Source organism: Cryptomeria japonica, chromosome 11 (assembly GCF_030272615.1).
Source record: "Cryptomeria japonica chromosome 11, Sugi_1.0, whole genome shotgun sequence".
NCBI lineage: Eukaryota > Viridiplantae > Streptophyta > Pinopsida > Cupressales > Cupressaceae > Cryptomeria > Cryptomeria japonica.
In genome coordinates this window covers 202358358-202419305 of record NC_081415.1, presented here as the reverse complement: position 1 = coordinate 202419305, position 60948 = coordinate 202358358, and the positions used below count along the sequence as shown (strand labels likewise).

Sequence of the window (60948 nt, the reverse complement as noted above, 5' to 3'; positions counted from 1 at the left end):
AGGATAAAAATCTTATGAAGAAAAAAGAGCAAGAGTTGATTTCCTCTAATAACAAAATAACTAGGGGCAAAAGTTCTAAAATTTCAAGTCAAAATATACACTTGTTGATCTTAAGTCTCCATCATACCATGCTACTTTCACTTCTTTTGCAATCATAAGCCTTCATCCCTCATCCATTTGTTCCAGGTGAATTAATCCCCTTTTGGAAATACATCACATCAATGGACCTTTAATAGAACTACCTTGAAGGAATTTGTTATCAGGGATGCCCAAACTTCATTAGGTGACTTGTATATGGGCCTACGTAATTCATACATTAGTAGTTCTACCTTAGTTCTTTCATCAATGAAGACAATCAAGGGAGCAACACATCATTGAGTTAGAGAATGATGTAACTGTAATCACAAATTACAACCTCACACATTTGAGGTGGGTGACTTGATCCTTAGAGAAAATCCTAGGAATCAACAAGATAGAGAGAAAAATGGTAAGTTTGAACCAAATTGGCTTGGCCCTTATGCCATCACCACAATATATAGATTAGGTGCATATTATCTCTCAACACCAGATGGAGAACCTTTAGAGGATCCTATCAACAACATGCACCTTCACAGGTTTTAAACATAGTTTTTGAGAGTATCCTAATCAGAAACACAAAAAATTCAAAAAAATATAAAAAATACAAAAAAATCAAATAATAAACAAAAAAATGTTACTTGGTGAAAACTTGACAAACAAGCACCTTGTGACACAAAAAAATTGAAAAATTGAAAATAGTAAAGAAAAATAAAATTTTCCAATGGTGAAAACCACTTCGGTGGCAGCTTGGGCAAGTACCATGGTGAAAATTGGGTTACTGGCACCATATGTAGAGACTTTGCTCCTTCCTCCTTCAAGATGTAATCTCTCCTTTTCACTTTGCACACACTCACAACCTATCATTCCACAATAAATTGACCCATTCTCATCATGGCTTGTTATTGATCTACCTAAGATTGGTTCGCCATCCATAATAAACCTTTCATCCTTTCCCTTTACCCATAATAAATCAGGTCCAATATGTAACTAGGGGCAATATCCTTAATCTAGTGATGGAAGTGGAACCCTAAGTATCACATATTTTGAGGAGAATCACCTTTTCATCCCTCCTTTTCACACACAATTCGCAATAAAGATCACTTGTATCGCCAATCCGCAATAAAGTTTTGTTCTTTTTCATAATAAAGTACCAGTTTCATGGATTTACTCAGTTACAAATGAGATGCAAGCAACAGTGAGCTTTTAACAAAATCAATCTTTTGGTAGACTTTGACTACACCGTGATTTTTTAGCATTTATCTATTCTTTATCAAGATAACACCATTGTGATGAGATCAAAAAATATAACATATGTGGCAAGAAACACTAATAACTTGAGGAATTCAATGAATATTGGTGTCAAGTCCTTGGTTTTCTTTTGATTTCATCTTTTGCAGTGACATGTCTTTTAGGTTTCCAAGGATGTCTTTGACTAGATATTCTATCTCTAGGATGTCTTTGACTAGAAAGGCGAGGATGGGGCATGCTCACCTATTTTGTTGCTTGTGGATTGTGTCTTAGTAATACTATGACTTGTCCAAGGATATGAGGACACTACAAGTCTAGTGTGAACTGGGGTATTCCTTGTTTGTGACTATCTGATCTCCATGCAAATAGGTACAATGACTTTCTAGGTCGAACCTATACTTGGATGGTCATAACCCATTTGCCATAATAAATCTCAATAATGATAATAGCACAAGAAGCTCTTTCACTTCCATATCTTCTACCTTTCATCCCTTTTATCCATTTTGTCTTCCATAGTCTTGTCCCAAGTCCCATGTAGTCCGCTATCACATGATTGAGTATTATGATACACCAAAAATATTTGTATCTCATGTAATGTTAATCTGCATCACCACATGTTAGCACATCTTATTGCATGCATATAGAAATTATAATAGCATCACATCTTTCATATATCATTCATTTGCATATCATCATAATCATCATATAAGCATCATCCATTTGCATTAATGCATATACATTTGCATCATACAAACATAAAAAGTACAAAATATAATGCACTACATCATGTACATAAATTGCATTCCATTATCATCATGGTCATCATATAGGAATTACATAAAAAAATAAATGGCATCATCATAATAGAACATAAAGCATATCATGAAGCATATCAAAACATCATAAAGTAAATGCATCATGTAGGAACGCATGTATATAACTATCGCAAGGAATAGGTCATCTTATATATATATATATAAGTGTCATGATACAATGATGTCAAAACTCATATGGCTACAAAATCACGTGAAGGTGTCTACATCATCATATACTAGAACTGATAGAAAACTAGACCCAAGAGAGTTATGATGAAGACCCTCCCTTGGAGCCGAAATGCCTCGACGAAATTTGAGCACTTGACCGCCCAGCCCCTGGATCATCTCGCTTTCCCCCACCTGTGGACCCTACTATTGGTGGTGGTGGAGGACCTATAAACCCACCACTAGATTCTCTCCGTCTCTCTTGTCCTAAACTAGTGGATTTGGAGGCTCATATGTAGCCACCTTCTCTAAGATCAGGAGGAACCACTGCCATGTATAGGTTCCTCCAATACTCTATCTCCTTCCCTGCTTGAATGCAATAGGTGAAGCCAGAAGATGTATCACCTCCTAGACTAGACCGAGCTATCCTGAGAGCCTCCTCTATGACTGTATATTGCTAGATGACTTGGTCTCTCTCATATTGCACGTCCCTGATCTGTCGCCCCAATCAAGTCACCTCTCTCTCGAGATTATTGATCTCATTGGCGTGGCCCTATGTAAGCTCTCTAAGAATAAGGAGATCATCCTCCTCCTCATTGCCTCTTTCTCCTCCCTCCTCCTGTTCAACCTTCTCTTTGGCATCCTACATAGGCCTATCCTTCCCCTCCTATCCTTGCCCCTCCTATCCTAGTACACCCTATACTCGTACTTGAGGTGCAACATGTAGTGGTTGTTCCCCTCTCCCTCACTGTGGCCTCGGTGGTCTACCTCCCTCCCCCTCTCCACCCTGGGCTCTCTCTCCCCACTCTCCATCTCTCCATCCTTCTCGACCCCTAACAACCCTTCTGGACACTCCTTTCATCCATTGTCTCCGCCATCTGCCCCCGTCCTCATCATCCTCCTCCTCATGCAAACTTGGCGTTGGCTCCCTTGGGCATGTCAATCGTGGAAATAAATGTGATGCAAAATAGAATGCATACTTCTCTGTCATACCTACCTCAGCCACATCTAGTAATATATACCGTGGCATTGAAACCATCTCCTGAATTGTGTGAGAGCTACATCATATGACAAAATTGGCCCCCAATGGACTTTCTCTCTGACTGTACGTGCAAACTCTCCTAATCCCTGTGGCGTCTACTGTACTCTGTTGAACTGTCTAATCACTTTGTCAATCAAATGTCTATCCAAGATGTAGGGAGCCTGCCCGATGAGATACCTACTGTGGAAACAAAATGGTAACTCTGTAGCATCCTCCTCCCATGCCTCACAATCTAAATATAGCCTCCATGTAACACTATCCATATCATCAAATAGTTGCCGCTAATACTCTAGCTTCCCAATCCATGGTGGGAAGTGATCATGCTATACAAATATACATAGGCTTGATTGTGACTTATGAATCTAAAATGAATAGGCGTCACCTCTGCAATTTGCTCATAGGTCCAGACTTGTAGCAATGCAACCCCGCATCCTAAACCACAACCATTGAGGTACACAAATTGATGGAGCTCATGGTATAAGTGTGCTAAAATGCATGGCCCCCATGCAAACCTAGTCCTCTATGTAACCATGATCTCTAGTGCCCTACCCCACCCTATCACCAATCTGCGTGTAGCCTTGTTAGGACATAGGAACCTGCTGATCACCCCTCCCACTGCCATTGCCAATGTGTACCCACTTGTGTACATAACCTCCCAGCTCAAGTGTCTACTCGCCAGCTCTAGCTTTGGGTCTCTAAAGAATCATCGTAGTGCATCTGTATCCCCCTCCCTGCCATACATGACTAGCTCTCCATGTATGAGTATCCATAGAATCCTGTAGACATCCTCTAAAGTGTCTGACATCTTGTAACTTGAAAAATGAAATGTACATGTCTCAAAGTACCATCTCTATGCAAGAGCAGTCAACAGTCCCACGTTCACTTGAATCTTAGGCATATACATGATGTGTCACAATCACATAGCCTCGATCACAACATGATCCCCAACAGTAAGCTCTGGTCATAGTTGCCAAGTCATCGAGAATCTCTCTCATGACTCTATTTGAGGTAGTTACTCCTGCATTCAATCAAACCAATTATGTTAATTCTAGTAGTACTTATGTTCATCACAAAGTGCTTCTTATTTTATCCTATCCTAGCTTAGTGGTACCTATGTCTATCACATGGCGCTACTCATCACATTCTATCCTAGTGCTTATGTCTATCACATAATTCTGCATCCTAGTGTATATGTTTATCATATTGCACTTGATCCTATCTTGCTAGAGCACTCGCCGAATTTTATCAATTCGATGACTTATCCTATATTCAGCTTAGAAAACCTAGTTGCTTTAGGGCACCTGTTGAGTGAATCCTCTCAGCAACTTATCCAATTGGTGATACTTGTCTATCACATGGTTGTCGATTCTAGCCTAGCTCTAACTTTGTATTTCCTATGGCACTTGTTGAGTGAGTCCTTTCAACAACTTATCCAATTGACAACATATGTTCATCGCAAAATTGTCAATTTTGGCCTTCTAAGACATTAATATGATTTTATTCACATAAATATGTTTTAGAAACCTAAATGCAGTTTTATCCAACCTATACACACCTATACAACTTAAATGTTCTTTACCAACATATGCGACATTGTTCATCATAAAATTGCCCATGCTACACATGCACAATCCTATAACCTAGACGCATCTCTATGATACAAATGCTCATAAATGACACATAGATGAGATTAGATACATAGACACATGCATACACGTTTGCACATCACAGACATGCCCTAACATGACCTAGACACATTGAAGAAATTTTTTACCGATTCCGTGTTATTGTTTTCTAACCTATAAAGTGCAATAAATGCATCATAAATGAAAAAGTACTACACAAGGTTGACGTACTTACCGACTCACCCATGTCATCTATCCTCTCAAGCCATTGGACGCAATCGAATCAATGTACTCTCTCAACCATCTTTCCTAGACTATTGACTACTCTCTAAGCTCTCTATGTGCTCTACTATGCTCTGATCTCCTAAGTGTTGTGGATGCAAATGAGGATGTTTTTCCCTATGGCCTGTCTATATAGATTGTCTAACCCTATTCCATCGTGTCAGTCTCCCACTTCCCATTGATCCTGCTTGAGTCAGTTTTCACCCACGTGCCCTTGTCACTCTCTCCTTCACCTTTCTACCCTTTCTTTCTTATCAAGAAATTGTCTGCAATATTTTCAGCAATTTTCATCCTAACTCTCGAGGGGGCATATCGCTCCCGTTATCTTATCTTCTTTGAGCCAACATGACAAGTTGTATTGTCTCAAAGAGGTACAAAGTGTAGACACCTAAAATTGTCCTCTCATCATTATTTATTCAATTATTTTATCCTTAGAATTTTATTAATTAAATAGGTTTTTAATTATTTAATTAATTCATTCATCCTTTTCTAGCCTTTCGCTATTTAAATAAATATTTTTATGTATCTAAAGGCGTGTGCACAAAGATGGTGGTCAGAAAAGTGGGCACCACCCAAAAAAATCTTGGAAAAATAGGCAGCACGTACGCGGTTTTAAAATTTCAAATTCCCACCTATGTGCTTAGGTTTTTTCTTCCCGAGCCTAAAGAAGGTAGCGCGTACGTGCTGCTTTTAGGAAAATGAGCACGTACGCGCTATGCCTAGGAAAATTAGCGCATACATGCTGCTTATAGGAAAATGAGCACGTACGCGCTAATAATCCAAATAAAACAGCATACGTGGTGCCTGGTAAAAAAAGTAAAAAAAAAAAATTTGGGTCTCATTTATGCATAAAGCACATTTTTTACTTCGTTTTTTCTCCATTTTCTAACCTAAACCGCGAACGGGGTGCTAAATTTGTCCTCCAGGCTATGGATCAAGGTTAGTTTTTGTTTATTTTTGTCTTTCTTTCTGGTTTATGCAATTTGTTTTACATTTTGAATTTAATTTCATTAATTTTGATTAGATTTTTTCATTTTTTGTTTCAAAAACCAGATTCTTCTAATCCAGAATAGGAACAACCAAATGCACCTCCTGAAAACCCACAAAAACAACCAAATGCACCTCCTAAAAACACACAAGAACAACCCCCAATTCCTCCTTTTGACCGCACAACCGAAACACAAGAAGAATTAATTAATCAGTTAGGACAAAATACGTCTAAAATCAATAGATTGATTGTAAAATTGAAAAATTCTAAACTTGACCATCATCAATCCCTCGCCACTAGCCTAGAAATATTAGCTAGTGGTGCCATAGCTGTTTCCACAAAAATTACCAAATGGGGAAGCTTTAAGGATAAGTGTCATCAATTCTATGCCAATGGGCTATCATACGATGGAGTAAAAAACAAAAATATTTCTAAACAAGAAATATGTGCCCTTTTTGTTGATCCCAAAATTGGTCAGTCATTACCTCTTAATGCAAAGAGGTTTCCTATACATTGGTGTACCAATGTGCAGATGAAGAATCTTTTTTGGCAGAGGTGGTGGATGGTCTTTGATGATCCACCTTGTAACAATTATGAGGTGCCATTATATTTTTTGAGAAAAATATATTGTGAGTTTGTGCTCAATGTGCGGCCAAACTATTTTGACATGAGAGAGTTTCATGGTAGAGGTGGTGGCTCTGCCCAAGATAGATTTGGAGCCCATAGGCGATTAGCCGCGGAGAGTCGCCACCCCCTAGCACCCAAACCCAAGGTGCATCAGGCTGTCCCATTAGAGCTGAAAGAGTCAATGGAGCTACAAACTCTTCAGGCGGCCACAACATCGACTGGTGCCATCATCCAGCATGGGACATCATTAGCACACTGTATTGTATTGGATGATGAGCCATTAGAGGGCGACAAAGAGCCCATCGAGCATATGTGTGTCAGTTGCTCGGGGATATGCTCAGGGATAGATGATGTAGTCGGTGCAGATGGATACTCATATCATCTGTGCACTATTTGCGGTTGTAGATGTTAGGCTCACATGGTTGAGGATGTCGCGCTGACAGATGAGTTGATGGACATGGTGTTTGCCCATGAGCCACAGACATAGGTTTGTTGATTTGAATTCATAACATTTTATTTATCACTCACTTTAAATTTGTAATTACATAAATGAATTTTCATTTATACATCGATTTAAATTGAGACAAGTAATATGCATTTCAGGATGCAACAACAGTATCCCATATACCTCCCCCAGTTACCATAGCTGCAACTTCGATGCCTGAGGTATAAATTTTGTAACATGTTAAAATATAATAGTACACTTTGAATTCAAAAAAATACAAGATATACTAACTATCTTTAATGCTTGGTCCAATTTCTGGTTTGTAGGTGTTGACAGGGGACGAAATGTCCCAGATTGATGACATCGCGCTCTCAGCGATCGATTTTGGCCTACAAGGCTATATGGTATCATATTTTGTACAACTCTTTTTATGTATTGTTTTGATGGAATATGCAAGTCATTTCATTTTAGATTTTTAAAATTATGTTTAATTTATTATCTGTACTAATATCTCATGTTAATTTTGTGTTTTTAGGGTACCCCCTCCGCATCTAGGGCTCATCCTAAGAAAAAGAATTCCTCGAAGACAACAAAACGTGTGAAGAAGGTAATTGAACACATTTTTAGTTGTACAATTGTTTGAAAATGTTGAAATAAAGTATTAGTTGGGGTTTGTAGATTGATTAGTGTTTTTTTGTCTATTTTACATGTACAACGACCATTGAGCTTTGTGGATATGTTGAATGCACCTGATTCACCCGTGGATCAAGAGAGGGCAAAGGTATGTATCTCTACTTTATTTTCTTGATTTCATGATTATATGCACGCGTACATGTGAAATTTTGATATATTATAATCTTATAATTTTTTCATACAGGAAATATCCATACCTATTTCGTCAATGGAAAACCCTCCTCCTTGCACTGGAGAAGCATCTCAGGATCCGGTACATTTTTGTTTGATATGTAAAATTAATTGTTTTCAACCTTCAATACTTATCATTATATTAATTGTATTTAATCTTTGTACATTTTTTGTATAGGTAATAGCGTTAGTTTCTACATCGATGGTGAGCCATCCTCAGCCCATTGGAGAAGCATCTCAGGCATAGGTATGTCATTGTTCTCTATATTATAGCTTTTAAGTGTTTTTGATATATTTATGTTAGTACATTGTATTAATTGTACATTTAATCTACAATAGACTCCTTCGCGGTATGACCATAACGTGGATCAATTTAAGTATGTCTTCAAGAGAAATCCTAAGAGTGACAAGGACAGGAGAGCAAAGACATTAGCTCCTGGATCAACCGGTGAGGTAATCTACATTTCAATTGCAAAGGAATTAAAGTTAAATGCATAGTTATGATGTTAATTGTGAACTATTTTCTACAAAAGAATTCTAACTTGGCTTTTGAATTGTGGTTTTGCAACCATCTACAGAGCCGCGTACTGCACCGAAGAGGCTTGATTTTGATGATCCACCACAAGTTTAGGATCATATAGTGTTAGTTTTGGTCATAGAATGACCAATACATGTAGATATATTCTATATTTTTATTGTATATCGATTTGGACATGGCATATGCCACATTTTTGTAATACTTGTATTGACTTGACAAACATGCCTTTTTATATATATATGAATATCGATATTTGATCCAATAAATGTGTAATGAGTTTATTATTTTGTATTCGTTGTATTTTGTGGTTGTCCTTTTATAAATTTAAATGAATATTTGCATATGTAATCAACAATATGAATATAAACAACAAAAATATATGATATAAAGCATTGCAATCGTGGAATATGATTTGATAAAATTTCTAAAATGTTGAATTAACCCTACAAAACTCCTTGTATTCAGTTCATTATTGTGTATTCACTGTATTTGGTGGCTGCCCTTTTATAAATTTAAATGAATATTTGCATATGTAATTAACAATATGAATATAAACAACAAAAATCGACAATATGAATATAAACAACAATGTGTTTGGTGCAAGAGCACCCTCACGCTCACAATGGTCAAATTTTGTTCCTCATGTGCACAAACTGACATCATGAGAATGTCCGGGTGGGCAGGTTTACGCTAGGCATGGCCCTGTCATGCATCCCAAAGCACCAGAACGTCGAGAGTCATACCCTACTGGTGCGATCTCTCAAGTGCCCTGAGTCCAAAAAATTGTCAAAATTTGACGGATTGTTTCTTCCAATCCATGACACACATGTTCGATCTATTTGATTCCTTGGGGTCGCGTGAGGCTTTTCTACAATGGCCTATCTCAGTTTTCGACAACTCGGAGCCATTTTCAATTAGTAGCATTTTTTCGCCTGCTCAAAAAACTGTTAGTTGCTTGCAAGGAAAAGTTGCAAGATTGGCTAGAATTGATTATGTTCCTCGTGTGCACAAATCGACATTGTGAGCATGTCCGGGTGGGTAGGTTTATGCTAGTCATGGCCCTATCGTGCATCCCAAAGCACTAGAACGTCGAGAGTCATACCCTACTGGTGCGATCTCTTAAGGCTCCTCTACAATGGCCTATCTCGGTTTTCGACGAATCGGAGCCATTTTCAATTAGTAGCATTTTTTCGCCTGCTCAAAAAACCGTCAGTTGCTTGCAAAGAAAAGTTGCAAGATTGGCTAGAATTGATTATGTTCCTCATGTGCACAAACCGACATCATGAGCGTGTTCGGGTGGGTAGGTTTATGCTAGGCATGTCCCTTTCATGCATCCCAAAGCACCAGAACGTCGAGAGTCATACCCTACCGATGCAATGTAGAAGTTGCTTGACAACTTTTTTGACAATTTTTTTTGACAACAATGACAATTTTTGCTCAAATTGTATCTAGTCTCAATCTATGACCCCTATGACTCGATAATGACTCAAATAATTATCCATGATTATACAAGAATCAAGAATGCTCATGATTGACCAGGGACACATCACATATACTCAAAACATAGTCACAAAACATTGACACACAAAATAGTCAAAAAACATTGTCACATATTATTCAAAAATTTGCCTCTAAATATGGTCAAATCAGCTCTTGGCTATTTGATTATACAAAAAAATGTCTTACAAATCATCTCATGGGCTTTTATACAAAATTTTGTATTACAATATGTGTGATTCAACTCATCGCCATTTTAATATACAAATCATCTCATGGGCTTTTATACAAAATTTGGCATTACAATATGTGCGATTCAGCTCATCGCCATTTTAATATACAAAATTTGGCATGTACATATGTACAAATCATCTCATTGCCACTTAAATATACAAAATTATACCCCTAAACATGTAAAAATCAGCTCATGGGCATTTATATATACAAAAAATGAATATAGAACAATTCGTCGACGATTTATACAAAATTCTCAAAATCATTCTACTCTGAACCGTAGAATCAATCAAGTGAGCCTTCAAGATTGGCTCTAACCCGTATTGTGTCAAGTATTACCTCGTGGTCAGATTCACAAACTTTCCATAAAATCTTGTTATGAGGTCTACCGCGATACTTCATCAAATGAATATTTATTGCAACAACAAGGTTAGAGAAATGAAGAATACGTCTGTGTGTTTCAAAGTCCTGGAACAACCAAACATCATAATTCTTGATAGGGTATCTCCGAAGCCATGTTCCTATCATGACAACAGACCCTATTGGGTACTCAATACCCTCTCCATCAATGATTGTGGTTGTCAATTTTCTTTTAGGCTCAACATGACGACACAAATAGTAATCTGTTCCTTCTTCATTTTTCTCTTCTGCAAGAACTACATACACATGACCTGCATTTTATAAAGTGTTAATTAATACCAAAAATAAAGTATGATGTACAACAAAATGAACCAAAAAGAATACTTGCAAAAAAATTAACTCAAAAAATCACCTGAATCCACTAGGTCAGATACATGGTCAAAATCCGTTGATGTCTCCATCTAGCTCAATTGTAGTGCTTTGGGAATTTGATATGAATCAATGGGAACCAACGATATACAAGACCATTTTTCAACTCACTCTTCTGATTCACATTCTTCCCACAAACAATACATGCATGAAGAGCAAAAACATACCATCCGTCTCGTATAAATTTAAAGTGAACTTGAATTTGAACTCATAAATGAGTGCATATCACTTGATCTTAGTTTTCAATGTTAGATTCAGTAGTCAACCAAAAATATCTACGAACCAATGACATACCTAGATTACCTGAACCCATTGTAGACTTACACCATCACACAATTGTTTTTGCATCTACCAACTTAGCACCACCTTCGTACTTCAATTCTTCCTTGGCTAGGGCTCTTTTCACACATGCTCCTGCACCATCATGCTCTCCCTTACCATGTCCAGCCTTAGTGAAATTCCAAAAATGTTGTACACCACTTGTCACATGCATCCTTGTCAGCCAATAAAACATCCTTGCATTCTTGAATTGTGCGGTGCAATTATCTGACCATATTAAGTGTCGGTTATATCGTATGTTCCTTTCCCTTAACTATCATAGAAAACTTTAAAGCATCCTTGTACAAACTCCGATGAATGAGTATGATCATCACTTATGTAGAAGTGATACTCTCTTACAACCTTTCTATCCTCCTCTGTGCTATCATCTGCATGCATGAATGCTATGTGTACAAAAATAGAAACTTGTGTAGAGTGATAATACATGGATTGCACTTCATTTTAAGGTTGTAGTGTATAATTTTCAGCGAAATCAATGATAGAGACAATGGTGCCAAGAGGAAATGTTTCCTTACACAACTTGAATTGCTCATCTAACCATCGAGCTCTATGTGTATGCATTATGTACTCATAAACTAGTTTCTCTTGAAACATTTTCATAAATTGAGCTACACATATATCATTTTTCACTAGCTCACATCTCTTCAAATCTTTTCCATATTTAACTCCATATGTGACTGTCTTGTATTTTTCGAAAGAAACTAGTTTTGTACCAATTTCATGTGTGCTCTCCAAATGTATGCATCTTGGTAAACATTGCAAACCACCACATATAGCACAAGAACCTTCCAAACAAGGAATATTATAATAAATGCAACCATCATGTCTATTACATAACACACTTGAAATACATTCTCTTGTCGACTTAGGAGGTGCTTGTATATTACATTCCTGCAAAACATCGTTAGTGTGCAAAGTAGAACAAATATGACGAAAAATATCATAATGCATGGAAAATTCAATATGCATCCTACAACAACACGTGGTGCGTACATGATTAATCTTAATATAAAAAGGTTTTGCCATTTCAAAAAATCTTTGAGAAATTTTTATTTGAGAAAACTTTTGAAGGAATCTTTCATAAAATTTAGTTTGAGTCATATCCAAATAGTGTTTCGCAATGTGTGGCTCACGATTTTTAGACCCAATTCACCTTCTAACAACATCTCTTTGGTTGGACAATACTCTTGTGTTGTCACGCCAAAAATTTTCAATTAATGTTTTTAGTGCATCTACAACAACCTTGTCTTTGCATGGTAGTCTACCCGAGAATGCCCAAAGAGAATTATTGTTAGGTTCCTCTATTTGTTCTCGTCTCTTTAATGCTTTACTTAATGTTGTTCTACTAACGTTTAATGACTTGTTTTTCTTATCAAACGATCTTTTTTAATTTTCTTGCTCATTATGGTTAATGTAATGACACGTCGAGTAGCATTAGAATCTTTACTACGTGATTTCGAACCAATATATTGATATGCATCAAATAGATTTCTGACAATAGTTCTTTCACTATTACTTTTAGATGATCTTAGGCCTAGAATTTTCATTGTCTCTCTAAAATTCAAATTTTTAATCGTTTGAACAATTAATTGACATCTTGCGGTTTGATTTAAGTTTTAAAAATAGTTTTGCCATATTCTTTTAACCATTCTCCTATAATTTTGTTCATTCATTTTATTGGGCATTGACTTCAATTTATTCTCATCAATGTCAATTAGATACTTTGGTTTCCAACGAATGATTCTAGGAGGTGTTAACATCGGTGCATTATGTACATTTAATTCATCAAGTAGAGAAGGTGTAATATGTTCATCATTTAATTGATTATTCAATGCGGTATCTTCTTCAATTGCATTAGGTTCAAATGGTAAATTATCAAATGTTTCTTCTTCAATTGCATTAGGTTCAAACAGTAAATTATCAAATGTTTCTTCTTCAATTGCATTAGGTTCAAACGGTAAATTATCAAATGTTTCTTCTTCAATTGCATTAGGTGCATTATATTCATTTGGTAAATCAAATTGAGATGTTGAGGTTGACATAACTTCTTCTCCTATTGTTCTTATGTCACGCAATTTCTTCATATGTTGCCTTTGTCTTTCCTTTTGAGCCTCTCGTTGTTCCATCGTTCCTCGCTTGTTCTTTCCCATGGTTGAGATCGGTTGACCTAAATAGAATCATATTACATATAATGTAAAGAAAAGTTCATAAATAAACAAATAACCATAAATATGCATCTTATCACTATTTTTTGGAATCAAACTATTAAACAATCACAATTCAATCATTTGAAACCATGCAAAAACAAAAAACTACTAAACACAACAATTCAATCATTTGAAATCATGCAAAAACAAAAAAATCACTTTCTTTTATGCATACAACAGTGATAGAAGTGTAGACATAGTTCCAGTGGGGCCTTCAACAACCTCAAAAACTTCTTTTGAGGTTGTTGAGGCTCTTGGGCAACTAAAACTATGTTTATAAACCGCGTACGTGCTACATTGATAACCGCGTATGCGCTGTTAGACCATAAAATGTTGACAAGCCCAATGGTATTCTTTTTTCCCATTCTAGGTTGACAAGTACTGCGTACATGCTACTAAGCCTAAAAATGTTATCGCAGGGTATCGAATAATGGGAATAGTACCCTTACGGGCTTATGAGTAATAAGTCCCGCGTACGCGCTACTAAGCCTTAAAAAAGTTATGGCAAGGTAGGGAACTAATAGTTTCAGTACCTCGTACGTGCTCTTGAGAGAGGTAGAGGGAGGGAGAGAGACAGAGAGAGAGAGACAAAGAGAAGAGGGGGGGTGGGAGAGAAGAAGGGGTATGGAGGAAGGGAGAGGGAGAGAGGGATAGAAGAGTGGGGAAGGGAGAGAGAGGAGAGGGAGAGAGAGAGGGAGAGAAGGAAGGAGGGAGAGGGAGGGAGGGAGAGGGAGGGAGAGAGAGAGAGAGAGAGAGAGAGAGAGAGAGAGAGAGAGAGAGAGAGAGAGAGAGAGAGAGAGAGAGAGAGAGAGAGGAGGGGGTGGGAGAGGGAGAGGAGAGGGAGGGAGAGAGAGGGAGAGAGAGAGAGACGAGGGAGGGAAGGTAGAGAGAGGGAGAGGAGAGGGGAGAGGGAGAGAGAGGGAGAGAGGGAGAGGAGAGGGGGAGAGGGAGAGAGAGGAGGAGGGGAGAGGGAGAGAGAGGGAGAGAGGGAGAGAACATGGGGGGAAGGGAGAGGTAGAGGGAAGTATAGAGAGAGAGAGAGAGAGAGAGAGAGAGAGAGAGAGAGAGAGAGAGAGAGAGAGAGAGAGAGAGAGAGAGAGAGAGAGAGAGAGAGAGAGAGAGAGAGAGAGAGAGAGAGAGAGAGAGAGGGTGGGAAGAGGGAGAGGAGAGGGGAGGGGAGAGGGAGAGAGAGGGAGAGAGAGAGGGAGAGAGGGAGAGAGGGAGAGGAGAGGGGAGAGGGAGAGAGAGGGAGAGAGGGAGAGAGGGAGAGAACATGGGGGGAAGGGAGAGGTAGAGGGAGGGAGAGAGGGAGAGAAGAGGGGGAGGGGAAGGTAGGAGTGAGAGTTGAGAGATGAGAGAGAGAGAGAGGAGAGAGAGAGAGAGAGAGAGGAGAGAGAGAGAGAGAGAGAGAGTGGGGAGAGTAGGGGGAGGGAAAGAGGAGGGGTCTTAAGGGGTGACAGGATACCATATGACCTCTTAGGAAACAATAAGACCTCTAATGACCTCTAATGACACCTCTAATTTCTTTAGGTGACAGATGTTGTGTAACAACATGGGAACTCTCGCATACCCACCATTATCATTCTACAGGACATCATTTATGTTACTCTCCCTTTTTCTCTTCCTACCTGTTGTTTTCTTCTGAAAAACATATTGCAGGTAGAGAGAGAGGGAGAGAGAGAGACGGGGGAGGGAAGGTAGAGAGAGGGAGAGAGGTAGAGGGAGAGAGAGGGAGAGAGAAGAGGGGGGGTGGGAGAGAAGAAGGGGTATGGAGGATGGGGAGAGAGAGAGAGAGAGAGAGAGAGAGAGAGAGAGAGAGAGAGAGAGAGAGAGAGAGAGAGAGAGAGAGGGAGAGGGGGAGAGTAGGGGGGAGCGAAAGAGGAAAGGGTCTTAAGGGGTGACAGGATACCATATGACCTCTTAGGAAACAATACGACCTCTAATGACACCTAAGGGGTCATATGGTAGGCTAATAAAATGATATATTAAATTTAAAGTTATGAATAGAACATCATACAATGAGAATCCAATCGAACAAACAACGAGGCTTCACTAAAAAGCAAGTGTAAGAGCTTGACCTAACCCTAAGAGTACTGCCTAAGTTCTAAAACATATGATGCTATTAAATTTGCAAGGTTATAAGACTGATCTCGATTGTGACTATAGGAATTACACACTTGATTTCTTTCATGGGTATGTACCGTTCTAAGTTGTTTGACAAGTGATGATCATCATATACTACCATTGCCATGCATAAAACAAACTTTAATTTCTTTAGGTGACAGGCATTGTGTAACAACATGGGAACTCTCGCATACCCAACACTATCATTCTATAGGACATCATCTGTGTTACTCTCCCTCTTTCTCTTCCTACCTATTGTTTTCTTCTGAAAAACATATTGCAGGTAAAGAGAGAGGGAGAGAGAGGGAGAGAGAGAGATGAGGGAGGGAAGGTAGAGAGAGGGAGAGAGGTAGAGGGAGAGAGGTAGAGGGAGGGAGGGAGAGAGAAGAGGGGGGGTGGGAGAGAAGAAGGGGTATGGAGGAAGGGAGAGAGAGAGAGAGAGAGAGAGAGAGAGAGAGAGAGAGAGGGAGAGGGGGAGAGTAGGGGGAGGGAAAGAGGAGGGGTCTTAAGGGGTCACATGGTACCATATGACCTCTTAGGAAACAATACAACCTCTAATGACACCTAAGGGGTCATATGGTGGGCTAATAAAATGATATATTAAATTTAAAGTTATGAATAAAACATCATACAACGAGACTCCAAGCGAACAAACAACGAGGCTTCACTAAAAAGCAAGTGTAAGAGCTTGACCTAACCCTAAGAGTACTGCCTAAGTTCTAAAACATATGATTTTATTGAATTTGCAAGGTTATAAGACTGATCTTGATTGTGACTATAGGAATTACACACTTGATTTCTTTCATGGGTATGTACTGCTCCAAGCTGTTTGACAGGTGATGATCATCATATACTACCACTGCCATGCATAAAACAAACTTTAATTTCTTTAGGTGACAGGCGTTGTGTAACAACATGGGAACTCTCACATACCCACCACTATCATTCTATAGGACATCATTTGTGTTACTCTCCCTCTTTCTCTTCCTACTTGTTGTTTTCTTTTGAAAAACATATTGCAGGTACTCTGACTCATCATGTTGCTTTGTTGACACTATTTTCCACATCTGCTCTACTCATTAAAAACACATTCAAGAAGAATATTGCTCCAGGTTTCCTTGTTTGTCATGATAATACACCCGTGGTTCAATTTCAAACCCTATTCCTCCTATTCAATATACACACAAAAATCCATCAGTCAATTTTTTTAGGAGAGAATATATGATAAAAATCAAAGAGGAAGTTGCAGATAAGAAATAAATTCACTCACTTCTATAGAAGTGCAAACACAGTTGTAGTGGGGTATGGAGGGAGAGAAGAAGAGAAAGAGGGATGGGGTATGGAGAGAGAGAGAGAGAGAGAGAGAGAGAGAGAGAGAGAGAGAGAGAGAGAGAGAGACGATACACTTACATTTGTATATATATGTTTAATATATTATATGTATATAAACATATTATATATACAATGTCATATTATACACATTATATATTACATATGTTAGATGTATATACACATATTATACATAGAATATCATATTATACAATAGCGCGTACGCGCTGTTTATAGTAAAGATAACATGTACGCGCTATTTATAAGGAAACAAGCGCGTACACACTGCTTACACTATACATACCCCGTACGCGCTTTTTAAACCATAAGTACCCTGTACGCGCTTTTGATTGTTTAGGCTTGGAAATAGGCCTGAATGACAATAGGGATTGGAAGTTTGATTTCCCTCCATTTCTCTCATTTTTGACGTGTTTTATTTTATCAACTTGGTTTATCGACTTTGTCATCATCAGGTTTACACTTTATAAAGTGGGTATTTCTAAAATTGCCACCATATTTTCACCCATCTTCTGAGATTTCTAACCATATAATTTCTTTTCAATTTGAACAACAATAACATATTATTATTGAATTTCTTTTACTAGTGTCTCCATAGTTCTCACAGATATAGGTGCACCATTTTTTGAATAACTTTTGATATACATATCCAAATTTAAAAAACTTTAAATATTATTGTAGTGCACTTGATTCTTTACAATTTTAAAAAAATAAAATTGTATTTTCGATTTGTTTAGTGCAACTTATGCTTCACGCACGAATAGGTACCGAATTTTCTGGATGTGCTTGATTGAAAAAATCATAAAAAAAAAAATACTCAACAAAAAATTACAAAAAAATACACATCTTCTAGTGCTCACTCTTAACTATCTTTTTGCCAAAAGATTTGTCAAAATATTAAATCTAACTATGAATTTTTTGATGCACACGTTAGACACTATGTTATGTTTTTCAGAAAAAAATAGGGTCATTTTTTCGTGCGCGAAGGATTTGACCCCCTTAATGTTATCCAATTTTGAAAGTTTTTAGTATTTTGGAAACTAGATTCAAAGTAATACAATATTTATTGTTTGATTATCTTCATATCTTGAGTGGATGACTTTCAAATTTTGCCTCTAAGTTCAGGTTCACTTGATTTCAGAAAAAAAGTGTCCACTTATACCCCCCTTTTTGACCACCATCTTTGTGCACTTACCCCTAAATTATCTTTTCCCTAAATATAATAAATATTTTATTTATTGAATTGGTCAAACATCGTCTATTAATTAAATAGATATTTATTTATTTAATTAATTAATTAGCTTTTTCCCTCCATGACACATGTCATTTATCTTACCTACCCTCTTCATTATTTTATTATTTCCGCTACCTACCACTTAATCCTAGCTGAACATTTATTCTTTCACCTCTTGATCTTATCCCTTTATTTCTTAAGGTGTTCTCTATATAAGATGATACTCTCTTCCTTTCACACTCCTACTCGAACAATATAACACTTTTATGCAATCAAGCCTTCTTGCGATCAAGCGACTTCATAACCACAATCCATTCTTTGTTGAGCTCTTGTGCACACATACAAAATCTAAAAGAAAATTTTATAAAACAAGATCAATGGAGATATGAGACAATGGAGATCAAATCCTACTTGGCATGTGAATGGTATTATTATCTTATTTGTTGATTTGCATGTTCTCAGGTTTCTTCATTGGTGTATGGTGAATGCTTTATTGTAGAGCTAGGGTTTTGTTGTGGTTGGCTCTTTTGTGGTTTTGCAATAGTTTATCATCATCATTTTTTGCTGTATACAATGACCAACGATTATTAGAATCAATCCATACATAGAACTTATTCTTAAGATAATATATATAAAATGAATCAATTCATACTCAAGCACAAGGAAATGATAGTTAAAATTTGTTCACAATGGAACAATTATTCAAGAGCCCAAAAGTCTAACTAGGTTAATAGCTACAATTAGTACAATTAATAATTATCCTTACAAAACTCTTTACTATGCAGGGTTTGCTAGCCAATTCACTTGGACTAAAAATGAAACCTAAAAATAAATTAATGTCATATTTATATACCATTGACTATATATCTATTCAAGATTCATCCTCCTTAATCCCTAAGGCTAGTGACAAAACCTATTGGTATTCCATTCTATTGGATTTCCCACTACAAGGAATTTAATCACCACCACCTCAAACAAATTTTATTAAGTACCAATTCTAAATGACTTTTAATATGATATTCACACTGTGGTACTTTATCTTATTTTATAGAAGAACAAGATGCTACTAAAATTACTCAAAATGAAAAATTTCACTTTTCCATCAATATGATATTATTTATTTTCAATTTTAGTTTCACCATTGCTACTATGTATCTTTCAAGGTCTAGGTCCACCAAAATCTTACTCTTTAAAAAATAAGCCAAAGTTAAAAATAAAGAATTTAGAAATCATTTTTATTTATTTATTTATATTATTTTGAAGTCATATTAATATTTCATAAGTATATTTAGGCACCAATCACCAATCAATTAGAACAAATGATAATAGAGAGAATATTGCGATTCCATCTTTGAAAAATCAAGTTGAACATCAACAAAATTGTGACTGAGTTCAAGGAGAGACTAGAGGAGAATAATCAAGAAAAAATTGGGAAATTTGAGTAGGTCTTAATGCTATCATTGATATTACTAATGCTATAATGAAAAAAGAAGTCATGGGAGTGGTTCCAAGGAGCTCTAAGATTTAAAAAAAGTGGAAAAATAAGGAAGTGGAGCTAGTGAATGCAAGAACGAGGAATGCAAAGTGGATGACAAAGAGGCCTAGGAGGAGTCTTTGGATTCCTTTATGACTAATTGGAATCCCATTAAATGACGGTGCTCTTGTGTGAGGCTTTCCTATTTTTCTATTTTATTTTTAGTTATGTTTTAAAGTTAGTTGTGTTATGGTTGGTCCGTGTGCTTTAATAGTTTTTGAAAAATCATTTCTCTTATATTACTGATAATTTAATAGTTTTAGCTTAAACTTTGGTGCTTGGTTTGATGAGTTGATGTGAGCTCTTTTGGGCTCACTATTTTAATTATGATTTTAGTGTTGTAACTCGAGATCAAGGCCCTTCCTTGATTTTATAATAAAAAATCTCAATCAACTAACTCTCAAGTAATACATTTCCATCCTAGCTAGTAAATAAATGGTTGAAAAGAGAAGTAACGATGTCTTCTATTTGAATATTTCCCCATGGACAAAGAGCCAAGGTGCACTCGCTATTTTACTAGATCTCTTATCATAGCTGCCTCAATAAGAAATTTTGATCTTATCTTCCTACCAATTCAAGTAAGGTTTGGTTGTGGTTGGATCCCATGATGCATTTAGTAATGAAAATGTTAGAAAAGTTTTCCAAAGCTCCACAAGCTACTTCTCCATGCAACCCCATGAGAGATTTCTACACATCCCTCCCTCACAACATTCCTCTATCCTTTTTGCTTTTGTGGGAGTCCATATCTTTTTGACAAGGCACCCTTTTTTGCACCATTTTTTGATGCTTTGATGGGCATTCATATACTGTTGAAAATCTCCCATTGCAGTACAGATAGGCAGGACACTAATGAAGGTTGTCATGGGATATTAAAACTGTTAGGCACTATTTTTCTTCCCCACTTGACTTGCCATATTGGATGGCCTAAGACATGAACACCATGCTTCATTAATTGTTGGTCATTCCCTACATACCCACACGCCTCTTTGCATAATTAGAAGTCATCTCCTAACATAATCTGTCCCCCTCTTTTGACAAAATATCTCCACATGCATTCATTGACAACTATGCCTCTTAATGGCATTGTCACTGACCCTTCCTCAATTTTAGACATTGATCATGGGGATGTGATATTAAATTTGATATAGGAGAGAGGACACAATACCTAAGCATGTTCCAATGGTTGTGATAGTAGTTGTTGATTTAAAACCCATAGTTGTTGATTTAATACCCACACTTGTTGATTTATTGTCCAATTTTTTTGACAACACTGCATCAATAGTTGTGACTTTAAAGTTGTTATTGTTGATAATGACTACCAATAATTGTTAAAAGCAACCAAGCATGTGATGCAACATCAGCTGCACAACTATGGGTCTCCCTTTTGCACAACCATTGGTTTCACCTTCTTTTGGGCTGTTTTGGACACCTTGGCAAAAAGCATGCTGATGTTGCATCATATTTGATGACGTGGCCTTGAAACCTTGGTTATAAGCAGGGGACTTGCCAAGTAAGCTGCTGTAAAAAAATGGGAGTGGTTTGAAATTTCCACATAAGATTTTGAGAAGTGTAAAATTAAGGTGCTCAACTACTAGGTCCTCTCCCTATGTCTTTTGAATTATCTTAGACCCACAATAGTGTTGAGTTTAAAGAGCAAATTAAAAACAATAATCAACACAATTAAACTAGAGACAATTATTAAAGAACACATAACACAACGAGTTATGTTGTTCACCATTAGTGACTACATCCATAAGAAAGCAAGAGAATATCTTTATTCATTGTTACACTCTTACACCCAAATTTGCACTCACTTTTTATACAAATATTTAACTCTTCAAATATAAAGAAACAACATAAAAATGAAAAGACTAAGAAAATGAAGGATCACATGACCATTAGACTTCACGTTCTCAACAAAGAGATTTAAAAAAAAAACATAACTACCCTCAATTCAGTAAATATATTAACTTCCAAATTGATTATAGACGTAAAGCCTAGTTTGGCCTAGATTCTCCAACAATAGCTTGAGATATAACAACAATCAACCCTTACAATAACCAAAAATAATAATAAAACAAAAAGAGAGACATAGATTGGTCACACAATTAACATCTAGCATCATCTAAGCCCCAAATTTGAAACTACATGTGGACATATATATTAAATATAGAGAGAAAAACATGTACAACATCAAATTGTTATCACAGTATCAGGTAAATAGACCGAGCAATATGAGAATTCCTATCAAACGGACTTATGCACACAGCCCTACGATGAAAGTGGGCCTAGAAAATGACTCATACTATGCCTAACCATTTATATGAAAACACAACTTAAGTAGAGATAACAAATAAGCAGGAGTCCATCATGAAAGACGTGTAGTATATATCACACCATTTTTTTAGTAGAGCTAGCAAGCCAAGGTTTGAATCAGGTACTAAGAGCAAACGTTTCTTGGAGTCACAATTGCTAGGAAGGAACGCTGCTTGCGCATAGTGAGGGAATCCCTGTCAACGATCTCCTCTAGGTATTCTTGGTCTTCACAATTGAGCTCCCATCGAAAGTGTTGAAGGAAACGAGCCAGTGACGTGCACAGGATGAGGGTGGCTTTCATCTTCCCTGCACATGCTCGTCTTCCATCCCCAAACGTCATTATGAATGTCTTCTCTGAACCCTCAATCTTCTTGGATGTTAACATTCTCTCTGGATCCCATCTTTCACTGTCTTTCCAGTCCTCTTCATTGTGATTGCATCCATACGCATTAATTGCTATCTGTCATTCACAATCACAAAAAATCTCTACTCATCATACCCACAAAACCTCTGGACTTATAGATTAAATACTTTGAAAGTAAACAATCTGACAATTCGCTTGTTATTTGAAATTTTATAAAGTTGCCTGTAATGTGTAATTCAAATCTGTCAATATATATATATATATATATATATAAAGACCTAGTTTTGACATTAATAATCTCTACATTTAGTACAACCCACCAATTGTTAATGAGCAGCAGACAATACGCACCTGCCATCCAGGAGGGATGTCATAACCTTCAATGTTGACATGGTGGTGAACATAGCGTAAGGGGAGGAGTGGCACAGGCGGATGCTTTCTCAATGTCTCCTCGAATACTGCCTTCAAATACACCAGTTCACCCACGATTTCTTCGCCTATGTCCTTTTCATTCTCTTCGCATATCATTATTATCTCATTGTACAAACATTCCTGCGCTACAAAGCTCCAAAATTTAAGATGAATATAACCAGAAAAACCAATAGAAAACAATCTTGTTGTAAGCATCTGATACAATAAGTAACTGTAGATCTGTCCCTCATCCAGTTCGCTGTCAAGAGTACAGTTACATGTCAATCATTGCCAAGTTTTATTTTAGTGTGTTGTCAAATCTGTTAGCTTCCTCTATAGGAAGTTTGTTAAGTATATCACTACCTCTATGATTCTCTTGCACATGTTTGTAAAAGATTCAGTCAGGATATCACTATCTCTATTGTAATGTCGACAGCTTTGAAACGTTTGTACGAGATTAAAAACACATAGAATTTTGTCTTTAAAGAGCAAATTGCTTTCAATCAATATGAGAGTAAATGAAAGTAGTAGTGATTAATTATCAAGAGTTAAGGAATGAAGAGATAAATCGGTTGATATTGATGGACAAGCTTCAAGTAGTGATCTAGTAAGTGTTACTTTGAATAGAATGGTGAGTGATTATTATGTCTTCATTAATAGTTTGGCTGCAAGGGAAAAGGTAGCTTCTTTTGAGACAAGAAGAAGAAAGGAAGAAACATATGGATTATAGACTTCAGAGTGCAGATTCATTTTTGATGGTCAAAGAGAAGAAGCCATCCAAATGAAAGCAACGGGAAAAGAACAAAGGAGGAGGTAAATTTGATAACAAAGTATAAATATGACTAAAGATATCAAGATGGGACATCATCGAAATCAAATTTCAATTTAAAGAAAAATAGAAATGGTAACAGCTATTAAAAATTTAGACAATATGCTTATGAATGCAGGAAAAAGAAGTTTAATGGGTTCAAAAGTAACAAATATGAAGGTTATAACTATGTGAATGGTGAGGATGAACTAAATGATAACCTTGATAATTTAAAGTAGATTGTTTTTTATGTTGCTCTTTCAGCTGAAATAGATGATTGTAATAATTAGTTCATAGATTCAAGGGCATTGATTCATATGTCATGTCATAGAAATTGGTTTTGCAAATTTTCATGAGAAGAATGATAGTAGTAAGATCTATTTAGGAGATTATAGGTCTCATGCCACAAAAGGATATGATGATATACGTGTGCAATTGCTTGATGAAAATGTATTTATCAATGTGCTAATGTAATATGTTTCTAAAGAATTAAGAAAATTTTAATCTCAATTTTAGCCATTAATGATCAAGGTGTCAAATTTGAGTTCTTGAAGACAAGTTGTTAAGTAAAAGATATGAAAAATCATTATGATGTGATTTCTGAAAGAATCAAAATAGGAGGTTTCTATAAACTTGATGTCAAAGTGGAAAGTCATCAAGCAATGACTTCTACATGTGCATTCATTAAAGAGCTATGGCACAAGAGGCATGGTCATTTAAATCTTAAAGATTTCATTTCTCTACAAAGAAAAGAGATGGTGCAAGGTCTCTCAATATTTGAAAATGAACACATTAGTTCTAATGGTTGTGCATTGGGTAAACAACATAGGAATGAATTTCCAATAAGGAAAAATCAAAGACAAATGAACTTTCTTGAGTTAGCACATTCATATGTGTGTGGTCCCATGCAAGGTCAATCATTTGAGGAAGCTTATTAATTTTAAAATTATGTTTCATAATACTGAAGTGTTTGAATGTTTCAAAGAATTTAAAATTATGGTGGAAAAACAAACAACTCACAATGTTAAGATTCTTAGATTAGATAAAGGTGGGGAATATACTTTAGAAGTTTTTTAAAAAATATTATAAAGTTAATGAGCCTTTAAGTGATACATAGTTTCTCATAGTCTAGAATAAAATACTGTGGCTTACAAAAGTAAAAAAATAATAATTATTGAGTGTGCTAGGGGTATTTTTAGTCATTTGAGGAAATTTGGAAGTAAGACATTTTATCATATTCAAAAAGAAAATAGGAAAAAATTTGATGTAAATTGAACCAAATTCATTTTGGTTAGTGACTGTACACCAATCATAAGGCGTACAAAATGTATAATTAAACTACTCATAAGATGTTTGCTAGTAGAGATGTCCTATCTCATAAATTTGTAGATGATGTTCAAGAGAAATAAAAGAAGGATAACACTACTTTATGGAAACTATTTGAAGAAGAAAATTAAATTTCAGATATTGCAGATCAACAAACTCAAGATTAAAGTGGGCATGAAACAAGGCAAGTTGAAGCTAATCCATCTAGCAATGAAGCATTAACAAGATCAACAAGACAAATCAAGACACCAAACATGTATAAATGACTATGCTCTAATGGCTCAAGTAATGAGTGTAGATAAATCTCAAAATTTTGAAGAAGCTAAGAATCCTAAGGAATGGATGAATGCAATGCAAGAAGAATATGAATCAATTATGGATAAAAGAACTTTGGAATTAACTAAATTACCTACAAATAAAACTCATATAAGCTCTAAATGATTGTTCAAAACTAAGTTTAAAGATGATGGTACTATTTGTAAGTTTAAAGATAGATTGGTTGCTTACAAAAGGAAGGAATAGACTATGAAGCTACTTTTGCACTTGTTGTTAAAATGAATACCATTAGAGCACTAGCTACTAAGTTTAATTAGGATCTTCATCAAATGGAGGATAAGTCAGCATTTTGGAATGGTGATTTAAAGGAAGACACATATCTTGTTCAACTTGAAGGCTTTGTAAAAAGGGGAAAATAACTTTTGGTATGTAGGTTAAATGCCTTGCATAGTCTAAAACATGCACCAAGGTCATGATATGAGAAAACTGACAAGTTCTTCTTTCAACAAGGATATATCAAGAGAAAATAATCCAAATTTATATGTAAAGAATGATGAATATGAAAATATTGTTTTGATTTCATTGTATGTGGATGACTTAATCATAACAGGAACTGCTATAGATTTGATTGATGAAACCAAAGGAGATTTATCATAGATATTTGAAATGAATGATATTGGCAAAATGTATTAATATTTAGGAATTGAAATGTGGAGACAAGATGGTGAAACTTTGATTACTCAAATAAGTATGCAAAGAAATTAATCCAAAGGTTTAATATGCAAGATTATAGAACAATATGTACTTTATTAGATTAGAATGTCAAGTTTTCTTGTGATAATGATACTATAGAGGTCAATGACACTTTGCATAGATAGATGGTGCAAAGTTTGAACTACTTGACCACTACAAGACCTAATATTGCATATTCAATTAACATACTTAGTTAATTCATGGATAACCCTCTTGAGCTTCATTGGGAAGTGACAAAGAGAATCACTTGATACCTTTGAGGTACCATAAACTTTGGTGTTGAATACACTAACCACTTGAATGCTGAGTTGATAGGTTATTTAGATTCTAATTGGGTAGGTGATCTAGATGATTGTAAATAAACAACTGATTATGTTTACATTAGGATCAATACTGGTCGAGTTTAAACAACACAGTCTAAGCTTTGATTTGTTTAAGTGATTCATTTCCAATCAAAATTGGTTTTAGTTAAACCCACCTATTAATATGATTTAAGATGAACAACCTAAACAAATCAAAACTCAAAAGATACTTTATTATGATTAATGCTCTATTCTATTTGTATATATTCCAATCTCAACCTGATTCATTACCTGCCATTTGGGATTCTTTGCCAATTCATAAACAAGCCATTCCCATGTAACCGAGACTGTATCCACACTCTCAATTATCGCTTCCCATGTTAGCATTTCCACCTGATTCTCGCTCAAATTTCGCTCTTCACGCAGTAGTATGTTCAGGTAGCAATGTGCCTTCTGAAACCAGAATTTTGTTAACTCTACTTGTTTCATAATCTCATTGAAATGCCCTTACTAAAAGGAAATTTTCCACTGGAACAATAGTACATATAGTGTAGGTATACTACCTCTCCAGGGATATCATTATTAAGCTGTTTCTGCTCTCTAATCATTGCCTTTATGACCGCGGTTCTTGTCGCTTCAATCTCCATAAGCCTGCGCTCAAATTTGTTATTGGGCATCCATTTAAGATAAGGGAAAAGATCTCTCCAGTCCACCTCAACGGCCCCCATTATGAAATCTCTAACAAAAATATCAAATAGCTCGCATTGAGAGAGTGAAATTCCCAGCTCTTCCACATATATAGATTCCACTTCCCTACCGAATACCTGCAATACATTGAATGGATGTCGTTTAGTAGTAATACTTGAATTTGATAGTGGAAATTATACGAAATTAATTAATATAGAAGGGTTGCATTTTGTATCACCTCTTTCAAGACAAATGAAAATAACTCCCGTTTAAAGTGCTTGCTCAAATCTACAAGTCTTGCCTGTCCCTTGAGTTCTCTATGTATTGATTGAATCAGACTTTCTATCATCTCCTCTCTACGAAATCGGTTGTGCATCTGTTTAATATATTTGTTACATTATTATAAAAAGGAAAAGTTTAGCCCGTAGTATTAAGTCAATGTATCAATTGTTTAGATGAAAAATTAAAATATAAATAATGATAAAAGATCTTATCAATGAGGAAAAGTAAAAGACCATGGTACTTCAGGTGTATCATGTCATAGGAACCTACCATAAGTATGAAAAAGGATATGTACAATATTACTACAAATATGAATGGTGATATTTATGTTTTCACTGAAGTAAATTATGGTAGTTGGTCCTTGTTTATTCGGAAGTTAATCATTATGTGTAAAAGATAGTTAAGTTTGCCCCATTTTCCGTGTTGGGTGCATTAGCTATTCACACCATGTATATGCTATGTATGGACAAGTTAATAACATTGATGCATCTATGAATTAGTCACATTATGTATATGTGGCACATGTGTATAAACTAGAACCAACGTGTATATGTGATACATGTGTCAAGTAATCACCTTTTCTTTATGTGATATATGCTTGAGCCAATCACTATGTGAACATGTGATCTGTTTGTATGAACTTGACCCTATGTGATTTGTGTTTGTGTGCATACATTGATGTTGACATGGAACTAACATTTGAATAGAATAATTTTTTTGACATATTGTTGTGAATTGATTGAATTCAAAGTATTAATATTAGTTGATGCCTATGATTTAAAACTGGGATAAAACATATCACATTAAAGAAGGCTATGAAGTCACTCTATTCTTGTTATGCGAAATACTAAGTCTTTGATTCCCAAAAAGGGATGTGTAGTTAGGTTCGTTATAAATGAATCTTCAACTTACAAGTCTAGTTCCATGGTATAGATCTATATTGAAAGGTTAGCATATTTGGTGATTATATAAAATTATGGCATGGATTTGTTTGCACGATTATTGTTAGTAAGGTTATGAATCTAACACTTTCAAATTGAATGCAAGTTTCTTGGTCGATTGAGATATAATACTTGAGGTCTAATGAAATGATAGGGAAAAAAACTAGGAAAGAGGAAAACCTTTCTTATCTGATAGAAAACAAGGATGTTGAGAAATGATGAACACTTGAGGACATAACAACCACACACTACAATGCAAAACCTCAAGCACTAAAATTTTATCACCATTTCATGAGCAACTTGTTCACAAAGAAGAAATAAACTAGCAAAATTAATAGAACTTAAGAATGCGTGAAAATATGAAAAAAATGGCAAAATGATAATCCAAACATGAAGAAAAACAAAGAGTGCATGCATGGAAAAATCATCATTAATGTAGAGTCGAGGATAGGTTAGAGTGCAACCAGTTTCTATAGAAAACATTGAGGCTTTAAGAATTCCTTTACAGTCATGGTAGGATGAACAACCTCAAAATTATGAAGTTGATGCATGAAACTCTTAAGAAATCTAATGTACAAGAAATATTATAGCTTTATAGATTCCTATACTATCATGTTATCATGACAAAATATGAAGGTTTGACAAGAGACAAAATAATAAGAGCAAAAAAATGGCAAAGGGCATAGCCAAAACTAAATCCAAAATAAACCAAAAAAATCAAAGAAGCAAAACAAAACAAAAGGGGTTCATTTTACTAAGAAAAAAATGGGGAAGAACTTCAACACGTAATAGGATGTAATTAAAAGGTAAGTGTTGGTAAAATATATAATGGCCCAAGAGGCATGCAATAGTTTGTATTCACTTTTTGTTGCAAGTTGGTCATTATATAGGTGGGAGTTGATAATTGTGTATGCGATGTTTAAGTTATTCACATTATATATGTTTTGGGTGCATGAGCTAATCATATTATTTATATGTTATGCATACATGTTAATAATATTGTGTAAGTGTGAAATACATATGAATTTATCACACTATGTATATGTGATACATGTGTGTGAGCTAAACATATTGTGTATATGCAATATATATTTGAGCTAGTCACCTTGTGTTGATGGGATGTATTTTTATGATCTTGTCCCTATGGATTTTCAGTGTGTTTGTACATTGATGTTGTCATAAAACTGACATTTGATAAGAATTTTTTTTCGATCATACTATTGCGAATGGATTTAGTCATAAGCATAAGATCAATTAATGCCTATCGTTTAAAAGTAAAATTAAAGATTTAGTATCAAAGGAGATGATGAAGTCTCTCTATTATTTGTATGTAAACTACAAAGTTTCTAATTTCGAAAAAGGAATACATAGGTAGGTTCGTAATGAGTGAACCTTCAAGGTACAACTTTGGGTCTAGGAATTACATTCATATTGGGATCTTACCATATTTAGTGCGAGTATGTAAAATTTGGCATGGAGTTGTGTTCATAGTTATTGTTGGTAAAGTTATGAAGCTAACATTTCTAAATTGGATGGAAGTTATTTGGTCAATTAAGATATTACTTGTGGTTTGATGAAATGATAGGGGTAGTAATAATCAATATAAATACTATAGTAACAACATCAATCATTGGGCACTATGAGTTGAGGTGTCAAAGGATGGATGACATGACCTAGTACGATCAGAATACCTTCGAAACCAATATTACTTGTATGAAAAATGATTATAGAAGTGATTTTTTTTCCTTCCTTTGGATATTACGTTGGATGATTTCTTAACTCACACAAGGAAGGTCTACAAGTACACTTTGAGACATACTCTCTACAATAATTACCATTTATGGAGTGGTAAGGCTGCTATTGTTTTTGGTATAGGATTTAATAGTAAGATAATTATCTCACGTGGTCATAGAGAAAAGGTTATGTTGGTAGCTTTTAGTCTTTTTTATCTATTGTTTTCTAGAAAGATCTTTCATTACTTTTGCTCTTTTGCTTTTGGGTCTTGCTAGAGGTCACTCTTTTTTGTGGAGAAGAAATCTTGTTGCCATGGGAGGCCAAAGACTATGTTATGAGCTTTCTTCATTTGCTTCCTTGAAGAAGAACATACAAGTTTGGGGAATTTTTGAAAGGGGTGGAATTACCTATTTCTTCAAGACTATGAAAGGGAGAGATGAAGATTTATCTTTGCAGTTTATGAATAGTTGGAAGAATGGAAGAGTCGTGGTTGGAGTGGTTAGAATGTAAGTGTCAGAGAAGTTAATTGCGCAAGTGACTAGGTTTAAATGTGAGGGTGAGAAAGTTCCTAGATTAAGCTAGAAGCATGCCTATGAAGATTAAATGAAGGAGAACACTTGAAGAGACATTAGAATGAGTTTAGCAGGGAAGATTTGCTGCCACCTTAAGGAGCTGTGAGCTAGTATCTCATCAAGTATTTCACCTTGGAGGGCAGATTCATCATGGTTCATGACTACCACTTTCCTCTATTGAATCATTTGTAGCACCAATAACCAATAAGTTACCCTTTCTTTCTCTTCTCTTCGATGAGAAAATGTGAAACTGAAGGCGTTTCTGTTATTAATCCTATCTCTCCCTGTGATCCTCCACCAAACTAGGACCAAAACCATCCACAACATTGTAACACCAAAAAATAATTTATTTTAAAGACTAAATGCTATCCTTCTCACATGCCATCTCTCTTTGCAAAGCCCTGCTAAGCTCCCTTAAGAAACAAAAGAAACCTAATCTTGGGTGTGAAACTCTCCCCTGCTTATTGACATTAGACCTAAAATCATCCCGACTAAGGCAAGCTGGCTCTTTCAATCCTTGGAAGTAGTGGTCGCCCTAAGTCTACTAGTGATAAGGGTAAAGCCATTTGCAAGTCCTCGGAGAAAAACCCTACTATTTCTCCCTCCCCTACTATTGACATTTCTGACAGTGAGTTGGGCAAGGACAGTGTGACCAATTTCTTAGTGGAACGTAGGTTTGAGGCTTGCGAAATTGATGTCAGCTACTAAGATTGCTAAGGCTAGGACAAAAGTGATGACCAGACCGAAGATTCCACTTTTAATGGAACAGGTTTAGAAAGTAGCGAGGAGACCCAATAAGAGACTTTGAATCTTGTCTTGGAGGATTCCCTTTCTCATTCGCCCCTGGCAGAATCTCAGAATAATGAGGTTCTTGAAGGACTTAATAGCCTCAAATATTATGGTGAAGATGAAGACCAGGAGGTTGGTGGAGGTTCAGGTCAACAATTTGACTAGCAGACTATGGCTGGGGAGATTGAGGATTTGCAGGTTAGGTTTGAGAATCTTGAGACTCCTCGAAATTGTCTCGACTGTGAATGGAACAGAGACTGGATAAGGCGGTTGGAGGGCTGCATATTAATGTAGGAAATTTGATAAAGATCAATAGAGGTCTGATGAAAAATGTGTGATGAAGGTCGTGACTATGGCAAAGAAGATTGAGAAGAAAAAGAAAAGAAAAGTCCCTGCTAGCACAGATGATGGACGAGCAAAGGAAAAGAAGAACAACAACTTATTCCCTTGGGAGGAGGAGCTGAATGGTATGCTAGGTAGTTGGGGCTATTCATTTTAGTTCCCTCTGTTGTTTTCTGTTTTGCCATTCTTAGTTATCGCTGTCTTTAGGCTACTCTATCTGAACTATTATGTTTACTACTTTCATACAATATAATTTTAGTTAAAGTCTCTGTTTTTTTTTCGGCTTGCTTTCCAAGCCCTGATTTTTTTTTGGTGTTTAGATGATTTTTGATTATGATGTATAATTTTGGTACCTTTCCCCACTTAACTTAATAAAAAACAACATCAATCATAATGAATTGTCAAAAACATTTTACAATGTCTCTCAAAACTTCTTCCAAATATTTTAAAGACAAATCTGATATCCTAACCCACACGGGCCACATTGATGTTCTCAATCTCCAAATTAAACCCTAATTTCTATTTTCTTTAGAAATAGCCCTAAATGCTCTACAAACCAAGGGCCACCAAAAAGGATTCTAACACAATTCTCGTAGCTTGAGATCATCATGATTACTGATTCCTATATAATCTGATCATTATGAATAAGCTGAAAAATTTGAAACAATTTTAACTCAGTTACATGCTAATGACGATTACATTGTTTCATCATTTTTGAAACTCTACTGAGTATTTATATCTAATTACATTTTGCATCATCTCAATTTACTTGATTAGCCATGATGTGGACCCAGAAAAAAATAGGCGAACACCAAGGTTTTGGTACTAACATACCTGACATGCAGAAGACAGAAGATCGGCTACCATCACTTGTTTAAGTAAACGGTGTTCATCACCATAGTCACTCATGGCTACCATAGTCTTATCCCTTGTTAAGATCTGTAAAGCTCTTGGCAGCTTCCTGCTGGAAATGGACATGTATTTGGTCACTAAAGCCTGCATATGTGAAGATTCCACACTTAAATTTCATGTTGGCATAATTTCTATAAATTTTCTCTGTACATTTTAATCTCACACAATTGAATTCAAAAGCAACAGAAACAAATCATTAGACACCTGTTCACATTTATAACTTGTGAACACATGCATATCTTATCACCGTCATTGTGTAAACAGATATCACTATCATGTGGCAGATCTTATGACCATGAAGTTCAATTACATTTAAAAGGAGAGAATAGTCTGAAAATCCAGAATGACATTCACAGAAATGTATTACTTGTTTTGCAAGGTGAGCGGAGCTAAGTACAACGACTTTTTGGGCCCCTAGGTGGACTGAGTAGATTGGACCATACTTTTTTGCCCACTGGGTGAATATGGAGTAGGGCCTTTTCTCCTTTAACTGCAATAAGTTACCAATCACCGGTAATCCTCGAACACCTGCATCAGTTTTTAACAACAATTAAAGAATGTCTTAAGAGAAGCCATTACAATTCTATATGTTCTATTACTGACCTGGTGGATATTTTCTACACTTTTTCTTCAGAACTCTTCCCAGAGGTAACAACCAGAGAAACATGAACGCTGATATAATTGTAATCCCCAGTGCCTTGAGATTGAAGTCTAACTCCATTGCACAAGATTAACATAAACTGCTGAATCATTGATCATAAAAGCTTTTTGTAATGGAAGATACAAGCTAATTGATCATAAATTGTTGAATGATTGATAATACAAGTTCATGAACTGTTATATAATCTTTTTGTAATGGAAGATACATGATGCAAACATTATTTTTTAAGTCCTATTATCGCTCTTGTGCTGGCATAGACACTTTGCTTTGTCCTATTGTAAATCCTGCAAATGCGTTGTTTTGTCTTTTCTATTATCGTTTCTGCAAACATTTTATTTTGTTGCATTACGGCTCGCTCCTTTATCCTTCTAAAGAGATTCTTTCATATTCAATATCTGAACTGCTTGTCCCATTAACATTGTATCCTTTGAAAAGTTTGCATTTGAGAATCATGGTATATAACGAATAGATTAGATTAAATTTAACATTTATCTTCTTTAATAATATGTGTTTGATTATATTAATTATTTATTTTGTTTGATTTGATTTAATTATCTAATTAATTATTATATCTTATAAATACAATATTTTTTGATATATAAAAGTCTAGATTATCATTTATAAAATAGTGTTATGTATTTAAAATAATGAAGATTATCACAATATTATGAATCTTGATGAAGGCAGAAACTTGCAATGGTCCAATGGGGGTTTGAACTTTGGTGACCATAACAATAACACCACCACTTAAGCACCACACTATGGGATAAATCCATTGGTGAAATATATTTATTTTTATTTAAAAGAAAAATTATTTATCTTTTAATTTTAGAATATTTTTATTATCATAAATATTTAATTTAAAATTATTTTGATTAGATAAAGACATAATAGGCCCGTTATCGATACATAACTGCCAAATAGGCACACAAGGGGAACTCACAAGTAGTGAGACCACCAAGAAGAACAAAACCCAAAAAAGGAGAACAAAAACAAAAAAAGGCAAGCCTTGTTTGAAACATTCTTTTAATCGAAGCAAAAAACTGGCGAAAACAAAGTTCTTGAAAAAACAAAATTACCTAATAAAAAACATAGGGGTTTAGGAGCACCCCGAACCAACTTCTAGATAGGCCCTTGAGCTTACATCAATGAAGCCAAGGAACCAGACAACAACTAGTGGATTTTTAAAGGCTTCCCACAACATTGTAGCTGAACTCACCATGTTCCACTAACAGAGATGAGAGACAAGTGATAGAGAAACCCGACCATTCCTTACACACACGCATCAAAGAATAGGCTAGAACAAAACACTCCATAAGGTTTTGAAAGGCATCCTTGAACTTTTTGCTGATTGAGATCTCTGCAAACAACATGACAAGAGATACCTCAATATGCCTATAAAGGCCCACCAAGCATAGAGCTCAAGGTTCACACAAAAGGCCACCAAAGAGGGTGAGGACTATTGGGAGAAGAAGCAAAGGCCTAAGGAGGGAGTGATCGCATCAAGTGAGAAACTGGAATGAACACATCGATAGGAAGGAAGGGAGTAGGGCCCTCTTTGGTTGAATGCTCATAGGGTGATCAACCCTCAACACTCCCCCACTTTCAACCAACCACCCACAACAACAGACTAGCACCCAAAGGAAACAAATCAGCCTCAGGAAAAAGCTCAGTTCACAAACACCCAAGGCCCCAATCCACCCTGAGAAAGCCCCATGTCAAAAGGAGTCTCCATAAGGGGGGCTGGTGGTAGAGAGAAAGAAAACTCCAAGAAAAAAAAGGGCCCAAACCCAAGAGACCCACTAAGCCTGAGAGCGAGACCAAGATCTGCACAAAATCCCACCTCCATAGGGCCAAAAAAATAGATGGGCACCCAACATGGGTAGGAACAATGCCTTTAGATGAATACACACCCAAAGTCGAGGAAGGGGCCAAGAACCCCTAAGCCACAGTAGGAAGGGCAGAAACATCCAAACAACAAACCCACCGAAGAAGGAACCCACAAGCCCAGTCAACATATCCATCGCATCCCCTATAACCCCTCGTAGCGATAGAAAGAGGTGACCTAGGATGAGGCTGAAAAGAGGACACCCCAGCCACAAACAAGTACATAAGGAAAGTATCCACGTGAGGTAGGGCAACACCAAGCCAAAAAATGAAACCACCCTGGCCAAAAACCTTAGCCAAGGCCCCCTCACCATTCGTGTCTCTATCTTCTTCCCCATTATCCCTTGCATCACCAACCTACTCAGAAACCTTAGCTCGCTTTGCTTCGCCACCATTTTACATGAATATGTTACATGACAACATATTTATTTTAAAATTGTTTTACTATAATTTTATAATGATAAAAAATAAAATGATAACATAAATTTTATATAAAATAATGAAATAATTACCAAGTAAACAAAAATAAACTAATTTAAAAGTGAGATAAAATAAAAATGTATCATATAATATCAAATTATTACTTATTATTTTAAAATTTAAAATTATTATATTTATAATTATGTAACCCAATTTAATACGATTATATTCACCTCATGCTCAATAAAAAATACTATGGCATTTACTTTTTGTCACCTTTTTTAATTAGTATTATAGTATTTAGTTGTGCAAGATAATCATTTTATTTATTTTAAAATTTAAAGTATTTAAATTTAAAATTATTTAAATGTTTGATTTTATTTATATTCTTTATGGAAGAATTATTTCCTGAGTTATTTAATTTAGCTAAAAATTATTTTATAATTATTTTGAACTTTGAAATTACTTATATCATTTTTTTCAAATTGAATAGTTTTCAAACATATAAATATTAATATATATTTAAATAATGTAAAAAAATAATTTGATTATTGAACCTTGGACATACATGGGAAGAACCCAAAGCCTTGCACAACCTTACCAATTGTTTGAGCTATGGGCTAAATCTCTAATTATTAAATAGTTAAATAACCATAATTATTATCTATTCTTAATTTTAAACTTTAATTATAATTATAATAATTAATAATAACTAAAATTATAATTATAATTTAATTATTATAGAAAATTAAGATTAGAGTTAATGATTTTGATCGTTAATTAATTTTTTTAAAGAATTATATATTAGAAAAGTAATTAATTAAAACAAGAGTTATAGTATAATTGATTAAAATTTTTATATTGATAAATTATAATAATTTTAAATTAAGAGCTAAACTTATATATAACTTGCTCTTCACAATGTCTTGTTTTGCAAATTTGTGCACTACTCTATAGAATGGAAACAAGGGTTTCTATGATATCAATGTTGATTCGATAGTAAAGGGCATCATGTGAGGATTCCTTGTGGAGCTTAGACAAGAGCTTTTGCAGATGCTCTTTGTGGCTCACATCCCTCTAATAAGCATCGTGCCTACCAAGGTTTATATTTGTGGCCATGGCTTGTAGGAGCTAAAGTCTCCCTCTATTGTTTGTGAGCATCATAATGAGGGTTTACAATTTTTGGGTCATGATAAGTATGTTCTTGTTTAATAGGGCCCTCTAGGGCTTTGGATTATAGGTGGAGGGTCAACTTGGATTGGTGCAAGAATGAGGGTTCTTCCACAATTGGAAATGAAAAAGAGTCAATGATTCACATACATGTTGGGGATGTTCTTCTCTCATCACCTTCTCCTTGTGGCGGTGCTTCTCAAAGCCCCAATTTGTTGTTTTCCATTCAAAATATGTCATAGAGAGTTGTCTAGATAGTTTTTCTTGTGATAGAGAGGACTATTTACATGAACATTCCTTTATATGTAGATTTATGAAGGTATGGAAAAAATTATGTGATCTCCATTCTTGGATAAGATAGAATTCGAAAGAATATATGGAGGATGAAATTAGTATTTACCCAAGTGTGCAAAGGGGTTTTTCATTGTAGAATTTGTATTTATGGAAGGCAAAGATTTGTTACTCAATATTAGGCCATGCTTCTTCTGAGGAGATTTCTTATACATGAAACCTTGGTTCCCTTCATTTAACATGTTAATAGAGATATTTTATTTAGTATTTTTGTGAGTTCATCTGCCTTACCTTCCCTTGCAATATTGGAAAATAGATTTCCTAAAGGTGATTGGCAATGACCTGGAAAGATATCACATCATTTCAAAGGAAACAATCAACTATGAAAAATCCACATTTTATTTACAACATGCATTACAAATTTTAAGGGATACATAATAAAATGGCTTACAAGATTCAAAATCCCTTCATGAGGTTGGCAAAGTTGGGTGTTTTTCACAAAATTGTTTGTATAAAACCATTTGGCTACATTCTAAGAAATGCTTAGGAAGCGGTGTGCAATATTTCTTATCAATTATCAACTTTAAAATAACCTTCACATTGGGTGATACTCTTGAAGTAGAGTGCCAATTTTTTGGAACTACATCCTTTATGTTTTTGGCTAGCTTCTTGTCAATACATGAAAGACTCCCACTAAAAGCCCATGTATCATTGTGAAGAGGACTAGCTAGTCTTATTCTTCTTTTGAGTGCTCTAAACAATATTTTATGATTTAGGTTTATATCAAGACAAGTTTGCCTCAATAAAAAAGCCTTCCTCAAATAATGACTTACTATTGAGGTTGTGATTACTCTTTGGGAACCTCTCTTATCCTTTTACTTAAAAGTCTTTCCAATAGAATTGAAAGCATTAAAAATATTTTTGATAATAATAGGTTTTTTCTTAGATTTTTTATTCACAAAAAACTTCAATTTGTCTAGCTAAGGTCTCATTTTGCATTTCTTTAGCAGTTATACAAAAAGCTGACATATTCTGGTCAATATCTTATCGCTAAGGTGTTGATTAAAAATTCTTGTAGCTCTCAACCGAATGGTTTTTTTGGACCTCTTTCCTTCAATATTTTCAATTATGTTCTTATCAATTTCAACTAACCATTTTGGGGTTCTTGAATGTGTTGAGTTTTCAATTTCTTGTTGTTTCACATAAATATCTTCTCTTCTCATTTAATTAAATTATACATAATGTTGAATATTTTCATTTCCATTGTTATCAACATTTTCATTTTTATTATCAAAATTTCCTTTTTCAATATCAACATTTCCAATATCAATTTCAACATTTTCATTTTCAATATCAAATTTCCAATATCAATTTCAATATTTTTATTTTGAATATTAACATTTCCTAAATCAATTTCAACATTTTCATTTTCAATTTCAATATCATGCTCCATATTTTTAAATTCAATTTCATCTTCACTTGAAATAACATTTCTAGGAAAAGAAGAAGCTTAAGCACCTTGATGATTATTTGATATACCTTTTCCTTTCTTCCTATGTCTTTCTCTATCTTTTTCTCTATAAGCTTCAATTTCTTCCATTGTAGGTTTTATCTTTTATTTTCATTTACGATGAGTGCTGCCCCCATTATACTTGAAAAAAAAAAAAAAATGATTGATAGCTTGAGGTTTTTTGTAAAAAAGTAGTCCAAAAGGCGAATTTGGTCTAACACAGACATAGATAACAAGATTTCTGACATCAAGAAGAATGTGGGGACTATTGGCATGCTCATAGTGGTTGATTTGTCCCTATTTGTAGGTCAACTAAATGAATATCAGTTTGAAACGTATATCCATTTCTAATTCAATTTGGAACCAAATCCAACACAAAGGGTGCCAAAGGTTTTGTATCCAAAAAAGGAAGTAACAGATATCCATTATTATTGGATATTTGTTACTTGACATTATAAATAATTTGCATTCTTTTTTATTATTTTAGTAGGGAGGAGACGTTGAACTTATGAAACAACAAAATCACAGAGTAGCAAGAGGACCCTGGGCCCAAACAACTAGTCATAGAGAACCATAATCAACTTTCAGAAATAGTCAAATATAACCATGTCCTTGTAGCTAAACCTACTAATTCTAACTAACCACCATCATCCTATCATAATACCAGTATACCAAGTATCATCAAAATTAAACATAGCAGCAGTATTCACCATCAAAATAAAGTCTAGTTTAAGAGGCATGCAGGCCCAACATCTTATAAACATAATCAAAAGCACTAATCTCCTATACCAAGTAAAGCACGTAACAGAAAAAAGAGGGGGATGCCTAATCATTATTAATCAGGTTCCAATTGCGCTTCAACCTATAAACCTAGATGGCCCAAGTGTCCTCCTACATGTCTTCCCCACTTTCCGCATTTGCCTCTATCTTCCCCTGTTTAGTCAAATTCATGTTTTTCTTCTTTATTTTTCCCTATCCAGACACCACTCCCATAACTACCTTGTTCATAACTCCATCAGTGATATCACAGAGAGAACTAAAAGCCTCGCATAGATTATCAACTTTTTGTTTATAATATTCATTTTTTTCTTCCAAGCTAAGAACCCGTTCTTTGAGTTAATTTATCTCATCCTCCACATTATTGTTGTTTTGTTTATCCAACGATATTTCCTGAGAACAGGGGACCATCTCATCATCTTCCATATTATTGAGGGGTTGTGGGCTCTGGTTAGAATTTTCAAAATCTTCCCCCATTTCTTCCTTAAATTGTTCCTCTTGGTACTATTCTTCAGCCTGGAAATCTTCATCCTTCGAATTGTTAGTAGAAATATTCTTAGTTTCCTAAACAATAAGGGGTTCCTCAAGGTTTTCTATCATCTCTTTAGTTTCAATCTTTCTTTTCTCTTCTTTCACATAGCACCTAGTCGATCTTCTCTCCCACGAGCTACCATCTTTTCTTTCTTTCTCCACTACCTTATCCTCCTCATATTGATAGTCATGCAGGTCCAAGTTGCTTGTGATATTCTTCCTCACCGAATCTTTTCCTATCTTTTTGGCTTTAGCGAGGCTATTCCTAAGGGTTTCCATTTTCCTTTTGTCTAGGTTGATATGCAGAAGAACCACCTCCAGGGGTTCAATTTCCAGTAGCACTAGGGGTTTTTAACCCTTTGAACTACCCGACGGAGTAGAGTCCAGAGAACGAAGGGGTTTGGATTCAATTAGCTCTATCCTAACAAAGGACCCCTATTTTTTTCTTATTTTGATCAATATTGTTGGGTAAGGATAGCAAATGACTGTGATTCGGGGAGTGGTCAAAGACAAATTTATACATGAGGTAAATTATGCCTTGGTGAATTGGTTGATTGGCTCCATTAGCAATGTAGGATTCTAGGGATGAAAATAAAAAATATGGCATAATAATCCTTTCTCCATGCCTAATGTGGTTTGGGATTGGGAAGTGGTACCCATGGATAGTAGTGTAACGCTCCTCCAAAGTAAAATATTTGTTGACAAAAAAAATAATAGTTCGGTAGGGTTTAGGAAGTGCAGAGAGACCATACCCATTTTGGATTGCAACCAACCACTCCCCTTTTCAAAGGACTTCTTCATATATGCTCTCTAGTCTCCATTACTTCTCCTTTCCACTTGTTCACCTTCATTTTTTAACATGATGACCTCTATAATAAACTCAGAAGAAACCACAAAGGTAATGCTCCCCACAATGATCACATTGCCTTGCCATGAGTTACAGAATCTCATGGATAGGGCTTTGTCATACCCCTTCATAGCAAGAAAATAAGAGGTTAAACCCACATTGAGGAAGAGCTTCCAAATCTTTGCATTATTCTGCAATCCTTCATATTTTTTCAGTTCTTTCCTTTTGAGAGAGCCCCCCATATTGATCTCTATTTTTACAGAACACAACAGACATATATGAAAGTGACAAACAACGCTGATAAGATTTTTTAGAGTCACTTTTTCCTTTAAACAATTCTTTCTAAAAAAGTTCTTTTTGGCTTAATGAGCTTCGTTGTCCACACATGCAAGATTTCTTTTCTTATTATTATATTTTAAGGCAGTTCATCTCAAGTGGCCAAGTGATCATCCTCCTACTTAACAAATTGTAGGAAGGCAGGTAGGAAATTTAAAATTAATTTTTTTTGGTGCTCATTCAAAATTTAAAAAGACTGTCAGCTTCCATCTTTATTGAATAGTTTACCATGTCATCTCGTGAGGGGCTGACCCTTTCCTTAGCTAAAATATGTTTTAAACTCCTTGAGCTATCAACAAAATTAAAGTAATACCATCTAGTTTTCGTTAAGCCTTGATTTGCGATATCATGCACCGCTGCATTACTTTCTCTATACTGGTGTTGATCTTTTATTTTGCAAAAAGTCTTAAACAAATCTGTACAATTTTGGATAATTCCTCTTATCTCCCATGGATCCTTGATAATATCATTTAGGAAATCTACTATTAGCTTTGAGTCATCCTCAAGGATCACATTTCTTCTTTTATTATGATGTAATCGAGTAAGTACCATCCATGCCGCCATAGCTTCAGCTTTAAATTGTTCATGCCTCTTCCCAAGTTTGCATAAAATCCTTCTATAATATAACCTCTACAATCCCTTATTAGGCATCCAACTCCCGAAGCTCCTGGATTCCCTTTCAAGAAGCTATCAAAGTTAAATTTGAGCCAACCCTCCTCAAGTGGAATCTATTTATACAACTCATCCTTAGAAGCATAGTGTGCTAGTTTAGCCTTAGCAGATTATGCTTAATCCCCCATTTTTGTTTTAGTAGGTCCAACAAATTAGGCATAACCTTAGAGGTGCATGGCTTCCCCGTATTGATTCTTTCTTTAATTTTTTGTTTTATAATATTAAAGAGCACCTTGCTGATCCTATCTTCAACCCTAAACACTCTATTATTCATTTCATTCTAGATATTCCATGTCATCATTGGGGGAGTCTGAAGCCATAGGTTTTTAGACATGGGGTGAAAATATGGAGTTAAGGGCCATTGTCTCATGAAATATTTTATTTTATATGGGAGGATCCAGGAGATTTTTAAGTCATCTAATAGTGCATCTGAAACTTCCTTGGTATACTGACAATACAGGAAGAAACAATCAATACTTTTCATATCTCTGTAGCATAACACACATCTGTTAACAAAGGAGAATCCTCTTTTGTTAAGATTATCAATTGTGAGATTTTTTCCATGAGCAGTAGCCCACCAAAAGCAATTGAATTTTGGGATCAAGCTCTTAATCCAAATGTTTTCCCATTTAAAATATTCCACCACTTCCTCCTCCATACTATGGTAGGCAGATTTTACTGAGAAGGAACTTGAGGGGTTATATTTCCAGATCCACTCAAACTCAAACAAGGGGGAGAAGAAGGTACAATCAGGAAGTATAGAGGATAGAGATTTAGCTTCCCCAATAATTTGAACCAAATGATGAGCTGAGATATCATCTTGTTGGGTCACCACCTCTTCAATATTTTTCCAGAGAACTTTGTCTCCTTGCTAGACTATATAATCCTGAACCAGCTTCCCACAAACTCTTATTAGGATCAGTTTCACTTTCTTGAATTGAGGTAAATCTGAAAGGGCTTGGTCATGAATCCAAACATCATCCCAAAATCAAGTTGTATTCCCATTCCCAACTATCATTCTTCCACTCTTTTTGATGAAATCCTTAGTTTTTGCCACATTGTTCCAAATGGAGGACCTTGGGGGTAGCTTAGATTGATTTAAGAATTTGACGTTCCTTTCATTACTAAGGTATTTATCTTTCAAAATATTCACCCAATCCTTCTTTCCTCCAGTTAATTGCCAACCAACTTTATATAATAGTACTTTGTTGAAAGATTTGATTTTTCTTATCCCAAGTCCCCTCAACTTGATGGTACAATAGACCCTGTCCTAGACAATTAGTCATTGTCAATTTTACTCCTTAGTACTAGTCCATAAAAATATTTTTCGAATCCTCTCAATTTTCTCAGCCACTTTCCCCAGTATTTTGAAGAGGGAGAGGTAATATATGGGAATGCTCTTAAGGAAAGATTTAACTAACTATATTTTTCCAACCATACTGAGGAACTTACCTTTCCAACCATCTAATTTATTTTGGAATCTCTCTATAATTCCATTCTAGAAGGTCAAGAAGGGGGATTTAAAAATGAGAGGTAACCCCAAATAAGAATTGTGAAGAATGTCAGTCTAGTAGGGCAGGACAATAGTGATTTTCTCTTGAAGGGAGTGGTTGATGTTCAAAAAGAAAAAAATTCTTTTCTCATAATTAATATGTTGCCCTGATACCGTGGAATAATTATCGAACATCTTCTTCCAATACCTTGCTTCCAAGACATAAGCTTCTCCAAAATTGATGGTATCATCAACGAATTGTTGATGAGAGATAGGATCAAGAATGCAAGCAACTCTTACTCCTTTTAGCATTCCTTTCCTTCTAAGTTTATCAATATTTCTCCCCAACATTTCAACAACTATGATGAACAGGTAGGGTGAGAGGGGATCACCCAGGAAAATCTCTTTGCCACTGAAAAACTAGCCTTTCAATGATCCATTTAAAAGCACTGAAAATTTAGGAGTAGTGACATATTACTCAATCATATTTAAAAATTTACCCCTTATACCAAACTTTTTCAGAACCTCAAAGAAAGTTCCAAGAGACCCTCTCATAGGCTTTAGAAATGTCTAATTTGAAGGCCATAGAGGGTTTTTTGCTATTTTCCATTGAGTGGAAAAGTTCATGAGCAACAATAATAACATCTAAAATATGTCTACCTTTGAAAAATCCTTATTCATTAACACATATAATCTTGTCCAACAACGGTTTTAATCTATTGACCATAACTTTAGAGAGGATCTTGTACAAAGTATTGCATAAGTTGATTGGTCTGAAATCTTTGGTGGAGACATCATTGTTATTCTTAGTAACCAAGGAAATGAAAGTTCCCCTCTTCAGAAAGTAGAATTGATTTTCTTAAGAATTTTACCTAGCTCAAAGAAGTATTTCACTGCATGGAAGATGTCCTCTCCCACAATTTCCGAGTGGTCTTTAAAAAAGGTTGGGGAAAGCCATCAGGACCTAGGGCTTTAAAGGCTCCAAATAAGAACATTGCCTCCTTGACCTCTTGAAAGGTCACCTTCTTGGTCAACTGAGAAAGGTATTCATTAGTAATGACTTTTGGGATCACATCAAGCAGGTTGTTAGGGTCTTGGAAGCTGCCCTAATCATTTGGGTTATTTAGACTCAGGAATTGAATAAACATCTCAGCCATCTCCTCCTCATTCTCAACAAATGAGCCATACTCTTTAGTTAACTTTTTATTCTATTCCTACTTCTATGTTTCAAGGTTGACTAATGGAAGAATTTAGTGTTTTAATCCCCCTCAATGAGCCATTGTACTCTTGATTTTTGCTTCTATAACACCTCCTCTTTCTTACTTATCTTGACCCATTGAACTCTAAATTCAGTTTCCTCCCTTCTTTCTTCCTTCGAGGCTTTTCTTTCTTCTATCTTATTTGAAATATCTTAAGGTTTGCCATTATTTCTTTCTTTTGTTCAAAGATATTGCCAAAAGAGTACCTTTTCCATCCTTTAACCGTTTCTTTAAGAATCTTGAGTTTTTGGGTAACTCGGTAGATAGGGGTACCACTGATAGGGTTCTTCCACCAATGTTCAACTAGGGATTTGAAGTCAGGGTGGTGTGAGGACATAATCTCATATCTAAAGTGGTAACATTTTTTCTCCCTAGAGTCTTCCATGGACAAAAGAGAGAGAGTGAGAGAGAGAGTTATTTATATATTAACAATAATTTGTATTGTTAGTATATAATAATATTTTTATATATTAATAATATGTATATAATTGAGAGAGAGAGAGTGAGAGAGAGAGAGAGAGGAAGGTAGAGAGATAGAGTTATCTAGGTCTAGGGTGCAAGGGATAGAGAGAGGGAGACGCTAGAGAAAGATAAAGACCTGACATAGAGGGAAGGAAGGAGCGATAGAGAGAGGGAAAGATCAGAGAGAGGCAGAGAGGGAAAGATTAGAGAGGAGAGAGGTTTAGAGATAAAGATGTATATTTATAATATGGAACATGTCATATCAACCATATACATGATATTTAATATATTAATATCATTTATTGTATATGATATTATACTATACTATATATATTATAGACTAATAAAATAATTATCAAAATATTTAGTTGGCATAACAAATTATATATTAAAAAGAAAGTTAAATAAGTAGTGAAGTGAATGGATATATGTTAATAACACATATCCATTATAATCAAATATCCATTAGAATTGAATATCCATTATTAATGGATATTTGTTGTAATTGGATATCCATTATTTTTGACAAAAATTGAAGCCTTGGGATTTTCCTCGGGATTGCTTTGGGATTTGTCTTGGGGGTATCAAATCTAGAAAGTCAACATAAAAAATGTGTTTACAAGTTTTCCTTGGTTTTCCAAACTTTGTGCATGTGGCTTTTGATTTTTTTTATTTGAATTTGATGAAATGAAAAGGGTTTATTAAGAAAACCGTAAACTTTCTACAATATAAATTTTGAGTTATTTTGAATTTAATAGATAATTATTATTGATTTTCTACATATATTATGACTAAAGTCCTAATTGATAAGTTGATTTTTAAACATCTATAACTTTAAAATGGTTACACATTTTTTCAAATATGAAAAATGTTTCACATTCTATGCTTCCTCTACTATAGGTTTAAAAAAATTGAATTTCATGATTTTTTTACCAAGTTATGGTGCGCAGAGATACAAATTTTTTATTTTTAAAAAGTTTTAATAAAAAAATTTATAATTAATTATTTACTTGCCAAAAAAGCACAAAAAAAAGTGGCACATCTAGGCATGTCTCCTCTACTTATAATGAGAGTTTTAAGAAAAATATATGTTTTTCTTGTACTTAAGTTTTGTGTACATACAATTGCTTTATTTTTCCCCTGAAATTTTAGTACTACTGCATTGAAATTTTAATTTTTCACCAAATTGGTTTAGCTTTTTCCGAAATAACTAGTAGCTTAGAAAATAGATTCAATTTGCTACAAATTCTATTTTTACATATTTTTTAAATTATGTTAATAATCTATTCATTTTTTTTAAATAAGTAAATAGCTGCAGAGGGGTAGTACCCTTGTATTAATCAAAATAAGAGAATACAAGGCCTGATTTAGTGAGAGCGGTAGGGGGAAAGAACCAGGAAGAAAACCCCCTACCTTAGCTCTATTCTTTAAACAAAGAAAAACCAACAATGAAGGCTAGATGGGTAGAAGACATCAGATACCAACCTCTTAGATGTAGATAATAGAGGCTTTAAAACAAAAACAGACAATAAAAAAATCAAATAAACCTGAGAGAACAATGACAACCGGAGTCAAAGGGAGTCTTTAGAAACACCATCCATAGGAGCATGAGCCGCATCCAGGACAATAGGGCATTCCGTGCCACAGTTCAAGTGAGCCGCCGATTCTGCCTTCTCCCTAGGGAGTCGGTAGTCATTTGGGAACCACTCCTCACCAAGCCCAAACCCCCAGTCATTACCAATTGCCAAATCTCCATTCTCCAAAATCCCAAAATCATCAGCACCCACTAGCTCTTCGTCACGAAGAAAATTTGCCCTCCATTCTGACATGAAGCCATTTTGGATGCCAGCCGCTTTAAGTATAAATTCAATGTTCCTCTGTAATGACAGGCCAGGTTGCTTGAAGAGTATCAAAGTCTAAGGAGTTAACAATCACAAGCTTCCTCACCTCTGCCCTATTTCCTAAGGACATATAGTAATTTTGGAGAAGCAAAATTCTTAGATTGGCATCAATATTATCCAATACAACATCAATTTCCCCCAACAGACAATGTTTAAACATCATTTGAGTTAACAACTTTGCTCTCTTCTTACTAGTACCCATATATATCACCATTGCAAGGAAAAATGCTAGGATATCGACATTGTCTTTGTACCTGTGATAAGCCATAAGGAAATCCTTTCCCAGAATCCTCTTAAGACTATGGAGAATAAGAGGATATCGAGAGAAGAGGACCTCTTGTGGTCGTCTGTTTGTGATTTCACCCAGGAAAGCCATTTGGTGACAAGTAGCTTCAAGGAGAATTGGGGTCTCCATAGCAAGTCACCGAGAAAAGAAAGCAACTGTTTGATGGAAAAATGAGGGCATTCCATTGTTAAATAGCAAGACATCAAACCAAATAATATGACACCAGACAAGTAGTTCATGCCAATTGAATACACACATGCATGAAATACCAGTGTCCAAACAAAATCTGAGCCAAAGGTTGTCAACTTAATGTCGACTGACTTTAACCATCAGGTGATTATAAGAAAATCTTGAAAGGATCTAGTCATAACTAGATATTAATTAAAGTGTATACTTATATCCAATTTCCACGAGGCCCAAACTGGCATAGATCAATGATGATGACAATGTATCACATCTCAGTGACAAGAAGAAACCTTAACAGGGTATCAAATCAATCGGTCGATCTATCCACTAGTAACCACGACAATTAGGTTAAGAAGGAGTAAAGCGGCAACTGGGAAGGCAATACATTGTTTTTCACCACAACTGGTTATTAATATAGAGAAACTCAATTAGAAGAAGAGAGAAGAGTGCAACTGACAAGAGACTCAACCGAAGAGCACCCCCTTTAGTGAGATAGTGAGGATACCATGTTAATCGGTGGAGGAAATACTATGTCACCAACCAGCCCAACAGAGAACCATCTTCTAGAAGGAGAAGACAATCGATAGGAACCACTACAGACAAACTCAACTGGAAAACATCATTTCTTGGTAGGATAAGCATGCCATAACACCAGTGAAAGATTAGGGGGGGTCACCAACAACTACCACCAATTTAGAGAGTCTATCAACCTCTCCATTACCTTCCCTATAGATGTGACTAACCCAAAATTCATCAAAGGTGGTTAACAACACCAAAATCGGTTGAGGCCACTGGTTAAGGCACCAACTAGGGATGTTATTATAGTGGATCACATTAACCACATTTAATGTGTCTCCCTTCAGATAGATTCTCTGCACCCCAAGCTCCTTCCCTAACTGAAGACCTCTTAAAGCCGTTCTGAATTCAACTTCATTGTTAGTAGCAACTCGAATCTTTTTAGAGATTTCTTTTATACAGATACCATCAGAATCCCTCAAAATACAACCAATACCACTTTGACTCGAATTTCCTATAGAAGAACCATCGAAGTTTACCTTGCTCCACCCCTACTCTAGTGCATCCCATTTCACCCCCACTCTTGGATTGACCTGATCCACCAAGGTTCCCAAGCCAAAAAGTGGTGGAATTAGTAGATTTGGAATAGCCAGCTTAATCTTCCAATCATAGTCCGTGTATAAATTCTTCTTTAATGATTTGGATTGAGCAACCTCATTCAAGAGCTCAGTCAGGTGGTTCTTAGTTTCCCACAAAGAGACATTAAGCTCATCTCTTTACCCTGGAAGATTCTATGATTTCTTTCTTTCCAAATTTCCCAAATCAGAAGTGATGGTAGGATATAAAGAAAATCAGCAAAAATAGCCTTTCTTGCTGGTTTAGGCCATTGTGAAAACCACTTATCTAGCCTTGATGGGAAGGGGCCGAAGATTCTCAATTTTCCCATGAAATGCCACCAACAGTGGCTGGAGAATTTGCAATGGAGAAGTAGATGATCCGCAGTCTCTTCATGCTCTAGACATAAAATGCATCTGCTAGGTCCATTGATACCCATTGAATAGAGCCTTTCTTTAGTTAGGATCTTTTTCTCACAAGCCAACCAAGCAAAAGAGCCTGCTTTGGGAAGGAGGTGTTGATGCCAAAAAAGATTAATAGGCCAATCTTTTTTGTCTATATCCGCTTCTTTCAATTTGTAACCAAAACATACTTTGTATTTACCATCAGAGAAACCGCACCACCTAATAATATCCTTTTCAGGGGAAGGAAAAATAATCCTTTTGCTGAGAATGTTGGCAAACAAGTTTTTCTGATGTTGATCCAAGTCCAAGGGATCCAAGGAGTTCCATTTCCACTTAGAAATACCATTTTCTTAGATATGATAACCATAATCACAGATATTGTGCCCCCAAAGGTGACAAGTTTATACCATAATAGGTTGCAGTGAGGGATTGAGACATAAGGCATCTTCACTAGCCTAATAGTCAATCCAAAAGGAGGCATCCCTACCATTCCTGACATCCCAGGTAACCTGATCACTTATGATTTCCCTGCTATCCACAATAAAATTCCAGATGGCCGAGCCTCTGGGGGATTGTTTATAGTGAGAATCCTTTTTGGCTCCAAGGAGTCTAGATATGTATGTTTTAGAAGCCTTGCCCATTTTTTCTTCCCACCACTACAAATTTACCAAACCAATTTTGCACCCATAGCTAAATTCATAATCAAGATTTAGCGAATGCCAGCACCCCCTGGCTTTTTTGGCTGGCAGATCTTTTTCCAAGCTACCAAAGGAAATTTCCCTTTGTCATTCAAACTATTCCAAAGGAAATTTCTCATTAGAGAGATCAATTCATCTTCAATTGCCATCGGTAATCTTAGGCAAGCCATGGAAAAAATCGTGAGCACAGAAAGGATCGATTTTATCATAGTGAGTTTCCCAGCAGAGGATAACCACTTGCCTTTCCTAATTGCAAGCTTGGATTTGCACTTATCAATAAGATGCTTCCAATAGTGAGTTCTATTACTGCCAATGAAGAGGGGGGGTTCCAAGAAATTTCCTTGGGAAGTTTGCAACTCTGAGATTAAGAATCCTTGATAATACACCTTGCAAGTTAATTAGAGTGTTGACAAAAAACACTTGAGATTTGTGCCGATTGATTTTCTGCCCAGAAGACATATAGTAATCATTGGATCATGATTTAATTATTCTTGCCTCCCTCCTACAAGCCGAACCAAACAAAATGGTATCATCGGGAAAATTAGTCATTTTTTCAACCCCTGTTGCCACATTGACTCCAATCCAATGATCATCTTGCTGAAGAGCTCTTATTGATCAACCTAAGGCTTCAGCCATTATGATAAACATAAATGGTGATATTGGATCACCTTGTCGAATTCATCTTGTCGAGGAAAATAAGCCATGAGATGAGCCATTAACCAAAACATATAATTTGGGGGAGGATAGACAACTCGTGACCCATGTGATCCATTCCTTGCAAAAGACAAATTTATTAAGAACTTCAAATAAGAAGTCCCTGCCCACCATATCATAAGCTTTCAGAATATCCAGTTTTAAAATCATACAGGAATCCTTGGTTTTCTGGCCGTGTGAAGCGTTTTATGAGCAATGATAATGCCTTCCACAATGGATCTTCTAGGGGCAAAACCACTTTGCTCATATGATATGATGTGTTTAAGGAGGGGATTCAATCTGTTGGCTATGATCTTTGATACAATCTTATAGACCGTGTTGTATAAAGAAATGTGCCTAAAATCACTCATCTATTGAGGGTTTTTCTTTTTCGGGATTAGAGTAAAAAAGGCGTGATTAATAGCACCTAACAGTCATTTTATTTCTTGAATCTTCTACTGCAAGATATAGATTTTGAGCGATGATATCCCATAAATGATGGAAAAAAGTAGTAGGGAATCCATCAGGGCCACGAGTCTTATCAGGTTTCAGCTGGAAGGTAATTTTCCTTACTTCATCAATTGAAATAGGAGTAAAGAGAGTTGTATTTTGAGTATCAAATATTATAGATGGGATTGAGTTAAGAATTTTGGCTCTTGCTTCATGATCAATTTGGTGATAACCATTCAATAAAGAATCAAAGAATCTTACAACTTCTTGCACAATATCCTCATAGTTCCTGACAGTGACTCCATCCGGTCTCATAATCTCTGATATTCTATTTTTATTTTAAATGACAATGGCTGACTGGTGGAAGAATTTGGTGTTTTTGTCACCTTCCTTCAGCCATAAGTCCCTTGATTTTTGATGCCAATGGATTTCCTCACACTAAAGGATTTCATTTAGATCAGATTTGAGAGTATTTTCTTTGATAAATAAATCCTCATTCATTCCTGAAGTAATAACAGAGTTGGTTATTTCTTCCAGCTCAGCCTTAATTCTTAATTTCTCCATATGAATATTCTTGAATTGTCTCCTATTCCATTCTTTGATCTTAACCTTAATATACTTGAGCTTCTTATTGAGTATGAATAATCTCAAATGGTTCCCAAGAACTAGTTCATTCCACCAAATAGATATAAGATCATATAGCTCAGGCACTCTGAACCACATTTTCTCAAACCGGAAAGAAGTACCTCCCTCCGCTTGTCCCAAAGCGACCTCTAGACAGATCGGGTAGTGATCTGATCCGATAAGTGGGAGAATTGATGACTCTAAAGCTATATTTTGACCTAGCCACTTATCAGTAACAAGAAACCGGTCAAGCCATTCAGAAATATTAGTAAAACCCGCTCTCCTGTTCGTCCATGTGAAAACTCCTTTTTTAGGAACAATGTCTAGTAGATGATTCTTCTCAACAAATTCCAAAAAGTCCTTCTGGGACGTACCAGTCCTTTGAATACCCCCACTTTTGTCAATGCCGAAAAGGATCACATTGAAGTCCTCAACTACCATACAACTGCCATCAATAATATTATTAAGTTTAATGGTTAAGAGATCCCAGAGAGCATGTTTATCACTAGCAGAAGATGGTTCGTACACATTAAAAAGATTGAAATTCTCATTCTGTCCAAGGATAGTTACCAGGGAATGTTGCCAATACTTATCTTCCCCAACAAGAGAGATCCTAACATTCATGGGATTCCAAATGATTCCCAAGCCACCAGAGGCTCCATCCGATTTCCTAAACAGGCCATTCCACTGTTTCCAAACTCTCATTTTAGCATCAATCTCAACCTTACTCCATTTAGTTTCTTGTATTAGCCAAATATCTCCTTTGGTGTCATCAATCTGGCACTTAATTAGGCACCATTTTTCAAGGGCATTGATGCCCCTTACATTCCAAGATAAGAGTTTTATTTCTCTTGGGGAAGGGCATTTCCCTTCCCTAAATTAAGTTTGGTTTGACCACTAGCAGCACTGGCCACTGCTAGCATAATTTTTTTGATTTGCGCCCCCGCACACCTTTTGGCTTAAAATTTGGTTTGTCAATAGTTGAATCTGACTTCTCAAAACATTGTTTAGTAACCTCCACTATAAGATCAGAGTTAGGTTCAAAGTCTTCATCCCCCTCAGAGGAGGAAGATTCAATTTCATCATCTTCCAATTCAATACCTATCGAGGAGAAAATCTTCCCTCCCATCTCCCCCAGAGTACTAGCCTCCATACCTTGAGTGTGAAAATTGCGTTCTTCAATTACCAGTTGATTCCGAGGCACAAGAGGAGAGGGTTGAAGAGAATCCACTAATTTGGATTCAATATCCGCCTGTAAGGTTTTAGTCTTTTCCAGAAGCATGAGAAGATCTTGTTGGCTCTCGCTTTGACAAGAGGAGGGAGGAGATATGTTCAAAGCAGTTGCCTTTGTCAATGGAACATTCTCATTATCATGAGTTTCATTGCAAAAATCTTCCTTGGTATCAGTGGAGATAGGGGGTTCTAGTTGCAGCTTTTCTTCAATAGGAAATTGCATACAGGAATAACTTCTCTATATTGTATCCAAAACATCACAACTTAAGCTGGTGTGGTCCAAGGAGAAGCATTTAGGACAAATATGAAATTGATCTTCTCTATCAATCTTTTGGATCCAGATCTTCCCAGCACCAATAATTTTGACTTCATCAGGGATTTTGGTGATTTGATCTGTGCTAATGCAAATTCTGAGGAAGCTTCCACATAATTTATCCTCCAAAATGTCATCAACTGATATGAAGGTGCGAAGGTTTTTTCATATATCCTTAATGACATCAATGTACTAGTAATCTGAGGGACAATTATAGAGTCTTATCCATACCTTGCTGTCCGGTAATACATGCATTTAGGGATTGAAATTAGGCTGCCAATCAATGATGTGAACTTCAATGCCATCCAAGATATATGGACCTTTGTTTTTAGCTTGCCGTTTCTCCTCATTACTCATAAATTCAATCATATAGAAATCATTTAGGAGAATATTAATGTTAATATCCTTTCCCCATTGTGCTCTACACCAGGATTCAAAGTTGTGCTTAACCCGTTTTCCACCACCCCACTTGATGAAAAGGCAAAACTCAAGAAAACTCAACTTAGCAAAATTAATTTTATTTTCATCCAAAAAGATGGTAGGTCTTGGGATTTTTCTTACTGGTTTAGGATGACGGGGTCGATGAGGGAGGAAGGTCCATCTTTGGAAGTCAGGGTTACTCTCTCGGTCTGACCAAGGGTTCCTATTTTTAGGACAAAAGTTGGATCTCCAAAACCTGGCATGGTCTGCCCTTGAGTCATCTTGCCCGAAGTGCCCATTTCGTATTTGGAAATTACCATGAGCTTTTGGAGGGTCCAGAATAGGTTCAGAATGAGGATTGCCTCTCTCAATTGCTGCACCGGGGATGCTAGATTCTGGCGATGGATACCAGTTTCGAGGGGCTTCGGAAGTAGGATGCTTAACCTTGCGAAACCAACCTTTGTTATTCCAAATGAAACTATTTTCCTTCCATTTATGTAGGTCAATAGGGCACTCATTACCACTTGAATATGGATTTCCATAGTTCATCTGCGGTCTAGAATATCTATTACCCTGGAGCATGTCTACTTTCCTAGCATTAACCTGTTTTTGAGCAGATTGCAATCTACTCGTTTTGATGGTAAAGGAAATATTCGCTTCATCACTCCATGATCCAACCTTCGCGGCCTGAGTGCCAGAACTTTTCACATCAGTACCCCTTCTTCTATCACCACTATCGATCCTACTACCTTCCAACACTGCCATTTCGCCCCATAATTGATTGGTGATTACTTTTTTATAAGTTTATAATCTATTTAAATTTTTATGTCAAGTTGTCTAACTCTAATTTTTTGAATTTTCATTGCCACTTAAGAGCCTAGTTTGGACCCCCATGATCCTGCACACACCCCTTTATATTATTTTGGAGGTAGAATTGTAGTATATATAGGAGGAATAGTAGGAGTAGGAAGGTGTCCTAGTCCAAGATGTGAAGTAGGAAGAGCTACTTCCATATACATAGATGACAAAGGATCCTCGGGGGTAGTAATCAAAGTAGATCTTAAAGGATTACCTAAAGATAACTATGAGATTCTCTTGATTTTAAAATTCTAATAGGAAATGAATAAGATATCATCATGAGGTTTAAGAGGTTGAGGTTTATAAGGCCAAAAGTAATCAAGAGTTAAGTTTCCACAATTAGCTAAGGGCTAAAAAATACTATGTTTTTTAGTTATGACTTGTCCATTGTGAGGGAATTTTAAACAGTTATGAATGGTAGGGATTGCCTTCATGGATGTAAGTCAAGGATGACCAAACTTCACATTAAATTGGTTTGAAGTAGGGATAATGAGAAAGTTAACATCATCATGCGCAAAATGCACAAGTAAAACCATCATACACTTTAATAAAGAATTCAAATTTATCATATGTGTGTTGATGTAATTATTGTGTGTAAATATATTCTTTGGTAATAACGTTCACCATACCAACTGGATCAATAAGCACTTGTAGTGAGATTTTATCTTTTATTTTCATAGTAACGTATAATGGATCACTAGGTGCTTTTATACTAATCTTGTTGGCAATTGACACTCATTCGATGATTTTCGATGCTTGATTTATAGTTTAGGGTTGTCATTCATGACAACTCTTCTTGGAGATTTGACCTGGTGGTCATAATTCTTCTTATCCGAAAGCAAGTGTGAATCAGTAGCTAGTTAATTGATAAATCAAGATTATTTTAGTATAGTTTTGGTTCGGAAATATTTTTGGTGATTGTGGTGATTTTGGTGACTAAGTTCGAGGTGAAAATGATGAGGGTGACATTGGTGAAGCATTTTAGAATTTTGTTTTGGTCCGGTGATCTATTTTGTTAGAGATTGAAGCCGACTTGAAGCTACACATTACATTTTTGATAACTGACTTGGAGGAGATTATTTTTGATATGATCGGATATATAAGATTGAATTAACAATTGATTTTTGGGGTATTATAGTTGTGGTGATCCATTTTGGTGCAATTGAGAATAGTTTCTCATGCACATTTGATTCTCAAGTGATCTGGTAGTTGACTGAGAAAGAAACCGAGCATATTGCAGAGCGAGTACAATCATAGATCTTGTTCTTAAATGAAACTCATTCTTGCATTGATAGCTGCTATTTTAGATTTATTTAATTGTATTTCCTCATTGAAATTAAATTATAAGTCACTGGGACTTCCGTGGAGGTTGTAGCCTTTCAGGTTATTGTAATTGAGCAGTGAGCTCTAGGAAGTGTGCCTAAATGTAAGTGCATTCCCCATCTTATAATATTTATGTACTCCTGGCCATAGTATAAATATTGTGTGTTTTGACCCCACCATGGTTTTTTCCTTTTTGGTTAACCACGTAAAAATTCTGGTGTTGTGGATCTGTGGTTTATTTATTGCTTGCTTATGTTATTTACTATTATACATTGGTAACCAATGGATAAAGAATAAGTTTATGAATTTGATTTCTGGAAGATCACTGATTCATGCCCCCCTCTTAGTGATCCTTGATTCTAACAATTGGTATCAGATCCAAGTTCCTCTATGCAAGCTTAACCCCTTGAGGAAGGTCTAGGAGATTGATTCAATGGATTTTGGTTTTCAGAGACAACTTAGTGTGGCACTTGAGGATTTGGATGTAGCTAGAAATGAGATATGTACCTTGAAGAAAAACCTAAATGATATTGATGATTTTATTAATGACCTAAAGGATCAAGCGAATATCTCTAGAGACAAGAGGAAAGAACTGATGGACAAGCTGAAGGAAAAAGAAGATTGGATCATGGAATACTAGGATAAAGCTGATAAAGTTAACAAGCTTGAAAAAGAGAATTCTTCTTTGAAGAATGCGATGCAATTCATTGTGATGAGGTTAACTAAGGAATTTGAGGACTTGAAGAAAAATGAAGAAAATCTAGCACAATCATTGAATGAAAGAGTCGATGAATGCTTCAGGCTTACCTATGAGAATAATTTGTTGAAGCTTGAGTTGACATAATCAAGTAATAATGGTCAAGAACTTGAAAGATAGATTTGTACCTTGAGGGATGAACTTGCTACTACCAATGAAAACAAAGACAAATTAAAATCTAGCTTAGTAAGGCTTGATGAGATGATGGAGAGTCAGAGACATGGAAAGGACTTGGATGTGAGAAAGGTGAATCCTCCAGATTTGGACAAGGCAATGTAGAACCTGATCAAAAGAAGAGAAAGAATCCTTCGGTAAGACAACCTAATGCTCACAAATTAAATGGTAGATGCTTTACTTGCAATAAATTTTGTCATATGGTGAATCAATGCAAAAGTAGGATGAATAATGGAATGAACAACATGAATAATGTTTCTACCTTTACCGATCAGTGTTTTATATGCAATTATTTTGATCATAAGTCAAATATGTTTAGCAATAATGAATAAATTCCAAAATAAAAGATGATATGCTTGTGGGATGTTTGGACATATCTCTAATCAGTGCAGGACAAGACAAAATTAGGTGAACTTTAGATCTATACAAAATACTATTGTTTGTCGTGCATGTAACAAAACCGATCACATTACAAAGTACTACCGAAGCAAGAATAGTGCTCCAGTAGACAAGAACAAATAAGATGAAAAGAGAAAAGTGAAAGTGGAAGAGATCAGAGACAAGCATGAGAAGATGTTGGTGAGAAAAGATGAATCTAAAGAAGATGGTGGATCTGTACTTGAATCTGGTGTAGAACCCTCATCTGGCAACTAGGGCTTTTAGCCTTAGGGGGAGGTAAATTCATGCAAATCTTGCAGTAGTCTTGGGAAAGATCCGTAGTCGATGGATTATAGATGGTAGGAATTGAATTTTAGTTGATACTCAGAACTCTGATGGCTGATTTCGACATCTGGTAGATAAATAGGTCATCCAGATGGATATCTGATGTGCATTTACTTCAAAATAAAATTAGGGTTTGTGATGTTAAAAGGGAAAATATGAGTCATTTTCTCACTTTGTGATTAGTGTTTTCGAGTTGCAGAACAAGGTGATCAAAATTTTCAGGAAATTAAAGAGCTAGAAGAATTTTGACAAGAAGGTTAGGGAATTCGACAAGAAGTTAAGGTATTTTTCAAAGTACATATCTGAGTTTAAAATTCTAAAAAATTGAAATGGCATCCTCTTCTTCTATTTCTATGCCGTTAGTTGTTTAATTTAAGGATAAGATTCATCCTGTATTAAAAAGAATCCATATAAATCCATGGAGAAAGACTCTGTTGGTGCATTTTCTTCCGTTCCACATAGAGTTCTACATGTTGATGATGTAGGAACATATATTCATTGTGAAATCAAGGAATCTGACACAAAGGAAATTTTGGATTTATATACTGATAATATTATGGATGAAATTGGAAACCCAAAGCTGGAATTCATGCATCTACAGAAAAAGGGTTTCACCTAGTTTGTGAATTTTGCATCATTTGATGAAAATGAATGGGTGAGACATGTGATGAGTAGAGTTCATCATGAGTTTATCTGTTTGGATCAACCTTACAAGATCACACCTGAGGTGATTATGGTAGTGGCATGCTTGCATCAAACCGATGTGAATCCAGGACTGCGAAAGGTTACAAACCCTACAATTAACAAATTAACCGATGCAAAATTTGATGGGAGATCTATGAAGATTAACACAATTAAAGATGGTGATGTGAAGTTTGCTGCAATGGTCATTGGGTATAAGGTGTATCAGTCTAATCAGCTGAATTCAGTGTCAGGGACAACCATTCATGTAGCTTACTAAATGGTAAAGGAAGATGCACACTATGATCTATGCAATATTCTTTTGGAGGAGCTCATGATTAATTTGAAGAAAATCAAGTAGGAGAAAAGGTATGTTTTCAAATATGGTTGTCTGGTTATCTATTTGGATCTTTACTTTTTGAACCAAATTCCTGGAACCAGTAGAGTACAATGGGAATTTGACATACTGGTAGCCCAACAGATCAAACAAGGTCTCGATAGACTCAGAAATAGAGATAATTAGAATGTTGCTTTATGGGAATTTTTCAAAACATTCTAGCATAAGATGAAGCAAAGGGTAAGAATCCCTAAGGAGATTGTCAGCAAATATGAAAGCACAATCCTTTTGATGGTTAACAAAGATGAATGCCTTATGGAGATAGTTGAACCCCAGATGGTGTGGATTTTGCCAATGGGTTATGAGGTTGATTCAGGAACACTTGATGCATATGCACAACACCTACTAAATTCTCTAGCTAATACAAAAGAAGAAAGTTTTGGTACATGCAAAGAGAAGTCTATGGAATTTCACACCAAGTTCACTAAACTAGAGAGAACAATTAAAGTTTCTAAGATGGTGGAGAAAATCCTTGTGGAGGAAGGTCACCCAAGATAAAAGGTAAGGGCTACAAGAGATGCTAAAGAAAAAGTCAAGAAAACAAAGACTGCTCCAACTCCAACCAAATCTAAGGTGGCAGGGTCTTCTCCCGCTTCGGTGAAGACACCTCTAGCTTAGACTAAACCCTCTAGCTCATCAACTAAGGGAAAGGGTGTTCTGAGGTAGAAGAAAAAACCTTAAAGGGAGTATGTAGCAGTATCCCAGGTAGCATTTGATATAGAATCAGATGCACAAATTCAAAAGGCCCCCAAGAAAGGAGAATTTGCAAGGATAATCTGGAAGCCTCAATTCAGTGAAGAGAAGAAAGGGTAGAAAGAGAAGAAAGTGAAATCTAAACCTATTCCATCTAGCAGGCCAAAGAGAGGAAAGAGAGTCAAATCTATCTTGGATGAAGCAATTGAATTTGGTAAGATGGAAACCGCTCAAACTAAGTATCATATTATTCCTCTTTTATCTTCTTAAGAATTAATTTATGAAATTATCAAGGATGGGAACTTGAAGAATGTTTCTGTATATTATGAAAACTTAGATGATAATGATAAAAGATAGATTGAGGAAGAACTAGTATTACATTTGGATGTATTTAGCAAAACCTTAATTGAATTAGAATGCTATCTTCCAAAATATCTGTATAGTCTTCTTGATGCTAGAAGAAAATCTGCAAGTCAAATGGACAAAGAAATGAAAGAAAATAAGCTGGTCAATCAGTGCACTAGTATCACTATTGAATAAATTATGAGGCTGATGGTGGGAAGAATAGAGGAAATCAGAAAGGAAACCATTGAAATATGAAAGAAATTTCTCATTGAGAACCAACTACAAATGACTTTCCCTTCAGAAGTAGATTCACAAGTTATAGTTACTCAGACAGAGATCCCTCCAATGATTGATGAAGAAAAGTTGGATGATACATAGGATGTTGAAAAGCAACAAGTTTTGGGTATAGAAAAGGTTGAACCTAATAAGGAAAAAGATAAATCAGTTGAAATAGAGGTTGGTGAACCAAGTGGTGACACTGGTGCACATAAGGAACCCATAGAGGATAAAGGCAGGATGAGACAAAGAAAATCGAAGAGGAGAAGCAAGAGAAATATGACAAGGGGAAAAGAAAAGTGTCAGAACCTCCAATCCTTATGGAAATTGATACTTCCAAAATTCAAAGCCAAGGGACTTTTCCTCAATTTAACATTAGTTTTAACAAGCTTTTTATTCAAATGTCTCCGGTTGAAAGAGTGATTGATGTTGTTGTAGATTTACCAAACCATTCCTTAGGTGTTCATCAACATGCAAAAAAAGTAATAATATCAAGTTCACACATCAACAATGCATCCCCACATGAACACATAGTTTTTTCACGTGGAAACCCAAATGGGAAAAACCAAAGTGATAATTAGCACCCACAAAATATTTGCACTCTTTCGGAATGCACTCGGTTAAAGGCCTAGCCTGATTAGGAGCTTTACAATATGCTCAGTTAAGAGATGACCTTGCTAGGAGTCACCCGGTTAAGGGATTCCATCTTAGCCCTATTAGGAGCTCTACCTTGTTAGGAGTAAGCTTGCTAGAGGATTTAGAACTCAAGTTAATGAGCCACCTGATCAAGGGATTTACAAATATGACCTATTAGGTGTTGGTGTTGGAAATAAGCCACACCCGGACTGACGATGGACTGGTCCAAGAGGGGCCAGTAGCTCAGTGGTAGAGCACTCCAGTAGCATATGGAAGGAACTAGGTTCAAGTCCTAGTTGGTCCATGTCTCAACATGGTATTAGAGCCAGGTCTAGGCTAGGAGCCCCAAGCACACGAGAGGTGTGGCTATAGGAGGGGTGTTGGTGTTGGAAATAAGCCACACCTAGACCGATGATGGATTGGTCCAAGAGGGGCTAGTAGCTCAGTGGTAGAGCACTCCAACAACATATGGAAGGTCCTAGGTTTGAGTCCTAGTTGGTCCATGTCTCAACATTAGGATCTACTCGGTTAAGGGATTTCAATATTGCTTAACTGTTAGGGAACAATAGGGAAAATGACCTGATCACAACACTT

At 35.8% G+C, this 60948-nt stretch overlaps 1 protein-coding gene across 2 annotated transcripts; it reads right to left on the bottom strand.

Moving 5' to 3' along the window:
* Positions 1–22327: 22327 nt before the first annotated feature.
* Positions 22328–33671, bottom strand: LOC131041323 (ent-kaurene oxidase 2). 2 transcript variants are annotated; one of them, XM_057974370.2, is made up of 8 exons: positions 33441–33671; positions 33205–33365; positions 32760–32921; positions 27504–27641; positions 27142–27402; positions 26870–27031; positions 23054–23254; positions 22328–22798 (listed from the first exon to the last, which is right to left on the bottom strand). In XM_057974370.2, the coding sequence occupies exons 1-8, from the start codon at positions 33556–33558 to the stop codon at positions 22463–22465; spliced, it is 1539 nt and encodes a 512-aa protein (XP_057830353.2). In that variant the 5' UTR covers positions 33559–33671; the 3' UTR covers positions 22328–22462. The 2 variants fall into 2 exon arrangements, with proteins under 2 accessions (XP_057830353.2, XP_057830360.2); XM_057974377.2 differs by lacking the exons at positions 33205–33365; positions 33441–33671 and adding an exon at positions 33042–33166.
* Between the last annotated feature and the right edge of the window lie 27277 nt (positions 33672–60948).

Excerpts from the sequence above, each read along its gene's own strand:
- LOC131041323 (XM_057974370.2), bottom strand. The coding sequence starts at position 33,558 with ATGGAGTTAGACTTCAATCTCAAGGCACTGGGGATTACAATTATATCA. Across the intron at positions 27,403-27,503 it reads TTTCATTTGTCTTGAAAGAG|GTATTCGGTAGGGAAGTGGA; the intron begins GTGATACAAAAT and ends AATGTATTGCAG. Across the intron at positions 22,799-23,053 it reads ACATCCCTCCTGGATGGCAG|ATAGCAATTAATGCGTATGG; the intron begins GTGCGTATTGTC and ends TGTGAATGACAG.